Source organism: Hypomesus nipponensis, chromosome 22 (genome assembly GCF_054491055.1).
Source record: "Hypomesus nipponensis isolate SF chromosome 22, ASM5449105v1, whole genome shotgun sequence".
Classification (NCBI taxonomy): Eukaryota; Metazoa; Chordata; class Actinopteri; order Osmeriformes; family Osmeridae; genus Hypomesus; species Hypomesus nipponensis.
This window is the reverse complement of record NC_140382.1, coordinates 6,499,981-6,562,500: the sequence shown is the minus strand read 5'-3', so window position 1 is coordinate 6,562,500 and position 62,520 is coordinate 6,499,981. Positions and strand designations below refer to the sequence as shown.

Sequence of the window (62,520 nt, the reverse complement as noted above, 5' to 3'; positions counted from 1 at the left end):
ACTGTTCTTCACCCCAGTCACCAGTCCAGATGACAGAAGAGTTTGACGGAGGGTGAAAACTCTGTTTTCATTGCATTCATTATTGAACTTCCGAATATTGGAGCTGGAGGTGGAAATGGGCCTGTATTCCTGGGGTGTGAAATATTCATTCCTTGGGGAAGAGAAATATTCTGCTAGATTAGACGTGATTTCTCTATGCGTTTCCGTCAGGAGGAGTTAGCCCTCCCAGTTTGCAGTCCAGCTGTTTTCCCGTCTGATTCGAACAGTTCTAATTGTCTCAGAGCATCAGCGCCTGAAGAAGATGAAACATTGATGGTTGACCTTTGCTCTCCATTGGCTCTGTTTACTGTCAGATCGAGAAGAATCCATGTGTGCTTGAATGTACCATTGTGTGTGTGTGTGTCTTGGAATGTTTGGTCTGTCCCCGACCTCTGCCTGATGTCCCGTCGGAGCCGAGCATGATGGGAAGTTTCAGCACCGTGACAGGATCCTTCTAGGATGGAGAGAATGTCACATAGACCCTCAGGCTCTTACTGCCCCCCTCTTTGTCTCACTCTCTCGCTATACCCTCTCTCTCTCTCTCTCTCTCTCTCTTTCTACATTGCTTTAACATTTATACACCCCTCTTCATCTCTTCCTTTCTTAAATCCCCCTTTCCCTGCCTCTCTCTCTCTGTCTACCCCTTCTCTCCTTCATTCTCTCTTACTTCTTTCCCCTTCTTTCTCTTTTGTTAGCCTCCCCCACCCCCCATCACATCTTTATGGAGGGTCTTTTGTGTTGCTGATGCATGAGTAAAGCAGAGAGAAAGCGAGAAACAGACATAGAGATAAACAGGTACATAAGGATATACGTGCGTGTGCATGCGTAACACAGACAGAGAGAACAAGAGAGAGGGAAGGAGAAGAGAAATTGAAAGAGAGAGAAAAGCAGAGAACGCTAATCCAGCTCCACCCCAGGACACTGCCCTGGGGTCCTTCATTACATGACGTGGCCTCGACACTAATGTCCCGTTCTAGGCTCTCCTCCTCTCTTCCTCCCTTCCTCTCCTCTACACTACACTGACGTTCTGCTCTCTTCTTCTCCTCACCTCTTCTACCTGGGATATAGGGTTAGGTAAGGAGATTGTTTGCCCTTGGACAACATCTTGCAGAGAAAATGATCAAAACTCACATGCTACAAACACATACACAAACACACAAACACACAAACAGAAACACACAATTTCACCAAATATGTTTCTTTAACATTTTCCTGCTTTGGTTAGCCTTGGTTCTGTCCATTTTGTGTTCTAGTAAAAAAAAAACTCTGCAGCCTAAAGGCCCGTCAGAACCCGTCTGAACCTGTCTGGGAAGATGGAAAAGACAATAAAACAGAGTTAGTCCAATCACATTGTCAATGATAATGTCCATGGCCAATTAGGATCAATTAGAGGCGGGCAGATATGGGGAATCGTGCTTGACCTGAGGGCTTAAAGAAACAATCGAATTTAGGTCAACAAACATAATGTTGTTAAGTCTGTCACATGGGTGGAGGAGGAGAATGGGACAGGGAGAGCAGAGAGGAGAGAGGTACAGGGCCTCTTAAAGTCTAGGGAGACAGTGATGAGAGAGGGACCAGAGGAAAGAGAGGGAAGGGAAGTACATAGAGAGAAAGACAGCAGGACTTAAAGCAAAACTAAATAGCCAACAGACTTCGGCATTGGATACCACCTGGAGAAAACGGCAAGCAGGAAGCTAAAACAAAAAGAGAGGGAAAAACAGCAATGAAGTGATAGAGGGACTGGTGAGAGAGAGAGAGAGAGAGAGAGAGAGAGAGAGAGAGAGAATAAGGAGTATTTTTGAGAAAAAAGGACTGGAAACCTCTAGTTAGTCACTACAGGGTTGAGACTTGAGAGAAAAACAAGCACAGGGCGATGAGAATCCTTAACAAGGATCTTCGCCTCCAGGACGTGACCATCATGTACCTGACGGTGCTCGCCACGCTCGTGGTCATCCTAGTGGCGTCCTACCAGGCCGCCAGCCCCCCGGGCACCCCCACCCCTGCCGCCGCCCCCCACCTGGCCTATCGCATGCCCCTAGATCCCCGGGGAGAGCTGCAGCTGGCCTGGAACGTCAGCTACGCACAGCAGGAGGTCCTCCTGGAGCTGAGGATAGCCCGGCCCGGATACGGCCTGGTTCTGGGCATGTCGGACCGAGGGGAGACCACCGACGCAGACCTGGTTGTGCTCTGGGACGACGGGAAGCAGTCCTACTTTGGGGTGAGAACGAGGAGGGCTTTGTACTGGGGGGGGGGGGGGGGAGGAACGAAGGTGCTACTTTGGGGTGACAAGGAGAGGCAGTTCAGTTTACATGAGGGTAACCCATGTCCTATAGAACGAGATGTAAAATCAGTAGAATTGTTTTTCCTTTGTTCGGCGCTCCTCTTGTCTCTTGAAGCGGTGTGGCGTGCAATTACTATGCATTAGATGGACTGAGGTGCTTGTGTATTCTGAAATCTTCATCACGATCTCATTCTGTTTTTAACTGGCTCGGGTAACCGTGACCACTGGGGAAAGATGGAGGGAGGAAAAAATGAAGGAGGGAGAAAATGGGCGAGTAAAGAAAGAGGGAGGGGGTCATTGAGAGAGTTGCACAAAAAGAGTAGGACACGACCAGATCTTAAAAGCCTGGAAACTCTCTATGGTCACCACACATAACCGTCCCGGAAAAAAAAGAAGTGGATGAATCAACAACCAGCCGCCTGAGAAGCTAACTCCCTCTGACACCCTGCTGTTTCCCTCATTCATTTGGGCTTTTTACTGGATGCGTGGCGTTCTCTGGAGACAGAGGGTAGAGCAAAGGAGAGATGTAAAGGAGATGAGGAAAGAGCAAGTGTGCCAGGAACCTCTGAGAGAAAAAGTGAGATTGAGTAATGGAACGAAAGAGAGAGAAAAAGGAAAATGTGAGAATGAGGAGAAAAATGAGGGGAAGGAGACTAAGAGGATGGAGAAGGAGAGAGAGAGAGAGACAGACGGAAGTCATCACACCTTCTCCAGCGCCCACAGACGTTACACAAGAGGACGTGAGGGGGGAAAAAAAAACAGATCTTCGCTGCTATTTCTAAGCGCATGCACAAGCGTGGGATGTGATTGGATGAGACAGGCTCAGCTGTTGTGCGCAGCTTCATGGGAAATAAATCTTGTATCCTGCTTACCTAGCTGTTCTGGAGTTGACCCTCTAAGTACTGGTGTGGGATCAGATCCAAACCCCTAGATCCCGATCGTCATCATTCGTGAGGAATGACACATACTGACCTAGAGTCCATTCCGAATTGTGCAACTTGACGAGATCATGCTTTACTTGGCAAACCAGAAATGTTACAATGTCATACTCATTCACAGAGAAAAATCAGAAGTTGAGTGATCTGCCTGTGTGTGTGTGTTTTGTGTGTGTTTTCCAGGATGCATGGAGTGACAACCAGGGCCGTGTGACACTAGACACCCAGCAGGATTACCAGCTGCTGGGAGCTCGCCAGACCCCTGAGGGCTTCTCTCTGTTGTTCAGGAGACCATTCAACACCTGTGACCCCAAGGACTACCTTATAGAGGTGAGGGGGACTACCTTCAATCATAATCCAAGGACAGAAAATGAAAATTTGATTTAAAAACAGAGTTAAAAGTGGCTAGAGAAGGAGCAGACTCCGAAAGGGCAGGCTGTTCCAAAGTTTGGGAGCTGTAGTGGAGAAAGCCCTCCACCTTTGGTTTTACAGCAACAACAAGGGACAGATAGGAGACGTTTACTGTATGACCTAAGTACTCTTTGGGGAGAGCACCTTACAGGTGTGGGGGACTACTTTATACCACCTTCACACTCTGAACCATGGGATCTTCTGCCTTTTCTGATTGGGTAGGAAGGCACCGTCCACGTGATCTATGGGGTGTTGGACCGGCCAATCAGCTCCCTCCAGCAGCTCAACTTGTCCCGCCTCAACATGGGTGTGCAGCGTGTCCTCATGCTCCGTCCAGATACCCCCTCCCCCTCTCTGCCCAGAGAGGTCCTCAGTCTGGAGGTCCTGGCCCCCCAGGTGACCATCCCCAGCCAGGAGACCACCTACTGGTGCCACGTCTACCAGCTGCCCGCCAACATGCCCAAGAACCACATCGTCATGGTGAGGGGGCAGCAGCAGCTGCTGGTGGAATCTTCAGGGAGTTTAGAACGAAATGAATGGAATGAAACAAGAATTGTGGATTCCAATGCTGAAAAACGGATTCTAATTCTGATTCCATCACCGTTTGATTCATGTCTCCTTCTCGCCTCTTCTACTCCCTTCTCTTTTCACATCCTTCCCCTCTCTTCTCCTCTCCAGTATGAAGCAGTGATAACTGCAGGCAACGAGGCCATCGTCCACCACATGGAGGTGTTTGAGTGTTCCAGAGACATCGAGAGCGTTCCTCAGTACAGCGGCTCCTGCGACGATAAGATGAAGCCCAAAAAACTCAACTACTGTCGGCATGTGCTGGCTGCCTGGGCCATGGGAGCGGAGGTACACACACACACACACACATGTGTACACACACACACACACGCACACACATGTGTACACACACACACACACACACACACAGGAACAGCACCAGGGATGTACGAGGAGAAGAGCGGAGGAGGCGACGAGGCTGATGTGGCGAGCAGGGACCGGTGCCGAGCTGTGAGGCCTTTCAATTGGATTAGCAGTCAGCGAATCGAAACAGAAATCACGTGTTTTACGTGGGGGGGGCGGGGGGGACTGTAGGTGGGGGTGGGAGGTGGGGTTGATGGAGTTGGGGGTGGGTGGGGGGGGGGTTGATGGGGGTACGGGTGGGTGGGGGGATGAGCTGGAGAAATGAGATGGGAAATATTCAGACCCTTTTTCAATGCGTCACGTGTTTTTTTCCTCCTCTCCTCACCGTTTCTAAAGATATCTGGGCATCGTGAAACAGGCGAAAGAAAAGGGTGAGGAAAGTAGAGAGGGGGAGAGAGGGATCGGGGGATAGTGTAGGAGGAGGAGAAGGAGAACTGTTATGTAAAAGTGTACTGGGGATGCCAGGATAAACAAACCAAGCTACCCTGACATGAAAACCAGTTCACCACAATCCCATCTTTCTCCATGTGTTCCTGTGAATGTGTAGAATAGACAGTATTACAGTATTACGTTTTTGGCCATCGAGTTTAGCAGGAATGTTGGCTGAAACTTCTCCCTTTCTGAAGATGAGTCGTGTGTGTTTCTGGTGATAATAACACTGTTTGTAATCACTGTGTGTGTGTAGGCATTCTACTACCCTAGTGATGCTGGTCTTCCTCTGGGTGGTCCGGGGTCTTCTAGGTTCCTGAGACTGGAGGTTCACTACCACAACCCCCTCCTGCTCTCAGGTACACACACTGTTTTACATTCTTCCACACTTAAGAATTGAAAGCTTTCAACATATATTACAAAAGTACAAAGTACAAAAGACATTTTCCCTTACAAGACTTTCATAACTCAATATTCACAAGTCGCCAGGAGAGCCAGTGGATGAGCCTCTCTTATCCTCCCTCCCTCCCTCCCTCCCTCCCTCCCTCCCTCCCTCCCTCCCTCCCTCCCTCCCTCCCTCCCTCCCTCCCTCCCTCCCTCCCTCCCTCCCTCCCTCCCTCCCTCCCTCCCTCCCTCCCTCCCTCCCTCCCTCCCTCCCTCCCTCCCTCCCTCCTTCCCCCCTCACAGTCATTAACATTCTCTTCACTCCTCCCCCATTGTCCCTCACCTTCCCCCACCTCTCCTTCTCCCACTGCTTTTCACCCCCGTTCACATATCATCTCTTTATGGTCCGTCTCTTTCATGTTTTGATCCTCCCTTTCTCTGCCTGAAGTCGCTGCTTTGCCAACGTAGTTCTAATGTGCTGTGTGTCTTCAGGGGCTGTTGGATTCTATTCTTTCGTGTTCTTCAATCCTTCAAGTCTTTTATAGAATTCTGCCAGCGTTCTCCCAGTCCTTTAATGGCTGGAACTGTGATCCCGCAGGTCGTCTGGACTCTTCAGGGATACGTTTGTTTTATACGCCCACCCTGCGCAAATACGACGCAGGCATCATGGAGCTGGGCCTGGTCTACACCCCTATCATGGCCATCCCACCCAGGGAGCACAGCTTCCAACTGACTGGATACTGCACAGACAAGTGTACCCAGACCGTCAGTAGTCTTCTACTGCTGCTGCCCTCTCTCTGTTTGGCTCTCTCTCTGTTTGGCTCTCTCTCTGTTTTGCTCTCTCTCTGTTTTGCTCTCTCTCTCTCTCTCTCTCTCTCTCTCTCTCTCTCTCTCTCTCTCTCTCTCTCTCTCTCTCTCTCTCTCTCTCTCTCTCTCTCTCTCTCTCTCTCTCTCTCTCTCTCTCTCTCTCTCTCTCTCTCTCTCTCTCTCTCTCTCTCTCTCTCTCTCTCTCTCTCTCTCTCTCTCTCTCTCTCTCTGTGACCACAGTTCCGGCATCATTCTCATCAATGGCACTATGTCAAGATCATTGGATAAGACACAGGAGGTTAGACCGCAGTACTAGAGAGGAATGGGATGCTAGGACACATGGGGGTTGTGTAGCATGAGACACTTTGAAATGGTTTACAGATGTGCCCTAATATATCACCCTGTCAGATGAAAGGACAAACAGTACAAAGTCAGGATGTCTCTGATCTTGGACTGACTTTGATAAATCACCATTCAGGATCAAGTACCACAGGATCATTCAAGACGTCCTCTCTCCATCCCCTGTTGTCCATCTCTTTTCATTTATTTTTCTGTCTGAATATTCCACTCCTTACCTTCTTAATATCCCTTTGTCCCCCTCCCCTTTCTCTCCCTCCATCTCCCCTGCCCTTCATCAGGCCTTGCCCCCAGGGGGGATTCATATATTTGCGTCCCAGCTGCACACACACCTGGCTGGGAGAGGGGTCCGCACCACCCTGGTGAGGCGGGGCAGAGAGATCGAGGTGGTCCAGGAGGACAAACACTTCAGTACACACTATCAGGTACCACAAAAGAGTTTTGCTTTAGAACTCTCTATTTGATACCAATAAAGAAGAAAGTATTGGGTTAGAAATGTCTATCTGGTACCAGAGAAGAAGAACACAAACTGTTCACACTGTTCATTTCTTCCAGTTGGAACCAGAGAGGACGTTCAGAGTCCACAGGGACAAGTGAAAAACAATTTACACCTCTAGACAGACCCTTCCTCTGAGGAGGAATGATATTAGTAATCAGACATCTCTGAAAGATCCTCCTGTTCTTTGTGTTCTCCTCACAGACCATTAGGATCCTGAGGAAGATGGTGACTGTGCTGCCAGTGAGTATGCAGGCTAGGCTCTCGGGTCTGGTCTAGGCTAGGTTGTGGGAAGATTCGTTTGGGTAGGTTCAGTAGACTCTGGGGAGGTAAAGTAGAGTCTTGGGAGGTAGAGTACAGTCGGGGGAGGCACAGTAGAGTAGGAGGAGGCACAGTAACTAAGGCAGAAAATGGGGACAGTAGATTAGAGAGAACATGATCCCAGCTGTGATAGGAAATGCCTGAGGGGAGAGGCGCCAGAAACATCAGATTATGCTACGCTACATCCTGGAACTGTCTCTGCATCAACTGGCCCCACAACACAGCAGCTGGGAAGGTTCAGAATGAAACCCTAGGAAATGCTGTGAGCATGGTTCGCTTGATGCTCAGACACACTCGGAGTAACCCTCAGATAACTGGGCTGGACAACATCGGATGTAGACCCACTGACCTGTGTGTGTGTGCCTCGCAGGGGGATGTCCTACTGACAAAGTGTACCTATAACACAGAAGACCGGCCCGGGCCCACTGTGGTGAGCATATATCATCACTGTACACACGACTGGCTCATGCATGCACAGAGGTGCACGTGTGCTGTGCATGTGGCTGCACAAACACACAGGTTTACACAGACGGTGGGAAGGGGTTGGGCCGGGTAACGTAAGCGCAGACTGTGTCTGCATCGTAGTGGAAGGTATTCACGGTCATGGGAGTGCGTTTGATTGGATTTATCGGTGCAGTGTCTCTCCTACTACACTCTCTGTGTCTCTCCATTTCTCCTTCTGACTCTCCTCTCACCCCCTCCCTCTGTCTCCTCTCCTCCTCCTCCCCCCTCGCTCAGGGAGGGTTTGGCATCATGGAGGAGATGTGTGTTAACTACGTCCACTACTATCCCCGCACCCAACTCGAACTGTGCAAGAGCCATGTGGACCCGGGCTACCTGCAGAAGTACTTCAGCTTCATCAACAGGTAACACGCGCAAGCACCCACACAGGCAGGCGAACACATGCACGCACGCGTGCAGTACCCAATGTGTGTGTGTCTCCAGGTTCCAGGGCAGTGAGCCGTGTGTGTGCGGCCAGACTGGTGTGACAGAGCAGTACTCCAGCTTGCAGTGGGACTCCTTCACTGGGGAGGTTCTCAGCTCCCTCTATAACTCCGCCCCCATCTCCATGCACTGCAACCAGTCAAGTGCCCAGCTATTCCCAGTGAGTCACACCCCCTCTATCCTTCTGTTTGCGTGTCCATCTTTCAAGGTGCAGCCATCCATCCAGTCTAGGGTTCACCAGTGTTTGCCATCATATCTGGAATAGGAACTCTAGTCTGCAGTTCCTTTAAGCTGTATGCCCAACCTCCCTGGTCCTCTATCTAAAAGCCGGTTTGTCTATGGTGTTCCAGGGGGAATGGGAGAAGCAAAGCCTTCCAATGGTGACCACTCAGCTCCAGAGACAACGCTACCCATGTGAGGGGGGCCAACTGCCAGTTGACCACAGCAGCCAGCCCACCCTGGTGCAGACAGAGCCAGGGGCCGCCTGAGAGAAGCCCAGAATTGTTGCCCTGTGTTCTCTTTGTAATGTTTGCCTCCCCCCCCCCCCTCTTTTCCAGTGCTTCTCCCTGTCTCCTCCTTTTCCCATGTTTCATGTTAGCTGTACATAGCAAGTTATAAATGGTTAAACTGAAATGTATCAATCTACCAAGTGACTACAAAACTACATTAATATTTGTATGACTAAGACTAGTCCATTTATTTGAGTGTTTAACTGGACAAATATGAAATAAACAATTGACTAAGTACTTTTTCAGATATTGCTCATTTACCACTTTATATCGTTTCTCCTTTTATACAACTTTCAAACTCGCTGTAGTGTAAAAGACTCATTTCACACAAATCAGCACATTTTATGTCAAGACATTTTATTTAGACAAACAAAGCAAACACTCATTGTGCTGCAAAGCCACCATTCGATTTCAGAAAGGAGAGGACAATGCATAAATGACCCTTCACGCAAACATAAATGGCTTTGACTTGGTAAACATGGTTCTACATAGCTCAAAAACATTATTACTTCAGAAAATGCTATCCATGAATAGTCAGATGAAATTAACTAATTCATTTGAGGAATTAGAGAGTGGTTTTAGTACCAACATAGTAATCTGTTTTAGATATCATGAGTGAAGTTATACCCCAAAAGTAGGCATGGTTAGCAAAGCATTAGCATATAGTTCTAATAAGAAGAAAATGCCACTCTTGCGTTATCCTGGTTTTAGCCAAACTTGCCAAAGAATTTGGCAAATTACCCAAGCTAATTTCTATTTCTATTTAGCAAACTGTGGGTCTATTTAGCAAACAGTAGCTAGCTAAATAAGTATAAACCATCAGGATTTTGTAGTCTTATCAATTGTTTCTAACAATAGAAGAGTATCACTATTGACAGGATTGGAGTCTTCAGAATAAAAATGTCACGTTACTAATATAAAATGTGTTGTATTAAGAATTTATAAATATCTCGAAGTCGAACATATTTACTAATTTAACCTAAATTAAGACCTGGCCAACTACTCACCACACAGGATGACTGGACGATCAGAGACAACAATCTAAAACTTGCCTCAAAGGTTTCAGAAGCACAGTCGTTATTTCAGACTTTAACAAAAGAAAGATAACTGTTGGTTCTGCTTTGTCCTCAAATGGCACATTTTAAGACCTTGTAATATCCACATGTAACTGTCCAGTTCCAGTCAAATGCACATTTACCACAAACACAGACTCCTGCATGGAGAATGATCTAGATTTTTGGATCACCAAAAGAGCCACCAACTGATTGGATGCATCTCTTGATATTCTAGATTACTAAGTAAGATGTAAACGTTGTTGAATGTGTTTACATGGCTCTGCTGAGTCATATAGGGTAGTGAGAGAGTAGATTAGAACTTGATTGATTCCCGGGAGGAAATTGCAGGATTCTTGTTAGTTTCTTTCAGTATCATTTGGAATGTCAGATGGCTTTCTTAATGACTCCACTTTATGGACACCGTGCTGGAGGTGGTATTGGGGCAATTAAAACAGCTGCACCCTTCCAGTAACTTTGTGACAGCAATCAAACAAGGGCATGAGCTTGTTTACATGCCTCGGTGGTCCCCCTCAAGAGTATATGCCCTTCACACGCTTGTTCTCAGGGTCGAAGGGTGACTTGAGGTGGGCCTTGGCCTCATAGACCACACCCATTCTCTCCAGCGTAAACTTCCCGCTTTTAATGAAGTCAGCACTCACCTAGGAAAAAGACAAAGATAAGAAAGAGAGAGAGAGGTAGAGAGAGAGAGGGAGAGATGGATGTGGAAAGAAAGACCATTACAGAGATAGAGGAGTTACAGAATACAATAACTGTCCTTGTTGAGCCACATGTATCTGAAAGTTCTGACATTGTGAGGACACTCAGAGTTTATACTTATCCGATGCAGACTGAATGTGTGTGTGTGTGTGTGGGGGGGGGGGCAGTTCATTAGTGCCTCGATGTCAAACTATTACAAGCCAGCATGACTCCTCATTGGCTCACAGCTTCCCACATACCCGGCTCCAGCTAATTAAATCTCAGACAATAAGCCGGAGGAGGTCCTTGCTAGCCCTGAGCTGTGCTCGTGGCAGTGATCTTACTGGTCAAGCATAAGCCTCTGGTTACTCCCCAAAGCAGGCTTAGCCAATGAACCTTCACATGACCAAAATCAGGAACTTCGCAAAAAAGTTAAAAAACAAGCGTAGCGTGGGCGCAGACTCCCTCATGCAGAGAGGGAGCTGAGGCAGAACTGGAGAAAGGAACAGGAAGAAGGAAGGATAGAAGGAGAGAGTGATATGTGCACAGCGAAGACTATACAGTATTGCACTCTGTGTGTGTGTATCCCCAAGGTTATGTTACGTCCTTCTGTCACTTCGCATTATCCCCACACGCACCCCGACCCTTCACATCCAACGTCCACAGCATGCACACACACAAACACACACTGGACCAGGGGCACAAGCCTGTCCAGTGCCCTTGTGTGTCCAGACATGACTCGTCCTCCCTGAGTCACAGCCTGAATCTCAGAACCTTCTGTTATAGCAAATAATATATATATATATATATATATTTATTTCCCTAACATCATAAACACCCCACCATTATCACAGATGAAAGTGTGACTCAGCAATAGAATGACAACCCTAAAATTCTGGGTTTCTGTTTTTAAATCTGCAGACTACTGAGCAGAGCCCTCGTTTCCTTCAGAATCCTTCCCTTGCAGCTGTGCCCTTGAAGGCATGTACTGTAAGACCCACTCAACACTCGCTCCACCTGGTTGCCTTATTAACACTGATCCCTGCTTGGGTATGTGTGTATGTGTGTTTTCTGTGGAGATCGAGAGCTGGGCAGCAGAGATAACGAGGAATACAAAAAAGTCTTCTTATTCGGAAAAAAGGGGGCCGACAACCATGGTGATAACGATGAGTCATGAGACGGATCACCCAATCAGGACCCTGCATTCTACCAGAGCTCTCAGAAGTTCCAAGGCCACCAACCTTCCAATCAGGATAATGAAGATGATGACGAAGAGGATGAGTCTCATCTGTTGATGCACTGTTCCCTCTGACACACTCCCAGCACCTCAACGCGCCTGCTTATCTCTCTGAACTCTTTGTCTACCGTCTCTGTCTGTCCCATCCCCCCCCCCCCCCCCCCACTCTCCTCCTCCTGTTGAGCTGGAGCCGGGACCTGGTGTCTAAAGTGCTTGGAGATGAGTAGAGGGTCATCAGCTGGCAGCACTGCAGGCCAGAACATCGTCCAATGACACAGCCCCTGTCTGCTGAGGAGCAGCAGCAGGCGCTAGGAGGAGGAGAACATCCCTCGACCACTTATCAGAGAGAGGGGGCGGGGCGGAGTCATGACGATGCACCAGAATACAAGGGGGGAGAGATTCTACTACATGGCAGAGTAGAATGGAGACGAAGAATTGAATAGCAGGAGTGGACTTGACATGATACACGGCCTTTGTGCATCTTACCCAACAACATCCTTTTACCCCTGGGTAGCAGCTGGGCCTTGTACATTTGCACAGTGATAAGAGCAAAGCTTAGCGCATTTATAAAGCCATATTGTAAATGTCTTATTCTATGCATGTCTATCAATAGTATTTATATTCCAGTACTCAGCAGAGTACAGTAGAGCACAGTTCTACTCACCACTCCTCCGTCTGGGTTGCGTATGTACCCATATCCAATCGTCTTGTCGATGAAGAATCCGTAGTCGGAACGCCGGAGGTGCCCGACGGGAACGCCGTCTCGAAAGACGGCCTCCAGACCAAACATGGGCATCTTCCTGTCAGGGTCACCCACAGGGAGGGGTCAGGTGACCACGGTTTCACGTTTGTATTTCGTTTTCAACAGCACATTTTCAAGCAGAGACTACACCAAATAAGGTCACATTTTAAGGTTACGGGATCACTTCAGGTGAGTCGCGTTCTGGTTCTAATTCTGGTTGTGTTTAGGTTGTGTTGTCGTGGTGATGTTGTGGTCGTACTCGTCGATGGTGAAGCACACGATGCGTCTCCTCAGGCCCTCAGCCTTCTGGCGCTCCAGAGAGGCACGGCCCAGGAAGGGGGTGGGGCTTTTCATCTTACAGGTGAACGCTAGCCCCGCCTCCAGGGGAGTGTCATCGGGCCGCAGGTCGGCGTGCCAGTGCCTGTAGCCTGGAGGAAGAGGAGCAGAGGATATAGGAGGGAAGGACGAGGAAGAGGGGCGGAGAACGGTGAAGGAGAGGAGGAGGAAGAGATCCGAGGGGAGAGATACTGTCAGTACCTTTCTCAATGCTGAGTGAATCGATGGCTCTGTAGCCAGCGTTGCAGATGCCATGCTTGGCGCCGGCGGCCATGACTGAGTGGTAGACGGGCAGACAGGAGTCTTTGGGGATGTGCAGCTCCCATCCCAGCTCCCCCACGAAGGACAGACGCATGGCACGCACCTGGGGGGGGGGGGGGGGAGGGTGCGGATGTGTGTGAGGGAGGGTGAGGGAGGGTGAGTGTCAGCCGAAGGAGATCTGAGGCAGGGTAAAGAGTCTGTCGTCCTTGGAGACGAGACAGTCCAGCTCTAAGAGCTTGACTGACTGTGAGGCAGGGCTCCTCTACAGAGACCACAGCCAGCTGCTCAGCACTTTCCTCGAGCAGCACACACACACACACACACACATATACAGGCACGCAGAGGGCGTGTTCCACACACACAGCACGTCCTTAAGAAGGGGTCTGTGAGCCTGCTGCCCATTCTAATGAAGGAGCCTTGTTCTGCAGCTGGAGAGGTAAGGAGGAGAGGAGAGAGCGGCGGGAACACAGAGGAGGGACGTTAGAGAGCTGAGGAGACGGGAAGAGAGGAAGGCGGGAGACCAGAGAGAGTGGAGAAGAGAGGATGAAAGGTAAAAACGGAGAAGGAGAGGAGGAGAGACACAGAAAGAGACAAAAAGCAGAAGAGGCAGAAGATGAGAGAGAGAGAGAGAGAGAGAGAGAGAGAGAGAGAGAGAGAGAGAGAGAGAGAGAGAGAGAGAGAGAGAGAAAGAGAGAGAGCTGAAGCAGACAGAAGTAAAGCTGAGGAGAAGCGACACACGCTATGTGAGCTCCAGTGGCCCCAGAGGAGACCCTGTCAGCAAGACCATCTGTCCAGCAAATCGTCACCCCATTACCCCCACACTCACTAGGAAACTCTGGGGATCTACTCAGAAGTAGGCCACCATTCCTTCCTATACAGTACACAGTATATATACGCACACACACACACCTCTGAGTGATTTCCCAACACCACCAGCTACATCACAACAGGGAGCTGAGTCGTGCACCAGACCAGCAGTATGACAGGAGGCTGGGAGGAACTGAGGACAGGACCACACACACGCTGAACACAACATGCTGAGACACACAAACAGCAGCCAGTCATCCACCCTCAGTCATCCACCCTCAGTCATTCACCTTCTCAGTCCTCCACCCTCTCAGTCATCCACCCTCTCAGTCATCCACCCTCAGTCCTCCACCCTCTCAGTCCTCCACCCTCTCAGTCCTCCACCCTCTCAGTCCTCCACCCTCTCAGTCATCCACCCTCAGTCATCCACCCTCTCAGTCATTCACCTTCTCAGTCCTCCACCCTCTCAGTCATCCACCTTCTCAGTCCTCCACCCTCTCAGTCATCCACCCTCAGTCCTCCACCCTCTCAGTCCTCCACCCTCTCAGTCATCCACCCTCAGTCCTCCACCCTCTCAGTCATCCACCCTCTCAGTCCTCCACCCTCTCAGTCCTCCACCCTCTCAGTCCTCCACCCTCTCAGTCCTCCACCCTCTCAGTCATCCACCCTCTCAGTCATCCACCCTCAGTCCTCCACCCTCTCAGTCCTCCACCCTCTCAGTCATCCACCCTCAGTCCTCCACCCTCTCAGTCATCCACCCTCTCAGTCCTCCACCCTCTCAGTCATCCACCCTCTCAGTCATCCACCCTCTCAGTCATCCACCCTCTCAGTCATCCACCCTCTCAGTCATCCACCTGCAGCAGCTCAAGCTCACACGGCGGACTGCGCTCCATGTCCAGACGTACCAGAAGGTCAGTAGGGGCCCAACAGCACCAAAGTCATCAATTGTCACCCTGGACCTTTACAGTATACAAAGTCTTGTATCTGTATGAATCACCGTTATGTAAACACACGTGCCATTTTCATGTACTACTATTTCCATAATGTCTCTCTCTGGGAACCTCATGTTACATACTGTAGAACTGTTAAGTTCACATTGTGACCTATTGACTGTGGAAAGACAGGTGCTAAGTCTCAGTGACAACTCTTACTATCATGAGAAAATGCCAGCCCGGGGCCGAGTATCATCCAATCGAGTACATTTCTGCATATCGCCTCTTGATGCGGGCTGTGTCTCATCCAATCACATAGATGTATGCAAATATCGTTGAGAGGGAAAGACATGGAGGCACTGGGAGCAAACAAGGTCCTGCGATAAACTTTAACAAAAAAAGGAAGCAGATAGTGAAAATTGCATATTCACAGACGAGTATGCATGTATTCTCCCTGCAACAAGTTCTAAATCATGTATTCAATCATTTGCCTTGAAACCATTTGATGTTAAACTATGTATCCCAAGGACAATAGTAGGTAGTTACTTAGAACATAAATGACAATATCTATGGTCCGTACCTTTACTGTTAAGTTTGTGTCCATTCAGACAGATGGGACAGATAGACAGACAGGAGGTGAGGAGGTGAAAAATGGGGACGGAGAGGGGCAAACAGGACAAGGAAAAAGGAGACAAGGAGGATGAGAGAAAAGACAAGGAGAGGAGAAAAGGAGAGAGAAAGGTGGAGTGTTGTCAAGACACAAGGGTCTTAGTCAGTCATGAGGCACACCATCTGTCTACACACACACACATACACACACACACACACACACACACACGTACGTACTCCCCGCTTTGTAGGCTTCAAGCAACAGCATGACATTTACATATATTCTAATTCCCTGCTTTGTTGCTGTACAGGTGTGTGCGCGCGCATTTGCCTAGTTCACAAATTGTGTGTGTGCGCGCGCAAGTGAGTGTATTTCTACGCTGGAGCTTATCTGTATGTATCTGTGTGCGTGTGTGCGTGGGTGTGTGTGCGTGGGTGTTTACCTGGTGTCCTGCTGCGGTCACTACTTGGTGTGTGGAGAAGGGGAAGGCCTCGTTACTCAGATCAGCATCCAGAACCTCCTGCAGAACCTCGCGACTGAGGACACACACACACACACACGACATTCACTTGACTGGCTCTCTGTGCTGCAGACGAACATGCAGAACACACACACACACCCTCTCTTTCCATCTCCATCTCTCAGTCCACTGTGTTAGGAGATCAGGAGTGGGACTGTGGCATCTGTGCATGTATGGGAGCACAGGCATCCAGCAAATACCCCTATATGTGTGTGAGGGTGGATTGTTGTTTTTGTTTTGTTTGGGTAAGTGCTGAAGGCAGTCATTTAAGTTGCTGGGTATGAAATGAATCTGTGTGTATGTGTGATATTGATTTGGGATGTCACTGTGTGTGTGTGTGTGTATGTGTGTGTGAGAGAGAGAGAGAGAGAGAGAGAGAGAGAGAGAGAGAGATGCAGTATGCAGAGCATATTCATGAAGTAAAAGCTCTCATATTTGATAAAGAATCTTCAACCAGAAACATCACCACCCTCACTAAATTGGACAGGCCAGCAGTCTAATTATAAACGTGCGTGTCTGTGTGTGTATGCGAGTGACTGTGTGTGGGAGTTTGTCTGAGTGTGTGTGTGTGTGTGTTTGTGTGCAAGTGAGTCAGAGTGTGTGTTTGAGTATCAGCGGGTGTGAGTGTAGGCAGTACAACAGCCAATTAACTGATCTAACTACACATTTACTGTGGCAGTTAGCTAAGGATCACAGATCTGTCGTAGTAATCAACCCATCAGATGCCGCCCCCCACCCCCACCTCTTGGGACCCTGGATGCTGATCATGCCCATGTCCTCTGATTGGTCGAGCAGATCGCAGCGGAAGCCCTCGTCCTGCAGGACAGTCCGGATGTGGTTCCAGTTGTGCTCTGCCACCCCCCCCCCAATGGCCAAGTAGTAGGAGTCTCCTGGGGAGGAGACAAGGGGGGGGGTAGAGGAAGATCGAGAGAGAGAGAGAGAGAAAGAGAGAGAGAGAGAGAGAGAGAGAGAGAGAAGAAAATGGCAGAGAGCAGAAAGCAGATGAAGATAGAGAGATGGGAAGATAAAGAAAGAGAGTGAGATGGAAACATAAAGAGAGACAGACCGAGTGAGGGGGGGAGGGATGGAAAGGTGGGATGGAGAGCATTAAAACAAGGGAGAGAAATAGAGATGTTATAACAGTGACGGCCACGCTAATAGACACACACACAGCAATCAGGAATCCATTAAACACACTCAGCCACTGCAGCATTCAGTTACCATAACAACCTCTTTAATATTTCATGGCCGTCAGTAAGAGGCCTGAGCTACAGATACAGTATGATGTGCCTTCAAACACACACACACCTACCTCCTCTGTGTGTGTGTGTGTGTGTCTCCTCATCCCCTTAGCCCCCTATTCCCTCCCCCTCCACCTCTCCATCCTCACCCTCAGTGCGAGGTGCCAGGGGCAGGGAGGTAGTGCCAGGCTCCAGCCTGCTCACAGTCAGGTCAGCCTCTGATCCCCCTCTGCTGTTCAGCATGCAGGTGTACACTGTGGAGCCTGGGGACAGGAAGAAACTGGTCAGGGCACACACACACACATGTCTCTTACACGTCCCAACACCCATGAACACACACATGAACACACACATGAACACACACATGAACACACACATGAACACACACATGAACACACACATGAACACACACATGAACACAGCCATGAACACACACATGAACACACACATGAACACAGCCATGAACACACACATGAACACACACATGAACACAGCCATGAACACACACATGAACACACACATGAACACACACATGAACACACACATGAACACACCCATGAACACACACACACACACGTCTGTCCTGTGCAGGCTGGGCTAGAACATGCATGTAAGGCAGCACTTCCAGCACATTCTCGGTGGAGGCGACTGACTACAGAGACATGCTGCAAAATCTCCCGCGCGTAAGAATGCTGACATGAGAAGCGGAGGTCATGTGATTTTTCATCTGTGAAAAACGTGTCTGAACATTTTTTTTTTTTTTTTGCTTCATGTCTCCCAATGATGACTTTATGTGGCTACTGAGACTGCCTATCTACTGCTCAATATCTGTGTGTGTGTGTGTGTGTGTGAGAGAGAGAGAGACAGACGCCATATTTCGTAGACTAACCTGCAGCTTTGTTGACGTTGGCCGTGAAGAGCCAATCAGCAGCCTTCTTGGCGTCCGGTCCTGTTAGATAGAACTTCCCAAAGTAGGACATGTTGAAGACAGCCACCCCCTGTCTGCAGGTCAAACACTCACTCTTGATCTGAAACACACGCGCACACGCCCACACCATAGCTTTAGGAGATTCCATTGATTACACACACGACAACATATTTGCTTTTTGCAACTTCATATAATAATATTGATCACAGACATAAAAAAGGCCGCGCACACACCACATCGTGATGTGGAGGGAAGTCGAAGGTGTACTCTTTGCCCAGAAGATCCTTGTACTTGTATTTCTCATTCTCCTTGATGTCATAGGCTCCATAATAGTCATAGTCCAAAACCTTAGAAGACACACACACGTGCACACACACACACAAATTAATAAGTAAGATGGAGTCATTGTGCAGATGATTAATCATTTTGCAGTTGAAGCACAGACAGATGCTAGTGTAACTGAGAATTAAGAACTGTCATGCCTTTGTGTGTGTGTGTGTGGTGAATTACCGGGGCGGCCCCGTCTGTGTTGAACCATCCTGGTCTCTCCCAGCCATGTCTCTCCTGGAACACGCATCCCTGCTCAGTCAGCACCTGGAAAACACACAAAACAAGAACTAACTGAGCACCAGTACACGTCATCGTGAACCTAATCCAAATCCCATGTAATCCTAATAATCATTATCAATATAATAACACCAATTACTTGGTGTAGGATTGTAATTTAACAATTATCTCGGGGCTAAACGTTCTTCTGTCACCTACGGAGGACAGCCTGTACCCAAACTGCCCACTCCTGTCTGGAATTAGCCTGGTCTAAGTGTGGGTGGCCCTGCTCGTGTCAAAGCTGTTGTCTATTACCGGAACAGATCACACTAAAACACATTTCACAGGAGAAATGCAATCTCTATTTTCATCTCGCAAACTCTGGCAGTTAATATCAGACCTAGAAATGGTGCAAACAATAACCCATCTCTCTGCTCCATCTCTTTCTCTCCCCCTCTGTCTGTCTGTCTGTCTCTCTCTCTCTGTGTCTCTCTTTGTGTCTCTCTCGGTGTCTCTCTCTCTGTCTCTCTCTGTGGTGTCTCTCTCCCTCCCCAAGAATAGCCACATTCTTTTCAGGCGCCTAGAACACTGAGGAGGCCGGTTGCTAGGCAATCCCACTTCACAGAGTCTGAAGGTTCTAAAGGACGGATGGACAGAACGACAGGCGGGGGTTGGACCCACCCCACAATGCAGGGGCAGAGCCTCATCAAGCAGAAAAACACAGTTATTTCCTGCTTGCATAGCTCTCATGCATTTCATAATTGCACGCTCCAAAAATATAGGCTCTATTCTGATTGCAGTTGCCATGCCGATGAGGCCTCATCTCCCAGACCTACTGAGCAGGATTTGTGGGGCTATGAACTGGACCACTGTAGTGGAGCCTTCTGGGATGATAACTCAGGCAACTGACTGATGCGAAAGGGTGTGTTTCCACAGAGGTTTACATCTTGTAAAACTAAGTAGAAAAGAGAGGACTGGAGATTTAATTATGTGTGTGTGTGTGTGTGTGAACAGTAACCATTTGTATATTTAGTATAGCGCACACACACACACACACACACATCAACCCCCCCATGTCCTCCTGGTCTGAGGCTGGCCTAACACGGCTAAGTGGCTGCTTTAAAGGCCATTGTAGCAGAAACAGCAGCAATGAATGAGGAGTTAGCGGCTAGCATTATTACCGCTAACCACTCTCCATCTCTAATTTAGAAGCCCATTATCCTGCAGACTCATCCTAAGCTGCTCTCATTAGCCTTAAAAAGAGAAAGAGAGAAGGGGAGGGAGAGAGGGAGAGGGAGAATCTGAGAGTAGGTGGGCGTATATTTGATTGAGAGAGGCAGAAAGAGAGAGAGAGAAAGGGAAGGGAGATTGAAGAGAGAGAGAGGACCGAGTGTCCGTTAATAATATTTGAACCAAAAAATATTTTTTAACAGTAGCTTAGCAACAATCACACACAAACAAAGAACACACACACATCCAGATTTAAGCACACAAACCGCTGTTGATAACAAACACTGAGGTCTGTAAAAACCTAATGACATCATAATACACACACACACACACACGAAGGCAACATTGCTCCAATTTCTATTAATTCGGTCATCATTTCATTCATTAGATGGAGCCAATCGGAGGGCAAGGTTAGGGCGGACTAAAGGACACCAGGAAGTGATGGGGTTCCATTCTCTCTATGGAGATTACTCTGCTTAATCTCCATCAGTAGAATTACAGGAGTGTAACTTTCAGCAGCGTCTGCGACCCGTCTGCTAAACATGAACCATCACTCTGTGTGTGTGTGTGTAAGGGTGGGGGGGTGAGAGAGAGAGACAGAGAGGAGAAAGAAAGAAAAAGAAAATGGCAATGGCTACCTAGGATAGAGAGACAGGCAAGAGAATGGAAGCAAGAGAATGGAAACAGGACATGCAGAAGAGGGAAAGGGGGGTGAAAGGACAAAGGACGGATGGAGACGGATGAGGTCAAATGTAGATGAGGGAGAGATGGGGGGGGGGTTCAACGCCAGAACGAGAGAGCGAGGGAGGTGAAGAGGAGGGCAATGGAGCGGCTGGACAGACAAACTGACGTGTGTGCACCAGACAGGCGTGGGAAGAGGGGGGGGAGGAAAGAGAGCGGAAAATAAACAGGTAAAGGAGAAGAGTTGAGACAGGTAGAAGAGGAGGAGAGACAGGGAGAGGAGAAGAGGAGACGCGGGGGGGGGGAGGACAGGAGGAGAGACCGGTGTGGAAGAAAAGACTGAGTCATGGAGAGGCCATGGTGACTTCATCCACAGAACAACAAAGTGGAGCCCACGGGAGCCGTCCTGAAGGTTAAGAGCATCTGACTGTCTACACACACACACACACACACACACACACACACACACACAGCCCCACCTGGTGAAAGGGGTCCCTCCTCATGTTGCGGCTAGCCAGGGGCTCGTCGAAGGGGAACACGACAGAGTAGTTCTTGGCGTATGACTCGTGACTCCTCTCTCTGATCCACTGGTTGTTCCCCGTTAGAGAGTTGTGGAACCGCCTGGACAAAGGCAGAGTAAGGTTCTGTGGGAGAGCCAGGGTTCCATGTGTTTGTATGTACATTCTGAGTGTTGGTGTATGTGTGTACATATATATGTACACACATACACCAACACTCAGAATGTACATACAAACACATGGATATATATAGGACTTGTGTGTTAGGACTTTACCTGATATCATAACCATACATGTCCTTCTCAGGTCGTCCATGGATAATCCAGTGAGCCAGCTCTTTACCACATCCTCCTCCCAGCATCATCCCTGTTCACACACACACACGGGAGGGGGAAGCCTTTGTGACATTGAATTGCATCATAACCCTTACTTGTCATGTACAGAGTGACATTTACTCTCTCCCCAGGAGTCTACAGTCTGACAGCTGTCAATCATATGAGATCACTCAATGTCTGCCAGCACAGTACACCACGGAGAGGTATTTGAATGCTTACCATGTACTTAGTGTAGTACAAGGGTGAGTAAAACCAAAAGAGACAAGAGTCAGAGAGAGAGAGAGAGAGAGAGAGAGAGAAAGAGTCAGAGAGAGAGAGAGAGTCAGAGAGAGAGAGAGAGAGAGAGAGACAGAGAGAGAGAGAGAGAGAGAGAGAGAGAGTGAGAGGGGCAGGATGGAGGGCGGGGGAGGAGGATGGATGGCTGCTTGTGGTGTTTCTGCTGTGCTGTCCCTGTCCAGGGAGGAGTGTCTGTCTGTTCCAGGCCCTAGGCTGGGTCTGAGAACAACGACAGCACTCTGTCTGTTCTAAAGGACATCCACATCATTAGCAGACTGATGAGTTGGAGGGTGTGTGTGTTTGTGCGCGCGCGTGTGTGTGCTCCCAAGAACACAATTTGAGATAATGAATGAGGAAGATGTCCTGCTATCGCACAGCAAGAGTGTCCTGTTGCACACGCACACACACACACACACACACCTCTTCTGACTAGGATGTCCTCCATTAATCCCTCATTGACAGATCTGGGGATGTTCCAGGAACAGGGAGAAGGGAGGGACAGGGAGACCCGCCCGCCCGCCCGCCCGCCCGCCCGCCCGCCCCTCTGCCCAAGCCAGGCTCACTCACATCCAGACCAACATTCCTTCTCCTTTCCCGGCTAGGTTTTACATGCCCGACCCTAACCAGTCTGACACCTTGAATAAAGTGATATGCAAATATACTATGTTGGGGAAACGTTGCTTGTGGTGCAGTGATGGAAGGACCAATAGGATCACAGGAGCCTAAGGAATGTTGATGAAGCAATCAGATTGGTGTGTTCCCTGTTCTCTCTCATGGCAGCCTGAGAATCACTAGAGGCGCTTCTGTAAATGTCAGAACAAGGGTGGGATGGAGAGAAAGAGATCATTAGAGGGAGACCGTCTGCGTCCAACCTGGGAAGGAGGGAAAGAGAGGAGAGGCGAGGGAGAGGAAGAAGGAAGGAGAGGAGATGAGAGACGGAGGGGTGGAGAGTAGGGAGGGACGGCTGGGGGATATCTGTGCTGACATTAACAAGTGTCATTTTCAACATTCACACAGGAGTCTCCTCCGAATGATGGGAGAGCTTCAATGTTCGATATCTCTTCATCCCGGTTGAGGGTCGCCCAGAGTAACGGCTCCAGTCATGGAAAGAGGTGATGAGAGATGAGGAGAGATGTGGGACAGCTGAGAGAGGGGGAGAGAAAAAGAGGAGAGGAGGAAGAGAGGAGGAAGAGAGGATCCAGGAGGGAGGTACACACAGTCTCGCTGACGGATATGAAATCACCACACACACACACACACACACACACACACATCCGGGTGCCTCACCTGCACTGTTGAAGCCACAACCCAGGAAGAAGCCCCTCACCTCGGGCGCCTCACCCATCAGGGGCTTGTGGTCCGCTGTGAACGACTCTGGGGAGAACAGGAGGGGTTTGTGTATCAAATGAGAGTCTCCAGAGAAAGGTGCTTGCAGCGTTCTAACCAAACTGACCATGGGGCTGTAGAGCTGAGATCATCCTAGTACAACAATGCTCATATAAGCTTGAATAACAACCGACACATACACACACACAGTGAGGGCCCCTAGGGGGGGGTCAGTGTATCATTCTAGCTGGGGAAGTCTATCCATTAGCTGTGATAGGAAAGGACACACACACAGACACACACACACACTAGCATGATGCGGATCACAGGACGTGCTACAGAATACCGACATGCTCATCAATGTATTCATGAGGATTTCTCCTGGTCTGGGTTCACACACACACACGATAGCTCAGGGAGAAATGGGATCCTCTGAGCAGATCATCATCTGTGAGACCACAGATATTAACCCTCTGACATGAACACACACACTGCTCAGAATCCAAGTTTCAGTGCTGTTCTCTGTTTGTTTGTTTGTTTGTTTGTTTGTGTGTGTGTGTGTGTAGCTCAGGGGTGTTCAATCCTGGTCCTCGAGAGCCCTTGTCCTGTATGTTTTAGACGTTTCCCTGCTCCAGCACACCTGATTCAAATGAATGGGTTGTTATCAAGCTCTGTGGAAGCTGGGTAATGACCATTCATCTAAAACATGCAGGACAGGGGCTCTCGAGGACCAGGATTGAACACCCCTGGTGTAGCTGTATGTGTGCATGTGTGTGTGTGTGTGTATGAGTACCAGGTCCACAGACAGTAGATTTGATGCCAGTCTGCTCCAGGGCAGGAACTCTGTTGATGGCTCCCTCTATGTGCTGCATGAACACATCCCAGTCCAGGTCAAACAGGCTGAACGCAAAGCTATCAGACACCTGTAGAACACGCACACAGACAGAACTATAAGGACTGGTGAGAGAGAGCGCGAGAGAGCGCGAGAGAGAGAGAGAGAGAGAGAGTGAGAGAGAAAGGATGAGAGAGAGGGGATGAGAGAGAGGGGGAGAGAGAGTTGATGTTGACCGTTCTGACAGTACAATGCTTAACCAGTGAGGCAGCCTGTGACTATATCATGTAATAAACAACAGCAGGGGATGTGTGTGTGCCAGGTTCATAAATAAAGACTGTGGAGGCAGTAAATACCAGAGGTAGGTAACAAAGGTAAAAAAGACCTCCTCCTCCCACCCTCTCTCACTCTGACTATGGACTGACGCATGGGTGATAAAGGCAGTTCATGCCGACATGTGTGCACACACCAACCACTCTTGGTACAGTACAGAGTGGTCTGGGCTGGCAGAGGGGCAGCTCAAACACTGCAGACACACTGTCTGTGTCCTGTTGTTACTCTGCATTAGTGCTGCGCTCTGTAGCTCACGGTCAGAGAGAGTTTGAAGAGATAAAGCAGAGAGAGAGAGAGAGAGAGACAGAAAGAGAGAGACAGAGACAGAGAGAGACACAGAGAGACAGAGAGAGAGAGAGAGAGAGAGAGAGACACACACAGACAGACAGACAGAGAGAGAGAGAGAGAGAGAGAGAGAGAGACATTAACGTTACCTCATCCCAGAAGACGGGGTTCTGTTCGTAGCCTCCAACAGAGAGTGCGTCTCCTTGGAGACGAAGGTAGACAGATGCATCATGGTCCCTTACATTGGGCATGTTCTTCAGAGTAAAAATGGAGAGCCGGAGAGAGAGGGAGAGGGACAGAGAAACAGAGAAAGACAGAGAGAGGGAACACATTGTGATAAACCGTCTCTGTGAGAACAGGGTGAAACACATCACAGGTGTCTTCATAACAAATCAATACATATGTATACGTATTTTCAGCACACACACACACACACAATGTGGGAACACACAGACATTCACAAGCACCAACCAGACTGAGCTGGGTACAGGGTGGCCCAGGCTAGCAGAGAGAAACACACACTGCCAGTGAATCGTTTGACCTGACAGGTTACATCATCTGCGGGGGCATCACATTGCTGCTGTTATTTCTAGCAGTCTACTGTGTGTATGTGTGTGTAATCAGGCCAGGCCTAACTTTGGAGCATACAGCAAAGATTCAGAGAAGATGCAGCTCTGGGCCCCCAGGCCACACACACACACACACACAGACAGCATACACACACACACACACACACACACACACACAATGCCTGGAGATTTCTTGTGGGAGGAGGGCCACACAGGGTTACCTCCTACAGGTGAGAGCGGGACAGACACAAATACAGACACAACGCTTGATTACGGTCGCCCAAACACAGCGGAGGAGTACTAACAGAGCACACAGAGTCAAATCAAACGCACCTGAATGCCCTCAATCCTCTCTGTGACTACATAGGCGTGGTGCATGGCGATGAGGGGAACCCGAACTCCCGCCATGTCTCCCAGCTTGGTGGCCCACACACCTGCAGACCCACACGCGCACAAACATTATTGTTTATCTCAACTCAAAATTGAGTCGAACATTCATTTAAATAAATTCCCTGTGGGCCACGCACAACCAGGAATACGTTCAGTTATTGCTTTTATATCCACCAACACAAACACCAAAACCAGACCCCCACCCCTCGCCCCTCGTCTTGAAGCAACGGCCCCGGTGGATGTAGGTGGTATTGCATTTACTGTTAGGTTCCCGTGTCTTCCGGTAGTTTTTATTCTATTAACTCCAGTCAACATTTACAAAACTATCTCCCCCAATAATTTTTGTTACATTCTCGAACCTGGCTCATTCTACTAGCTTTTTCATAGAAGAATTTTTCCTGATTTGGGCTAAGTTTGAAACCAATCCGAAATGGGTAAACTAGCACCCCATTTATTTGCCTACGTCAATAAAAGTTGCCTGCAAATGTGCTCGCGGATACTAACAGGGCACGAGCACAAAAGTTCACAGTGGCCGGTAGCCGATTTACATTGAGCTGAATGTGCCACAAACTTGTATATTGAATGAGCACAGGGAGAAATGGCTTGAGTTGCCTGCCTTGTTGTAGCAAGTTTAGCAAATGGTTGTCACACATACATTAAATGTTGTTAATAGTTTATTCCCATTATTTTAAAACAGATTTGATATTTCGTAAAAACGTTCATGACATGATGGCAAATATATTATGTTAAGCGCGAGCATATTGTTGACATGTGTATCTGCATGGAGCAAAGACGAAGATTAATACTTTGACTGTTAACCACAATCGGAATGATATATATTTAAATAATATTAGTCTTGCCTTCAGAAGCTTTTGTTAAACAAACACATATTTCTTTTTTTGGATCGTGTCATCAAGCCAGTCTGCTTTTGAGGGACAATGAAGGTCCTTAGTGATTATGTTTCACCACCACTTACATCTGATGGAAACGTCTTGTAGCCTATATGGTTCTGTGAATAAGCCCCTTTCAAAGACAAATGTTCAATAAAGTATATTTTAGACACAGTTCTCAAGCTTTTATTTATTACATTATTACCAAGTCTTGTTAAATCACGTTATATCCATTAATAGGCGTTTGGTTTTGTAGGATGAACTTAAAACACTGGCCACATTTCTACACTGATGATAAATTGAAGGCAGTGTGAATTTCGTGGCATTTCGTTTGAATATAAAGTTGACAGTAGGTCTATGGTAAGTCTGCATTATGGAAGATTTCTAGGGAAAAAGAGCCACTGTTTAAAGCTAGACCGGAAGACACGGACGTGTCTGAATATGGCCGCGTCCAGTCTCGCGCTCTCGCTTGCCTCACTGCGCCACTGAGCACTTTTCATATAAATGAATGGGGATGCCATCTTGGAAGACAACAGTAGCTTACTCTAGTTATATTAACTCTATGACCAAAACACAAGTCGTTCGCCAGGTTTCTTCCTCAGGCAAAATGTCTCTCTCTTTCTGTGATTGAGTGCCCTCTGCTGGTGGGAACTGAAACTGCATGCTAACGGGTGTTTGCAATGTTCTGTGACTAAGCTTCTTGTGAGTGAGTATGACTGGCATGGGAGTGTGCTGTGTGTTAGCATACGTGTCTCCCCCCCTCGTGTTTTGAAGAGCAACATGGGTGTTCTGATTAACATTTAGCCTAATCAACCATTCCTAATCCATTGATAATTCATTCCGAATGGAACTCTTCCGTTCTCTATGCCACGGTGCTTTAACTGGCTGAGGGACCATGCGCATACGGTCCAGTCATGTGACCCACCTGCACAGTTGACGACGCAGGACGTCTCGATGGTTCCGTGGGCGGTCTCTACAGCCTTTACCCTCTTCACACCAAGGTCATCTGTCCTCACCTGGATACCAGTTACCGGGCAGTTCTCGATCACCTGAGGAGGGGGGAGAGACACACAGCGGCAGCCTATCAGGGAGCAGCCACGGTATAGTGGAATCGTGCATTACCATGGCATTACCATGGTGATTAGATTCTGACTCTCAAGATCTTAAACATTCCTGCCTAATTCCACCAAGGGCAGCTGCCAAAACACATGACTCTTTACAGTTACCACAGTACTGGTACACCGAACCTGAAAAACAGTGGACTGGACTGGTATGTTTATTTGTGTGTGTTTGTGTGTGTGTGTGTGCATAACTCTGTGTTCATGCATGTGTGTGTGTATGTGTGGGTGTATCTGCATGTGGGTGTGTATCTGCATGTGTGTGTGTGTGTGTGTATTTATGCGTGTGTGTGTATCTCACCGTTGCCCCCCTGGCAGAAGCTGCCCTGGTGAGGGTGGTGCAGGTGCCTGCTGGGTCCATGGTGCCATCCTTGGGCACATACAGCGTTCCGTACAGGTCATCCACGTTCATCAGCGGGTACAGGTCCTTGGTCTCAGCCGGTGACAGCACATGGGACTCAATCCCATACACCTTCCCTAGCTGCAGGAGAGAGGACAGAACAACGAGACATATTTTCATCCATTTATAAAAGCACAACTACAGAAAAATCTGTCCAGGCTAACTCTAGTGTCTAGGATCCCTGTAGGTCTAGGGACCTGACACTTAACCACGCATCTGGTCAAGCCCCCCTGTTAACACATGCATACAGGTCCAACCTTCGTTTTCCAATCTAGGTTCTATAACTCGTCTGGGCCTAGAACCTAGAACCGAGCTACATAGATCAGGGCCCTAAATCCACAGGCCGGGACTCGGCTTCAAGGCCGGGGCGTACCGACATGAGGCGCTTGTACTCGTCCAGCCTCTGCTTGTTGGAGGCGATGAAGAGGCCTCCGTTCTGGATCCAGCCTGTGTGGAGGCCCGTCTCCTCCTCCAGGTCCTTGCTGATCACGTTCCTGGTGTGGGCCAGCAACTCCACCTCCACGTCGCTTGGCCGGAGCTGCCACAGCAGGCCTGGGGTGGGGGGATTCAAAGAAAAGACAGTGAGCTGATTTTAAAAAAGTGAGAGAATCAGGTTGAAACACCATCATATTTTCGTCAAATCCATTCAACTGGCTTTTAGTGCACACCATCATGGCCTAACCTGAACAGAAGCTGAACTTCCGCAGAATCCCTAAAGTGAAACTTTTCTAACCACTAAGGGCTGGCTCCAAGTCCCTAGTATGCCCACAATCAACACAGACATTCCATGTGAAAGAGGAGTGGCTCAAAGAATAAACCAAGCAGGCCTTATAAATAGGCCTTTAAATGCAGGGATTTTGTGACCGGGGGTGCCATACCTGCTGTGTGCCAGGTGGTACCAGCAGTCAGACGGTCCCTCTCCAGCAGCACCACATTGGTCATGCCCATCTTTGCGAGGTGGTACAGGGTCTGGCACCCCAGGCTGCCCCCTCCAATCACCACAGCCTCCGCTGCTCGGGGGAGGGGTTTGGTGGGCCCGCTGGTGACGCCCTCCTCCTGGAGAGGAGAGACAGTTCTCTCACCTGGGTTCTCTCCCCTGTCTGACTGTGTTCTCTCCCCTGTATGACTGTGTTCTCCCCTTGTATGACTGTGTTCTCTCCCCTGTATGACTGTGTTCTCTCTCCTGTATGACTGTGTTCTCTCCCCTGTATGACTGTGTTCTCCCCTGTATGACTGTGTTCTCTCTCCTGTATGACTGTTCTCTCCCCTGTATGACTGTGTTCTCTCCTGTATGACTGTGTTCTTTCCTGTATGACTGTGTTCTCTCCTGTATGACTGTGTTCTCTCCCCTGTATGACTGTGTTCTCTCCCCTGTACAACTGTGTTCTCTCCTGTATGACTGTGTTCTCTCCTGTATGACTGTGTTCTCTCCCCTGTATGACTGTGTTCTCTCCCCTGTATGACTGTGTTCTCTCCTGTATGACTGTGTTCTCTCCCCTGTATGACTGTGTTCTCTCCTGTATGACTGTGTTCTTTCCTGTATGATTGTGTTCTCTCCTGTATGACTGTGTTCTCCCCTGTATGACTGTGTTCTCTCCCCTGTATGACTGTGTTCTCTCCTGTATGACTGTGTTCTCTCCTGTATGACTGTATTCTCTCCCCTGTACAACTGTGTTCTCTCCCCTGTATGACTGTGTTCTCTCCCCTGTATGACTGTGTTCTCTCCCCTGTATGACTGTGTTCTCTCCTGTATGACTGTGTTCTCTCCCCTGTATGACTGTGTTCTCCCCTGTATGACTGTGTTCTCTCCCCTGTATGACTGTGTTCTCTCCTGTATGACTGTGTTCTCTCCTGTATGACTGTGTTCTCCCCTGTATGACTGTGTTCTCTCCCCTGTATGACTGTGTTCTCTCCTGTATGACTGTGTTCTTTCCTGTATGACTGTGTTCTCTCCTGTATGACTGTGTTCTCTCCCCTGTATGACTGTGTTCTCTCCCCTGTACAACTGTGTTCTCTCCTGTATGACTGTGTTCTCTCCCCTGTATGACTGTGTTCTCTCCCCTGTATGACTGTGTTCTCTCCTGTATGACTGTGTTCTCTCCCCTGTATGACTGTGTTCTCCCCTGTATGACTGTGTTCTCTCCCCTGTATGACTGTGTTCTCTCCTGTATGACTGTGTTCTCCCCTGTATGACTGTGTTCTCTCCCCTGTATGACTGTGTTCTCTCCTGTATGACTGTGTTCTCTACCTGTTTTAATGTGATCTCGTAGGGAACATTCTTCTCTTTGGTGGGCTCCGAGCTGTAGCAGCGGGTGGAGGCACGGGTCAGGGGAGAGACGGGGGACAAGCTCCCCGCCAACCTCCGCATGGCTACCCCCAGGAAGGCCATGGCCCCTGCACACAGGACAGGTAGACCCCTTGTCTGAACGTCGGTTTAACTGTCTGAAATAACAAGTTACAACAGGGTTTGATTTATGGTTGCAAACTTTCTTATATACAGTTAAAAACATGTTATCTGTGTTGTGTTCTGCGTGCTTGTCTGTTTTCCCTCCTCCTGCAATTCTACCAGAACTATCCTGGTGTTCCGTTGCTATTGGTCGTTCTGCATGTCACGCATCTATATTCTCCTGTCAATTGCCATCTTCAAACCAGACAATGGTATGTCACATTCCAAAATAATGCTGTTCCATCGCCCTGAGCCCACCCCTGGTTACAGTTTTCGATAGGTCGGTACAACGCTGGCCAACACAAACAGCACTCAGCTCCGAAACAAACCCAGTCCCTCACGAACCCCCCAGGAGACCGTAAATATATCAACGACACTGCCTATACACATTTTACATATATTTATATAAACTTTATACAATTACATTCAATCATACAAAATTTGATTAAAATATCACAAACTACAGAAACAGGATATGAAACATTCAACAAGAAGAGCACACAAATTCCTTGTTGGAAGAAAAATAGGTCATAGGCAATATGCAATTCTCCTGATATTACTGTTCTCTAGGAGAATTGCGACACAGTTCATCTAAAAACAAATATAGGCCTACTTTTCATGTAATTGCTTTTGTTTTGAAGACAGATCGAACGTGCCTTGGTATGTCATCGACACTGCAAGCTAGGGTATGTTCTCGATATGAAGTTCACGCTGCCACGCGGTCACTTACCAGTATCCAGAACGCTCGGAAGTGCAGTCTGTCTGAAAGACGTAACGATTAACCAGTAGCTAAAAGTAAGAAGAACCAAAAGTTTGCAGACATCCGAAATACAATAAAAATGGCCGAATGAAGCGAGTGAACTGGACCTATAACTTCAGACACAGGCAACAGCTGTCAGACTGGTTAAACTGACGCTCTAGAAGGCTGCTGTTGAGTAACCAGCAATGTATGCATTTACAGTTGCCCCTTCCACTACCCAAAGGAGTGAAGTCTCGACGTAACACTACACACAGTAGTCACCTGTCGCTCATCTTTGCACGTCTACTTCAGTAGCGTTTTCGCAACCGGTCAAAAGCAACTGGGAGAAATGTCTTTAGACTGACTGAAGGAAAATACTCTCAATCTCTCCTCCCACATGTGACATGGATCAAACAACAGTTTGTCTGGAATCACTTCATCGTTCAGCAGTGCAGACCAAATTAGAACACAGGAAATGTAGGTACACATACATTTGTAAAATTATTCATAACTAATGTGGAACATAACGGTGCATTAACCCTGTATTGTATTATTTGTTGCATAACTGTCATTTGTGTGGGTGAATGAGTTTGTGTTTACTTACTACTATACCCCTCCAGTCTTTAGCTGAAAGTAACTGAAGCAGAAATGGAACATGGGTCACATCTGGTGTGTGCGTGTGTTCAAGAATTTCAGTAAAAAAAGAAACAGATTCTCCAGTACATGGAGTACACACATTGCTCACTTGTTTCCTGCAATAAAAAAGATTATGTGTGCACCTCTGCTGACCTCATGGATCCTGGCCTTACCCTCCCCTGGGCCAATCAGAGGCTGAGCTGAGTTCCACACCCCTGGAGGTGGGTTCAGACCAGCGCAGACAGGGTTAGACAGGAAGACAGTGCTGGACCCTGAGCCACTGGAACAGTCTGTATGTGAGAAACTGTCACAGGCGCTAACTGGCATGTGCTCACTCTGAGTTACTGCACAAGCTTACGCAAAAGCATGACAGAGACACAAACATATTGATTAAAAATTATCGTGCTCGACTTGGCTTTTGCTGAGAGTCAATGGAAGGTGAGTCAAGTCAAGTGAGTGAAGTGTTCACTGGCTAAGCTATTTGTTGCATAAAAGACAAGCTGTCACAAGCCAGAGTGCTCACGTAGAGGAATGTCCCCTACGTCCCACCCTGCCCATCTCCCCTTATACTGTACAGGCTCCCCTTTCACCCTCTGGGCTCTACATTACATAGGTCATAGGGTGTATGTGTGTGTTTTGTATGAGAGAGCGAACGTGTGTCATCAAGAGCAACACCACAATCAAGATTTTCTTTTCAATGATCAGAAAACAAATGGGTTCTTTTCTGGAGGTTGATCTCAGCTCCTCTTGAGGTCTGAATGATCAGGAGGACGGGGGCTGTCCTCGTGGTCTGAATGATCAGGAGGACGGGGGCTGTCCTCGTGGTCTGAATGATCAGGAGGACGGGGGCTGTCCTCGTGGTCTGAATGATCAGGAGGACGGGGGCTGTCCTCGTGGTCTGAATGATCAGGAGGACGGGGGCTGTCCTCGTGGTCTGAATGATCAGGAGGACGGGGGCTGTCCTCGTGGTCTGAATGATCAGGAGGACGGGGGCTGTCCTCGTGGTCTGAATGATCAGGAGGACGGGGGCTGTCCTCGTGGTCTGAATGATCAGGAGGACGGAGGCTGTCCTCGTGGTCTGAATGATCAGGAGGACGGGGGCTGTCCTCGTGGTCTGAATGATCAGGAGGACGGAGGCTGCTCTGCAGAGGAGGAGGGCTGATGGGCCAGAAGAAAGTCTGGATGGGTAGAGGGCTTACATCCCAGAGGATTTTGCCCCATCTTCACATGGGGCAAAATCTCCTGGTGACGTCCCTCAATACAGACCCACCAACTTTGCCTACAGCCTTGGACAGAGCAGTCGTGTTGATCATGCCCCCATGAACCCACATCGACCTCTAGTGGTGGTTTGCCGTCATTACACCTTCAAGGAGTAGCAACAGCCTATCAACAAACTGCAAGATGTTGATAAAACACGTTTTAACAGTATATTTCATGAGTTTCAAATTACAAAGCAAGAATATACTTTTTTTTATTGAAGGCAGGAAGGCACAGTTTAGTTGCACCGTCTGTGGGTAAACTGAACTCCATTCTGTCACCAAGAGAACTGGGAATGTTAAAAGAAAAATACTGTTGTAAACAGAAACAGAAATTTCACTTACATAAAAAGCACCCTCACAACCATTGCACTTGAAATTCACAACCGAATGAGTGCATAAGAATGAGAACAAATGTTTCATTCTGCACCGAAAAACCAACCACAGCCTCCAAAATGATATAATACCAAAAATAAATTATCAAAAGATAATATATTCACATATACAATATTATTAAGAGAACAATAAACATATTCAAAAGAAAACAGACCATGAAAACACCCAATCACAGATCAGTGCAGTATGAAACTGTAGCTGACCCCATGGGTGACCCCCTGTAAAGCCACACTCTCGTGACCTCTTGAACTTTAACATGGACCTGGGCCAGAAATAACCAATCAACACAGCTCTGGGAACATGTAGAGTTTGCATAGATTTGGAGCTCTGCCTTAACCTAAAACTGTTTCAGACATCGTCTTCTTTGCCCTGCAGTTCTTAGTCAGACTCGCCTCTCAACAACAAGAAGAGGTGCTCCTAGTACAGGACAGAAGTCATGTTCATTTTGTTGTTTGTCAAAAACTGTACGAAACTACTATCACTGAACTGGTTGATTGTCCTGCATGAAACTAGCCCTGAACTGTCTGAATTATCCTGAGATGACCTCACTGACTAAGAACTGAAGGGTTACCTCAGGTGAAGTACCATTGACCTAAAGAACAAGACACAGCACATGAGATCTTCACTGATCGTCACTGACCGAAGGTTAGACCAAGTAATCAAGAGACATGGAAGGCCTTAACTGACCTTAAATAGACATAACATACACCCAGATATGAAGATGGAAAAGGACAAAGACACAGTTTAATGCAGGACCTTTAGACTGAGAGATGCACTTTGAATGTAAGTGCTGACATTAGGAAAAGGAAGAGATAGCCAGAGCAGGATGTGTTTCTGTATGCCCATATTCAGCCCATGTTAAGCTAGAGGACGGGCCTTGTCTAAAGTGTATAAAACGATATCCTGTCTATTGCTTTGGGCACTCTGCCATGCACGCTATGCCAGGGATTTCACAGACAGTCCACAGTCTGTATCTTTGAGGAGATCCAATAAAGAACTTGCATTCGAACCAAAGAACAACTAGACATACGTTCTTCCTTGAAGCAACCTAGCTGAAACAGCCCGCAACAATTTCTATATTTGGAACATGCATGGATACATACACTCTCACTGACACATGCAGACACACACACACCTTCACACACACCTTCACACCCTCCTGACTCTCATCTACCCAACGGCTTCCCCGTCTCTGAACCTTGACCCCCTGTGACCCTGTGGTGACCCCAGTTTAGAGTTCGTCCCTGTAGGTGGTCTGCAGCATTTGCGGAGGGGGGGCGCCCTTCAGGGTCTTGTGGGAACCCCTCCAGTCGGTCTTGACGGCGTCGTCATCCCACAGTGTGGAGGTCTCCGTGTCGCTCACCCACTGGGGGTCCCCGGCGTAGTGGCAAGGCCGTACCAGCAGGGGATGTGTGGAGAACGCTTGCAGGTTGCGGTTGGGGAAGTGGGATTTGTAGTCTTCACTGGGAGGTGGACAAAGATGGACGGTAGCAGATCAGTTAAAATGACACAAATTAGAGAAGATGCTTGTAGTTCACTGATGAAACAGGATACTGCTGACAGATTCAGTAAGCAGAATGGCTGGCACACACACACACACGCACGCACACACACACACACACACACACACGCACGCACACACCCACACCCACACACACACACACACACACACACACACACATACGCCCCAGAGGGAGACTGGGTTGAGGAATGGCAGGAGGCCAGGTTTCCATGCATGACAGAACACACAGGCATCTCACCCCTCCTCCTACTTGCCCCTTCTCTCCCATTACTCCTCCCCTTCCTCAGCTCCTCCTCACCTCCCTATTCTCCCCCCCCCCACACACACCATCATCCACCCCTCCTCTCCCAGTCCTTTGACGGCTATTTGATGTGGTCAACAGCGTAGTGCTGCAGCTTTAAGGACGACTTGGAATGCGGCCACCACTATTCTGTTCTCCACATGGAGCTATGGAGCTGGAGGAGAGAGAGGAGCTGGACACTTTCGTGAAAGAAATATGTGTCAGAGAATGAGAGGGCTGGGAAGGATGGTGGTGGACTATTTGAGAGCTGGCATTGCCTGTTGGATGGGGAGAACAGATTAGTAGGCAACCTCAGCATGGTCAGCTTCTGAGCCTGACCACAGACGTTACCCACAATACAAGACTTTTGTGTGTTGCTTTAATCTAGCTCTAATCTATACTGTACGTGGACACATATAGATCTTTTTAAACACTGCAACGCACAAGTACACTGCGCGTAAACTAAAATAACAGACTGCAAGCTGAATCTGAATTTGTTTTCGCGCTGTTCCTTGTCTGGCTAGCTGCAAAGAAGTGAGACAGGAGCCTGAAAACAAGACATTCTAATGCTCAGAGTTTCCATCCAGGACTGAGTGGGAGAGATTGAGGTGGAATTCTTCCAGGACCTTTCTTTGACATGCCAACAGCGCTGTCGCTAGTTACGTACTTGGGGTGCTTGTCGTACATGATGGGCAGGAACTCGTCAACAGGCAGCATCTTAGACAACGGATCAGCATTCATCAGTTTCTGGGCGCCCTGAAGCGAGATGGCGTAGGACAGCGTCCAATAGGAATAGTCGGCCACTACCAGGTTTCTCACATTCTCCACCACCTCCTCGTTACCAGGGTTCACCTGCTTCCTGCCCAGGTATCTAACAAAAGAAACAGGAAGCAAAGGACAGGAAAATGGATGCCGGATGTAGAATAAATAAAAATGTTTCTATAACTGCCTCCAATTTTCTGGGAAGGGTTTGCAGAAAAAGTTGGAACATTGATGTGGGATATGTTTCCATTCAGCCACAAGAGCACTAGGGAGGTTGGGCAGTTCTTAGTTGATGGCTTGGCTTGCAGACGGCATAAGAATTTATCCCAAGTGTGTTTAGTGGTCTTTAAATCAGGGATCTGTGCAGGCCCATATTTCCACACCACACTCAACAAAACATTTATTTATGGGGCAGTATCGACCCAAAGGGGCATTGTCAGGCCAAAACAGGAAAGGGCCTTCTCCAAATTATCCCCAAATTGTTGTCACAAAAACGTCTACAAATCAATTTCATCCTTTTGCTTTAACCCTTCTGTTATCTTCGGGTCATTCTGACCCATCAGTCATTGTGACCCACTGTCATATTGCGTCAACTTTACCGCTTTCTAAAACAAAGTGAAGCATTTTCTTTTAACCTTCGGACTGTCTCAGACCCCTCACATCACTAAGGTTAAAAGAAAATGCTTTTTATTTGTTTTTGTATTGGGTAAAGTAGTCGCAGCGAATGCCCGTTGGTCATGTGACCCGAAGGCAGCACAAGGGTTAATATGTGTGGCCTCACATGATGTCCCAGTCCAGCTCCACCAACTCCACCTCCTCCAACAGACGCAGCACCCGCCGCTTAAAGTTAGGCTGGAAGCGCACATCGTCCTCCAGGATGAGAGCCTTGTCCATCTGCAGGTCCACCATCTGGGGAGGAGGGGGGGGTGTGGGGGGAGGAGGAAGAAGAGGAAGAGGCGGAGGGATTGGAGGGAGAGAGGGAGCAAAGTGCAGAAGAGAGATAATGTTAAGGAAGGGACCAGTCTCAGGATTGTGTGTGTGCGTGTGTGCGTGTGTGCGTGTGTGAGTGTGTGTGTCCTCACCTCCTTCCAGATGTAGTAGTGGCTGAGGAAACAGCCCACCTCTCCTTTGGTCAGGGTCCGACCAGAGAAGGGGTCGTAGTATCCAGGCAGCAGATCCACACCTAGGATCTTAATATCACTGCTGTTCAGAGCACTGTACACACACACACACACACACACACACGCACACACAGAAACAGAGAAACATGACAGTAAACGGCTGACCATGTGCACAGCACACATGCAGTCACACAGGAACATGAACAGTCACACAGACACATGAACAGACACACAGGAACACATGAACAGTCACACAAGAACACATGAACAGTCATACAGGGACATGAACAGTCACACAGACACATGAACAGTCATACAGGAACATGAACAGTCATACAGGAACATGAACAGTCACACAGACACATGAACAGTCATACAGGAACATGAACAGTCATACAGGAACATGAACAGTCACACAGACACATGAACAGTCACACAGGAACATGAACAGTCATACAGGAACATGAACAGTCACACAGACACATGAACAGTCATACAGGAACATGAACAGTCATACAGGAACATGAACAGTCACACAGACACATGAACAGTCATACAGGAACATGAACAGTCACACGTACTTCCCGTCCACGGCGTCCACCACTTTGACATCGATCTCCAACTCATTGAGAGAGAACAACATCCTGTCGCGGCGGTCGAGGCGACGACGCAGGTTGATCAAGAACACCTGGGATGGGATGGGGGGGGGGTCACAGAGGGTCAGGGGTTGCCAGGCCACAGAACAGTCGAAAGCACTGCCGTCGAAAGTAGCATGCCAACGTCACCTCGTCGAAGCCCATGAGGTCCCTCTTCTTGGGGAAGACATGGACGTAGCGGGAGGGGTGCATTGGGGGGCCCTCGACTGCGCGGGGGGGAGGGAGAATCACGCAGTTTTGTTAGGTTGTTTTCTATAGTTTTAGTCATTGGGATTCATGGTGTGCAGTGGGTCGTGTTCTCACTCATGGACTCCAGCTGCAGATGGACAAAGTTGATGCGGTCGTCCTCCACGGTGTGGTGGGGCTTGGCTGGGATGTTCAGGTAACCGTAGCGCACCTTGTTACACAGGTACATCTGCACCTCTACAGACACACACACACACACGCACATGCAGGGTGAGCTGGGCGTGCTAGTGTTGAGTGTGTGTTTGTTGTGAATATATCTGTGTGTGTGTGTATACGTGAGTGGACACACGTGTTTGGCTGTGTATGTACTTTATATATGATACTGTGTGTGTGTGTGTGTCTCACCGGCCGCACGGCAGGAGAAGGCAAAGACGATGATGTCATCAAAGGGCCAGGAGTAGTCGGGGTGTGGCGGGTGGAACGCCAGCTGCTTCATCCCCTCCCTCCTCAGGTCCAGCAGGAAGGTGGAGTGGACCATGGGAACCGCGTAGCATCCCAGACGGTGGCGCTGACGTGTGGGGAAGTACTCGGCTGTGCGCCGGTAGTAACCCTAACAACAAATTGGAAGGCAGGAAGGATAGAGCGATGAGAAAGTGTATGCGATTATCAGAATCAGAATCATTTATATATTCATATATTACGATTGAGTACATGAATATATGAAGGATATGTATTAGATTCTGCATATATATATATATATATATATATATATATATACACATATATAAATGCATAATACTAAAATAGAAGATAATTTTATATATATACATATATAAATATATATATATATATACATACATATATAAATGCATGATACTAAATTAGACGAGATATATATATATATATATATATATATATATATATAGACAAAGCATGCCTCATAATAAACACTACCTAAGATCACTAGGCTCTAATATCGTAAGTAAAGACTACAATGGAAGTCCACACCAACCTGAGGGGTGATGCCACACCAGTAGTTGGAGTATGCTCCCTGGGAATCCAGCATCGGGGCGATGACTGACTTGTTCTCAGCGATCAGCAGGTTGAGGGTGTCTGGGTTGGTCAGGATGTTGTCTGTGTCAGCATACTGGCCCACCCAGACAGACAAGATAGATCAGGAAGACAGAATACAATCACAGTGAGACCTACCATCCAACTACAACCCCAAGTTGACAATGAACAATGAGCGTGTGCCATCTGTGTGTGATGTGTGTGTTCATACACTGATTCAGTTAGTCTACATGATGATATGCTGCAAGGTAGCAGTGAGTGGACCGAAGTACCAGTATGTAGTCTGCCCAGCGTTTTCTGGCGAAGTTCAGAGCTGCTTGTTTCAGCTTCATGAGATACTCGTATCTGGTGTTGGTCCAGTGCTTAGGACCCAGCTCTCCTGCATAGGCCCTGCACAGCAACGGAGGGGTCAGGACTGGAGTTCTCACACACACACACACACACACACACAGCAGAACGAAACACGTCTGTCCAGCAAATCAATTCAACATTTATTTGTATAGCCTTTTTACACGCAAGCATGTCACAGAGGGCTTCACATACGCCCATAGAACTGCCCTCAACCAACATAAACCCTCAAGGAAGACAAGGAAAAACTCACTGCGGGAGAAACAATGGAAAAAACCTTGGGAGGAGCAATTCAGTGAGGGATCCCCCTCTCCAAGACCAAACTCCTTCACTGCCTCCCTCACTCTAGTTCCCTCCCTCCCTCCCTACTCACGTGGGCTGGTCCATGGGCCTCCACTCTACATAGTGGTAGAACTTCTGCACCACCGTGAGCCATTCTCTCAGCAGCGCCGTGGTGTTGTCTGAGTTGTGGTCAGTCGCTGCCCTGAGGACACATCAGCACAAGTGTATTCATCCTCTCCTCTGTTCACCTGAATCACTCTGTCAGTGTCCTGCTTCCAACCTACATGGATACAATGAACGGCACTACACACGCACATAAACACACATGCAAATACACACACACATGAAAAACATTGTATGCACACACAATAATGTTGCACACACACAACACACACACAGACAGCAAACTGGGACCCTTTTTAAACTAAGTACCAAACCCAAATCTCACATTATCAAAACCTTATGACCTGTTATTAACACCGGAGATCCTCTGTGTAGAGTCTGTATCATATGGTTAAGTATTATCTTAGTAAAATCCTGTTGTGATGTTTATGAAAAGTAAATTACAATACAATCTCACTAAGTGAACTTGCCCTACAGGAATTGATATTGGACTTGACACCTTGGCAGCCTTTAAATTCAGCAAAATAGTTGAATAGTTCGGAATAGTTGAAAAGTCTAAAAACGGACGAGTGTTTAGACCTTCAAAGTTGTTTAGAGAACACATCCACAATCTATTCTAATACATAAGCACACACTCAGACTTGTCATAGAGAATGGGGTTAGGTTTGAAGAGGGGTGAGGCTGTAAGAGAGCAGGGGAAGCATTCAAAACCTAATCTCAACGCGATCGACCTTTGAACGCCTGCCGCACTTTGATAAAAGGGACTTCGGGGACAAATAGCGGACACACAAACAGAGCTTCCAGCATCCACCTACCAGACTGATATGCGGTCTTTAGGATAGTTCAATCTCTCCAAAGCACCAAGGTAGTAAGGCAAGGAATGCGCAGCGTTGCGAGCTATAATGGCTATTACAACTGTCGGCGGCTGCATAGTAGACTCCTCGGGAAATTTTTCTTCCGAAAAGTAACACGCTATTCTGCTAATGAAAGCCCCTAAAACTAGAAACCGAAGCAACATCGTGGAAGAATACAAAGTGGTAATGCAACGGAGGCACGGAGCTCGTTCCAGTCCGCGTCACTAATACAAGAAAAAGGACTTTTCCTTAACTTTTTGCTCCCCCTCTACCAGCAGCTGCTAGAAGTCTTTCTGACGTGTTCCGACCCGAGCCAGTATTTTACGAAAATTACAACTTCCGCACTCAAATCAAAGCATTGTTTTACCATACCAAGAAAGATCAACATTTTAAAATTTCAAATTAAGAAATTTCGGCAACAGTGAAGTTTACAAACGTGTAGGCTATAATTAGGCTAGAACTAACATAGCTATTTATTAACCTATCAGCCTACTCTGGTCTAACGACTTCCATGTGGAATTATAGACTTAAATGAACCATTGAAAAAAGATTTATGTCTAAATCAGTTTTTTAATTGTTTCTTGAATTATGATTATTATTGTCATTTTGTTTCGAAACCAGTGCCTACAGAGGGCAGCATTGCGTTGATGTTCTAGCTCGACTCAAGGCGATTCAGTCACTGTAATAATGATTATCTATATATGCTGGGTCTGTGTCGTTGTCCTAATCACAATAGGCTATACACTAGAATGTGTTCATTAAGAAGATACATTTTAATTTAGAAATTATACATCAATCTATACTTATTGCTTATTGTCTGATACGTTAATCAGACAGGATGAGAAAAAGCGGATGAAAGAGAGAGAGAGAGGTTATGAAAGAAAGAGAGGATAAGAGAGGGAGAGCGAGGATGAGAGAGAAAATTGGAAAAGGCGGCAAACTAGTTCATGCTATACATCAAGGCTAAATAAGTTCTATGACAGCGATCTGAAGTGATTTTCAGAGGCTCTTTCTTTAGGAAAGGCCTGTGAATGGAGGAGTGAAGGAACAGCGGCTCTGTGACAATAGTGTGGGGCTCCCTCTCTGGCCAGGGGGACCAGGAGACCGGGGGTCAAAGACATTCATGACACCCTCTGCTTTAACACAACGCACACACCTACCCAGCCCTGACCCCCAACCCCCCCCCCCCCCCCCCGGCCTCGCTGTGCCTCTTTCCCAGCAACCTCGGTAGTGGCAGGGCTTGGTGAGTTTGACCTAACTTTTCACTCCTGGGCCAAGGGTCAGGGGTCAGGGAACACTGCTACGATATGGCACCCTCTGTATGTGTGTGTGTGTGGACGGTGATTATTAGGAAGGATGGGGAGCTCTACCATTTATTCGGAAACAATTGGGTTGATGAGGGCTCTCAATTGAGTTGCTCTTCCTCAGACATTGTGGGGTGTCTGCCATGACACACACATACACACACATACACACACATACACACACTTTACCCAACTCTGCCAGCCGACTATCACCATGCGCCCACTCCTCTTTTCTTCACTGAGGTTTGGCGGGGGAGTTGGGTGTTGGGAAAGACGGGGAGGGGAGACGGGGGTGAGTCGTGACACTCTGAGAAACCTCTGGAACCTTTATAGCCATGGTGATAATCAATAACTGCGTTCCCACACTGACGTCTCCGGGCTCTACGGGTCAATAACTGTCACTCAGGGTCCCACGGTTGGCACATTCTTACTCAGCAGCCTTTACAACTGCTCAGGAGAAACATCGCTTGGTTTCTCTGTCTTACTCTTACTCTCTCTCTCTCTTCTCTCTCACACTCTTTGTCCATGTCTCTCTCTAGCTCTCTCTCTCTCACTCTTTGTCCATGTCTCTCTCTAGCTCTCTCTCTCACTCTTTGTCCATGTCTCTCTCTAGCTCTCTCTCTCACTCTTTGTCCATGTCTCTCTCTCTCCTCCCTCATCTCCATCCTGCCTTGTCCACCTCAAAGGGACATGTGGCAGCTCTACACAAACACCAACCCTCTCCCCACTCACAGGGGTTAAACATACAAGCCCTCATTTCGACAAGCAGCAGTAGAACATCCTGCCAGGATGTATTTCAGTTTTTCTTAATTCCTTAAGCACATTTTCCCAAACTGAATTCCTTTTTCAAAACCGTTACAGTAACACAGCCCTGAACTGGAGCACAGACTCACACAAATCAACTACTAATCTATTGACAATTCTGTTCAACCAATCATTACACAATAGCACCATAAACATTTATATTACATTACATTTATCCATTTAGCAGACGCTTCTATCCAAAGCGACTTCCAAGAGAGAGCGTTACAAAAGTGCATAGGTCACTGATCATAACATCGAGATATCCCGCAAACATTGCGGGTAGCCAAACAAAAAGCATACATTGTGAAAAAACACAAATAAACATAAACTACAGCAACCAATTTACTGGCCAATAGTTCATCCTCTTTTAAATGTGCAATTATTTTTATAAAACGTTCTGATATATTTGTCAGTGTCATATTTAGTTATACTATAGGTGTAGTAAATACTATCAAACTAAAGTAGACATGTTACAGATAGGACATTCTTTCCCAAACCTTATGGTATTTTACCAAAGATGACCACTGTAAAGCAGAAAGAATCCTCTTCAAGAGTAGGAATACCCAGATGTAGGCCTTTAGAACAGGAGTCTGGACATTTACAAATTACTGTATAAAAACATCACGCTAAACAAACAATCAAACAAACATAAAGCAATGTCACAAAAGGCAACACATCTGCAGTATACACTGCATTCACTATACTCGTGGTATATATACATGCTTTCATCGGAATCAGCATAAAGGTTTTCACTCACATTGCAGCAACACATCTCATTGCATGATGCATTACTAGGGTATATCTGTTATGAATGAGTCAGGACTGGTTTCTGGATGAACACTTGAGCATAGACGTTTTGGACACAGTCAGAGGGGGTTCACATGTGAGCGAACAGATGTTGAGACCTAATGTTGACATCTTCTTTGAGATGATTTGCTCAGCTGAAATGTTCTTAGCATGTCCTTAGCATTTGCAGTGTGTGTGAAAGCAATATGAAAGAGACTTATTTACTTATTTACTTGCATAACACTGTATTGCTTGCTAGGTTATAATTAAGATCAAGAGGATCCGGTTCAATTTAAGACATATTATGACAGACCAGCACATTATTAGTGCTATAAAAGCTGCAGTAGGAGTAATAGTTTGAGTAGTAGCAGTATAGCTCAGTATCAGTATAGTATATTTGGAATAGTATATTTGTAGTTTTGCAAAGACTTTATTGACAACCAAACCAGACACAGAAATGACAGATACCTCACAGAAACATATACTGATGAGTTGACACAGTTGGCCTCAGCTTATAGGCCATTTACAACTGTCATTCTGCTGGAGTATTTGGGTGGAGAACCCACATAATACCTCATTAAACAGAATGGTCACCATTCTGTCACAACAACAAACTAAAGGAGGTTCCTGTAAAGCAGTCCACCTTAGAGTCATAAAGACATCCGTCGTTGGAACAACACAGATTCTGGTTGCTAAGCATTCCAGCGTTCTGATAAGTTTGGATGTTCTTAAATGCAGAATGGTCTACAATGGAACGTTTTCTAGAATTACTAAGCTAGCCTTCCAACTGGCTGAATTTAATTGAGTATAAGTTGATGAGACAGGTTTTGTTCAGCAGTAAGTTCTCCTAATATGTTTAGATAATTAATTAAACCCTAATCTTAATTAGATGCATATTAAAAATGTGTAGGTGCTAATTGGCATGCATACAGTTGAGCGAGTTGGAGCGCGAGCTCTGTGGTTCTGCAGCTACTAACAGCTAGTGATAAGATGTGTCACATGACCCAGAAAACATCCCCTGTTTCTTTGCAGGAAACAGGGGACTTCAGACAGGCTAGAGAGAGGTGTCTGATGGATGTTTGGGGTCAGTAAAGATGCAGTGACAAGTGAGCAAGGGGCTCCTTGTTTTTTAACCACAAGTGGCTAATACTGGTGCTTGGCCAGAGAGGACTTGAAGTGGATTGCCGTTGCTGAAGTGGTAGCAGAGGTTAGGTGGAGTTTAGGTGGAATTACCTGACGCTGGCTGTTGGAGTGAGGGAGAGTGGACTATAGGAAGCAAGACCTGACAGTAGCTATTTGAATGGTATATCAGAGGGAGTATAGGGGGAAGGAACTTACACTAGCTGTTGGAGTGATATTTCATTGGGAGGTGAATAGGGGGAAGACCTGATGCTAGCTAGCAATAATATATACCAAAGGGAGGGAGAGATATAGGAGGAAGACCTGATGCTATCCAGTAGCTCCCTACAGGCTGTTTAACCTCGTCCACTCTCCTGCTCCTAACTGGCCGAATTCCCGTTGCCAGGCAACTATGCAGCCTCCGTCAAAGAATTCTGGGGGATATTAAGGCAGAGCTAAGGTTGGACGGGTGTAGGGGGGTGGGGACTGGCAGGGGGTGGGAGGCAACAAGAGCAGTTGAGGAGCCTCCTTGTGGGCCAAATGTAGTCTTCAGACCTCAATGTCCTGTAGCACCAGATTCATTGCCTGTTCTTTACAATACAGCTCTCTTCTCTAACTATTGGGTTTGGTTACAGACCATTACCGATTATGTGTTATTATTAGAGCCCACACCCTTCTTACTCTCAGCCAGCACATAGCACGTTAGCGGTAGGATGTATACTCAACTAATCCTCAGTCTGACCTTACCTTATCATAGGCTATCGGCCGTTAGCCGTTAGCCGCTAGTTGTACCTTCTATAGCCTTGGGCAGTCCCTTCTGCTGCTGTTACCTTCCCAGCATGACAGACATGCCTTCCCTGTGGGGAGGCTTCCATAGGGGGGATCCCCTCTCCATTGTCCCCCACATCTCTCCAGAGAAGGGCTGATAGTCCTCCCCGTTGTCCTGGGCCCCACTACACCACCCCCCTCTCTCTCGGCAGGTTAAGCATTGATCAGGAGACTGGGGAGCTCCACTCAGGCCTCCACAGGGCCGGGATGGACCCCCCGATGGGTCTGTTTGTACACCCCGTCACATGAAAGCAAACTGGCCTCACTCTCTGACCGGATGGCTTGCTGGCAGAGTGTTGGACTAGATGACTGGCTGGGTTGTTTTCAGACTGTCAGACTGTTGGACTTGCTGAATGGCTGACTGTTTTTCTATCAGAAGTTCAAACTTAAATTATAACGTGTGCTTATTGTAAAGACAGCCCTGTTAAACATCATTCTTTGTGCTTTAAGTTGTCTAAACGTGTGAATATAATTAGAAGAATAACCATATTCTGAAACAGTGTGTTGACACTGTGAACAGTCCATATAAAAGAAAAAGGAGAATGTTTTTTTTATCTGAACTAAGTAGTTCAGATAAAAATGTCTCCTCCACATACTGTAAGTAAATGTCTCCTCCACATACTGAGTCAGATTCATAACTTCCTCAGAGTTCCCGCCAAGTGGAGGCGTGAAAAGGCGGTGTGTAGAAGTTTGCTTTTCAGGGGGCAAATGAGCTCTGAATAGAGCTCTGGGACTAAGAAAGGCGAGCTGGGAGATCAGGAGAGGTTAACTCGCCTCCTTCTGAGGGATGAAAGAGAAAACGGATTTTACTTTAAGGAGGAGGACCCCCCATGCCTGAGGGGCGGGATCAACTCAGTGATTTATTGGGGAGAGTTGAGCGAAGGCGCGCGGGGTTCCATCAGTGGACGTTGGCGAGCGTGAAAACGATGCGCTGATGTGAAGGTCTTCTGGATCATAGACTGTATCTATGGTCAGGATCCGCTTTGAGAACGTTCTATTTATGGGAGAACATTTCACAAAGAGAAACATTATCCCAACGATTATTGCGTTCTGATGTTTTACGCATAAACAAATAAAGGAGATAAAACATTGACAAAAAATTCATAGTCTTTAGATGACATGTTAAATATAACATGTTATATATATTATATATATATATGTATATATTTATATATATATATATATATATTAGGGCCTATTATATAATAGCCTATATATTACGCCTAATCATATTTTAGTTTCATTTATAGAGTCCTAGTATAGGCTAAAAACGTGTATTTAATGTAGCACCTTTCACAGAGCCAGGAAACAAAGTGATTCACAAAAGTAAAATCGTTAAAAATTAGACCATAAAAACAGTCAAAAGGAAATAAACAAAAACGCAAGCAACAATAGACATGTGATGATGCTACCTGTGGGCTACGTTCAACCACTGTTAGTTCAACGTTTAAGGAGTGTTAATTAAAAGTAAATAAAACCTGATTAATAAGCCAAACACCATTAAGATGAACACCTGACAAATTATTTTCTAATTTCCTTGCAGGCCTGCTCCTGTCAACCCCTTAGCCTACATTGTTTGGGGACACTGTTTGAAGTGCACCTGCACTTCAAGCGCAGCAACGCATCCTATCCGAATTCGTCTACAGGTCAAATAATTTGTACGTGTAACCGAGTTTGAATTTGTTAAACTCACTAATCAGTAGCTGGCTAAAGTGTTCTTAGTTTTTTTTTGCTTGAGGTGGCCGTTGTGTGCCGCGTGCGTGCACCACAAGTTCGAACCCCAGTGTGCGGTATAAGGACAAGTGAAGACGGAAATGTTTACTGACGAGATAGAGACGCAATGGCACCTGTGACATATGGAATATCCCTTATCAAGAGCATAATAAATAGGCCTAGTTATGTTCTACGTAAAATGGTATTGCAGAGATTTTCAATTATGTCACTGTTGTCAAAACAATAAAACTACAGTATAACAACCGACCTAACCATCTGACACCCTGACATAACTCGCCCCATCTCATTATTTGACCCTCGGCCATTTCTGTACAGACAGGCCTATACTTCGCTCTTAGAATGGTCAAGGAATGGCTTTATGTCCAGTGACTGGTTACAGCGTTGCACTAGCTCGCTCACACAGAGAGAACACAGAAAACAAACGTCATGCAGCGCTGTCAGTACTTTGGGGTCTTGAATAAACACTGTTGGTATTGTCATCAATTTTGGAGAGATTGGAGAGAGGGGGTGACAGAAAATGGGGCTGTTGTGTCTTTAAGAGGCTGCTGCCCCCCCGCTCGCAGCTGCCGGCCTGTGTGTGCTACAGAGGACAGTGCAGATTCATTACCTCAGCCGCACAATGGACATTCATCACCCCGTGGTGTTATTCAAATTCAGTACCAAGCGAATCTCGTCCCCACTCCCTCTCGCCGACCGTCGCGGCAACACCGTATTGTTGGACGAGACCAAGTAAAAGCAAAGAAGAGAAGCGATCTGGACACTCGTTGCCATTCCCCAGAGAAGGGTCCCATCAAGTCAACGCTGAGCTGAGGGTTTTGGCAACCTGCTCCGAGCATCCTCGCTCCCGCACGCTTTGCTTTGGTTTGCTTTCCTCTCCTTGCTGGGGGCATTTGGACACGGATAGCCTACGGCGCAAGTCGTGGGAATAGGAGAAGACGCACAGGACTGAGCGGTGTACTCCATTTCATCTTATGCGCTCTCAATAACCAGAGAAAAAAAGAATGGGGGGAAAAACACTTCTTTTTTTAAAGTTATAGAAAATCTCCCATATGCAGTGACGTTGGATCGTTCGGACGTTGTTGTGTTTGCGAAATCACCAGAAGACTTGACGATGACGCGGTGTGGAAGCTACACAAATGTACGTCCTCACAGGTGCAGATATGGCAAATCCTTAAAAAAAATCTAAAACCCGGACTTTGAATTCTTATCGCTCGTGTTTTCATTTGCATATTTTTGCTTAAATGGCTCTTTTGTCAAATACTGGATTTGTTTAAAGATACCCTTAACATCCGAAATAGGATGTTAACAGCCATTTTAAACATCGTACTCGTGAAGAGTTATGGGTTTAAAATTCCTGTTTCCTAAGTAGGCTGTTTGTGATGAAAGAATGGCAAAGAAACGCAACGGAAGTGCGTCTGAGTCTTGCTCTGAATTATGGCAGAATGGTAGAGGCCTAAACATAGCATTTATAGCTTAAGGCCTTGCCATGTACACCAGGCTGAGCTAGTAAGTACTCTTCCTATACAATACAAGGACTGTAGAAGAAACTGTTGCAGTGGCTGCAACTTTTGGGCGGCAAGATATCCTTTCAGGAGAACATTTCATAGGCCTCTTAACAGAAACAATTGTTGTTAGTGGGCAATGACCTAAGGCAACTTATATTGTGAAATGTATGAATGATTAATAACTTATCACGACACTGAGTGCTCAATAGAAATGGCTAAACTGCTAGGAGAATAGAAAGATAGGCTATGATTGATTCGTAGGCTACTCTGTTTATCGAAAATGTCAGGTTGTACGGATCAGAGAAAGCTTTCTTAAAACAAGTGCTTTTGGTGCAACTTAACGAGAAGTCTAACTTCTATTTGATCACTCGAAGATGTGAATGTTGTCTTACTTATTCCAGCCAGGGCACTTTTCTGAGTCCAAGCGGTTGATTGTCCAAACGCAATTCTTGTAAAATGTCAAACCAAACACCCAAGAATTGTGTATGGACATCTGTTGCTGGAGGCTCATGATCATCGAAGCTTTAGCCCCTAAAAAATGAAATCATCCACGAAAGAGTATGCTATTTCGTTATTGTATCATTATATTTTAATTACCCGACGGCAGGTAAGAAATTCAATATTTCCACAGAGGCCCAAATGTGAATGTGCTTGTATGGTGAAGAAGAAGGATTGCCTCGACAGGCCAATAAAGTGGTGGAAACTCCATCTGCTTCGTGTTCTGCATTCTCCTGCTGCGCCCAATAGGTCTCAATGAGTATTTACACTCGAAAATCTAATCAACTCGGTTTGTTTTAAATGGCAAATATTGATCGAAGCCATTGATATATCGAGTGACTTTGACTATTTGTACAATACAGTTACTTGACAGGCCACACAGAGGCCTGTGAAGCTGTAATTGCATTGTGTCCTCAGCTCCGGTCTTGAGAAAATTATCATTAGAACGGGACAGAAAGCTAAACCATCAAATGAGTATAGGGCTACAATAATGATCAGGGGTCATGGTCCAAAATGATTAGTAGTCTAAGGGTATGGCAATATTGAAGTTCGTTCTGACAAGCAGTCCAGGCATGGACTATCTTGCTAAATCAGTGGGATGGACGCATAATAAAGCATTTTCACTCATTTCTTGTTATTGTTTTGCTTGTACAATAGGCCTACAGGAGTGCTTTCTTAAACACTCGATATACCATTGCATAGGGGTACTCGTTTGCGAGTAGTCCTACTGCAGTTGTTAAAGATCACAACACCAAAAACGAAAATAGTTAACCCAGAAACAAACGATAACAGAAAAGTGTGTGTCATTGTTCAATGGACAGTAAAAACCGCTTTAATATTGTTGCAGGCATATTGATGGTACAAGCGAATTAGGGCAAATATGTCGAACAGACTTTTGGTTTTACTCACAATTAAATTGGGTCGATATGGATTAATCATATAAGATACCTACGTATCGTTAAAAACAAAACCACGAACATAGAGTGGAGCCAGCTAGCGTGGGAACAGAGAGATTGGCAGCATTTTCAGGACGTATATGATGACGTGTGATGGGGCAGAACCCCTGGACAAAATTAGAATTTAGTGACACTTCACCTAAAAGCACGCGAGAGAGAGTTATTGGCCTAGTTAATTGGCTGGTTCCCTTTAGGTTTGTTTTATCAAATAAAGTAATCAAACATATTTGATACTCTCGGTGTTGTTCATGTATAGGCTTAGGCTACACTGCAATGTATTTTTTTAAACCTTAGATATTATTAAGTATATTATAAAAACATGACACATTGAAATTATTGGGATATTAGTGGTATTATTGTCACTTTTAGAGTAAGGTTTTGTTATATAACAGACATTCTATAGAGGCCTGGTGCAGGCTAAACAACCATGCACATGCAATCATCTTTTATATAAAGGTTCAGATTTGTCGATTTCCTTTACATAGCTATACTCAAGAATTATCTCTCTCTCACACACAAACACGCACACACACGCACGTAAGCAAACAAACACACAACAAATAAAATGCAACCTTCTTTCGTAGCATTTAAGGCCTACACACACTTCCGTCCTTGATATGGTTTAGTGTATTTAAGCTTTCAGGACAGAAAAAGAATAATAAAACATACGTTATTGCGGTGAAATTCACACTTGGCATTGGCGTGCAAGACCACACATTTCTCCTAATCTCTCTTTTCTTCACTAAATCAAACAAACAAGGAGTTTTCAGATCGAAAACAAATGGGACAAATCCCTTTTATATCCTACTGAATATGAGCTTCACAAAATTGACATGATTTTCGAGCTACAATATAATAGTATAGTAAAATATTTAGGGGACAAACCCTCCATATGCAGCGATCTCCATTGGTATGGCTTCGTTTTAACTCCATTGAAAAGTCCCTTGATGCCCTGCCCTCCCCCTCAGTCCAGCAACACAGGGTTGTAGACTAGAGCGAAACACATCGTTGTTGATACACATCTAATCAAGAATTAATTGTGAGCAAATGTGGGCATATCTTTATAGTAAATTTGAATATACTACACAAATTGTCTTCTACGCTTGTTAAATTTCAGGACATATCGGTAGCATTTTTTTTTATTGCAAAGAAGTTGCCTATTAGCAGTCCTTGTTTGTTTCTGTTAATTTAGCCTATTAGCTTACTTAGTCTATACATTGGGATATATCCTATCATTTAACGAGGATCAATGGAAAAATAAGAACATTTATATGAATCATTGTCATAACCATTGTTATAATTACAAGAATATAATATTTAAAAAAATAATGAAATAAAACTATTTAGAACAATGACCAACTAGAATAGTCTGAAAAACGTGATTCCGATTTCAGATTTAAAACATTATATTAATTAGACTACCCATAGGCATTTTTCAAGTGGCATAATTAATAGTTATGTCCTCCAAAATAGTTAAAATTGACAATAATTGTATATTTAGCCTGCATTTTGCTAAGCGGACAATAAACAAATTAGGCAACAAGATAAATGCACGCCGTAAAACATTGTTGAAAACAAAGGAGTTTTTTAAACTGGCTTTGAGGCCCAGTTAGAATTGTCTTTGATAATTATTCACACGTTTTGTGGAAAAGACCGACTCTTGGCCCATCGACAGGTCACACCGCAGGGGAAGATGTGGGTTTTCTTCCCCCCTCTCTCCCCACTTCTAAGCCCCCCACCCCTTCTCTCGCCACACACGCCTGAGCTAAACAGCCCGGACACTGACACAACAGCTCTCCCTCGTGCACCTCATTAGCATCTGCATTATAGTTACTATTATCAGACGGTTTCCCGTTGCAAATCGACTCCACAACCGCGAAAAGGGCTTTTGGAGCTCCGGAGAGCACATCGCCGGGAGCGGGACAGCGACCTCCCGCCGCGGTCCTATGTGCTCTCCATATGAATATTCTAGAGGTGAAACTATGGAGCAAATTTGACCTAAATAATCCTTAACGACCGTTACAGCTTGCAACTCATATCTGAGCACACTGCGTGTGTATCGATCAGATCATACTTGAACTTTTACAAAACAACATCAGTCAATTAAATAACTGTGACATGAGAGACACCGTGGTAACATTCTTAAATGCCTCGGTGGCACGTTGAAGAAAGTTATCTCCACTGCCATACAGTTTACCAATGTACAGTAAAATTCAATTTTATATTGGACTATATTTTATGTTAAAAAAACAAAACATAAACAAAAATACAATGTTTGTAACTTCTTCGTGTTCCGATATATTTACTAACAAAAAAACATACATAGGGTATTTAAAAGTCAAATGTTACTACTGCAACACATTTTAATAAATGATCTACCAAAACATTGTACCATAATTATCATAATTTAAGATCAAAACGTAAGAATAAATCAAACAAGTATCTTATCATGTATCAAACACATAATAAAATGTTTCACTTTGTAGTTCAAATCCAGCCTAAACAATTTTTGTTACATAAATGTCACTATTGAAATGGTAATATGGTAATGAGGAAACAATGTGAGCTGACATTTGTAATTTTTTTATTTGAGAAATAAAATAAAGGAACACAAAAAACGTCCGTATCCACTGTGTCCTTGCTGTGTGTGTATGGGTGAAATGTGGTAGGATGGATATCGCGTTAAACCAGAGCGCATATAGGGACAAAATGACATAGGAGTGGACTTCACCCTGTCACAGGTTTGAGGACAATGTCCCCACAGAACATAAATCACAGCATCCCAGTATACTGACAGCGGGTTGGCCCAAGTTGTGTGTGTGTGTGTCAACCAAACACTGGAGTTTTTTTCCTGCTGTGCAGGAGGGACAATAGGAGAGGAGACGTCTTGAGAGCGGGGTGGGGTCCGCGGTGCGGGTGGACTTCAAGACCAGGAAGTGCCGACCAGGACGAGTGTCTGGGTGAGGCGGTGTGTCTGTGTGTGCGTTTAGTCCTAACCTCCGTGAAGAGTGGAGATGAACACTACATTATCCTGGTCCTGAAGCTGGTACCCCAACTCTCCCTAGGAGACAGAGAAACACACCACATCCAAAATAAATGTTTGAAATCTATCTCTATTAATTTGCCTTGCAATTTTGGTTGTTGACTGACACAAGCAAAATTGTACAAATAATCTCTTCATGTATGTGTGTGTACAAGTGTGTGTGTGAGCATCGGAGAGCTTTTTCAGTAAAACACACCGCTAAACTGTTAAAAACACATACTCACCATGAGTTCCCAGTCTGCTTCATTAATGAGCACCAGGATCCCAGGCCTCCTGTGATGCATTGGACAGCAGACAACATTAACCACATATATGCTCCACACGCACGGACGTACGCACGCACGCACCCACACACACACACAGACACGCACGCATGCACACACACACACATACATACACACACACACACACACACACACACACCTCGCTAAAATCAAGCCCACAGGTTATGGCATAAAGCACAAGATTCAAATGACAGCTACAGAGGAGATGATGGCAAACCAGGAAATGTGTGTGAATGTCTTGGGATTGTGAACTGCCCCTTCACAGAAGAGCCCATGGTATGAGGTACTGTGTGTGCCGTAGTGGTGTAGAATGGTAGCCTGTCAGCTTCAATCGTAGGTCCTATATGGCATCCCCAGCACAACTAATAGCTATGACATCACAACGAGAAAGGGCGGTAAGGCAGGAGCCCTCAAACACACACACACACACACACACAATAGAACAGAAACGTTAAAGGTGATTGAGAATTTAAAGTTTATCAAATACATAGTGTATTTCTCTGTTACACACACACACCACACACACACACCACACACACACATCATACACACACACACACACACACACAAAGCTAATTGGTGCAATCTATAGGTGTCCGAGCTCTCTTCCCCCTCCCCCATTAGGTAGCTAGGTAGATAGCCCTATAAATAGTTGTCTGTAAAGAAAGCAGTAAAAACCAGCCAAGCCAATCAGACACCAAACCTCGCTGTCCTCGCTAAGCCAACACAACCTCTCTACATTTCAGATCCTCCTTTCTGCCTGCCTGCCTGTCTGTCTGTCTGCCTGTAGATCACCTCTTACCCCACCAGGACCACACCTCAGGGTTACAGCTGGTGTGTATTCAGCCTGATGCCCTGCCCCGGCCGTCTCTCCTTTTCCTCACATGTGGTCCTGTCTCTGGCCATTCAGATCAACGTACAACTCAGAGAAGAAGCTGAAGGTGGTCAGACAGTATCGTGTGTGCGCGTGATCGCGCGCGTGTGTGTGATCGTGTGTGTGATCGTGTGTGATCGTGTGTGTGTGTGATTGTGTGTGTGTGTGTGTGATCGTGTGCGTTTGTGTGTGTGATTGTGTGTGATCGTGTGTGTGTTAGATTGTGTGTGTGTGTGTGATCGTGTGTGTGTGTGATCGTGTGTGTGTGTGATCATGTGTGTGTGTACTCACACAGTGTCCCCCTGGACAAAGAGCTCGGGCCGCTCCTTTAGCAGGTTCTGTCTGATCCAGACCAGCAGCTGCTTCATGTCCCCTGCACATACAGACAGGGGGCAGGGGTCAAGAGTCAGAGTTCAAGGTGCGTGGGTCCAGCACCCCGGTCGATGTGACGCGACAGACCCGAGGCGGGGACGGAGGGCTCGGCTGGCTGGGACACAGGGAGGCAGCAGGGACGAGGGGGAGGGGATGATGTCTAGGACCATGGAAAGAACAAAGATTGCCCTTCACCTCTGGGACGGTTACATTTTGGGGAGAGAACGCTTGCAATTGCTTTTATTCGAAAACCCTGGAAGCTGTTTGTATTCTAGAACACTGGAGGACAGCAGAATTCTAGAATACTTAAAAACAGCAAAATTGTCATTCTTTCCTCAAATAATTCCAACCTCCAAATGTAACCTTATAATAAAACATAATTTATAGTATCTGGATACACAGGAGCATACACTGCACTTTAAAGGGGTAGTGAATGGACGTCAGTGTATATGTTTATTGTTATGCCAAAATAAATAAAAATAATAAAGTGTAAACCTACTTGGCAATAAACCTGTTTCTGAAGTGTGTGTGTGCACATTATATCAGATTTAATAATGATGTTAGTCCATGCCTTATGATGGTGCATGAGAGCAAGAACAGGACTGCCATCACCCCCATCTCGCTCTTTCACTCTCACTCTCTCTGTCTCACACACACACACACACATTCCAGATTTGCGGCTGTGGACTCCAGCGTCTCAGACTATAGAAGCAGACAAAACCAGCGTCTGAAGGAACCTCGAGAATGAACAAAACAGAGGGTGCCCTTTGTTTTCAAGCTGTGCGGCGAAACACAGCATGACCACTCTTTGTGTGATTGCGTAAGGTTATGTGTATAGGTGTGTGTAGCGGGTCCAGGTTAATTGGGAGACTGTGAGGCTGTTAAGGAGTTAATGATGAGCCTAACTTCTTCACCCCCCCCCCCCCCCTCTCTTGCTTCTACTCCATAAAAAAGACTGATGCTCAGGATCGAGCCACTGAGGAAGCAATGAATATTGACCTGAACCTCAGCAGAGCTAAAAACAGAAGCAATCACACCACTCTCATCATTTCTCCTTTGTGGCGGTGACTCTTTCCCTTCTTTCTCCCTCCCTTTCTTTCTTTCTTTCTTTCTTTCTTTCTTTCTTTCTTTCTTTCTTTCTTTCTTTCTTTCTTTCTTTCTTTCTTTCTTTCTTTCTTTCTTTCTTTCTTTCTTTCTTTCTTTCTTTCTTTCTTTCTTTCTTTCTTTCTTTCTTTCTTTCTTTCTTTCTTTCTTTCTTTCTTTCTTTCTTTCTTTCTTTCTTTCTTTCTTTCTTTCTTTCTTTCTTTCTTTCTTTCTTTCTTTCTTTCTTTCTTTCTTTCTTTCTTTCTTTCTTTCTTTCTTTCTTTCTTTCTTTCTTTCTTTCTTTCTTTCTTTCTTTCTTTCTTTCTTTCTTTCTTTCTTTCTTTCTTTCTTCCTTCCTTCCTTCCTTCCTTCCTTCCTTCCTTCCTTCCTTCCTTCCTTCCTTCCTTCCTTCCTTCCTTCCTTCCTTCCTTCCTTCCTTCCTTCCTTCCTTCCTTCCTTCCTTCCTTCCTTCCTTCCTTCCTTCCTTCCTTCCTTCCTTCCTTCCTTCCTTCTCTGTCATTTTGTCTATCTGAGCGTGGTGATGTCCACGTACCTCGCGTCAGTGCGATGCCGATGTCGGCCAAGACATGGAGCCAGGTCTGTCCGTGTGTGTGTGTGTGTGTGTGTGCAGCACTGCCGCGCTGAGGGTCCGCCATACAGCGGAGCTGGAGGAAGCCAGAGCTACGCAGGACGTAAAGGACGGCGCCAGGCAGAGCGGGCGGGGCTCCGAGGGGGAAGGGGACGACACCGGGGTGCGTCATAGGCCTCCAGGTGCATCATGGGAGAGCAGTGTTGTGTGGTTGTGACGCTGGTGGTGGTGGGGGGAGATGTCTGCACGACGATTCAAAAAAAAAAAAAAAAAAAAAAAAGCTTTTCTATTTATTCTTTTCTATTCCCCTGACACTCCCCCCACACATATTTTGTTTTCTTCTGGAGAGCGTGGCGTTGTTCTGATGGCGATGGTGGCGGCGTGTGGGAGGGGCAGATTGAAGCTATCCATCTTGAAGAGATGGGAGAGGGCGCAGTTCTAGGGGGGTCAGACTGGGGGGGGGGGGGGGGGTCAGGGGTACGGCGGGGTCAGGGGGGACGGGACGACGACGACGCTCGGGAGTCTGTCATAAGGAATGGAGAGGTGCTGAAAAAGGGTGACTGTGTGGGTGAGGGGAAGACTAAAGGGGAGTGAGGGGAGATTCGGGTGGGGTGGGGTGGGGTAGGGGGTCTGTATTAAGGGGGATTCACCGAGAGGTCGTCAATCACTGCCTGGGGTTAAAGAGAGCGAGCCAGGATCCTGAAGCAATTATATCTGCAGCACCCCCTCCCATTGTAACCGCTCTAACCCTGGAAGGATGGGAGCAGCAGACCCAACGGTAAGCCCCTCACACACACCAACACAAATACACACCGCGCTAACACACACAGTAGCACCCAAACAAGCACACTATCTAACACACACGCACGCGCACAGGTCAGCCGGTGTACCAAGGTCAAACATGGCTCACATTCTTGGCTCTGGTCAAGTATTGTTCTGGTTGTTGTGGCAACTCTACCCTGCCAGGCCGCGGACACAAACCCTTTGTCCGACAAGGTAAGAACGAGCCACATAACTCTCTGTTCACACACGTCTGGGTCAAACTGAACGGTGTTAGAGGGTGGTAATATACTGTATGTTCTCATGTTCTTAAATGTATACGTTCCTCTGAGGTTTTGACTTCGGACACCTTGTCCTGTCTACCTTTTCTCTTCCTCTTCAGTTCCTCCTCCCCCCCCCCCTCCCCCATGAAATACCCTCCCCCTTGCCGCCCCCCCATCTCTTCTTCCTCTTCTAAATTCACAAAACCATCTTACTCTCTTCCCTCAATTTCAGTAACCCCCCTCCTCCCAACTCGACGATGTACTTGGGATAAAGCCCCATCAGCAGAACTACTGGCAACATTAGCAACTGAAAGAGCGGGCCTAATGGATCAGTTAGGAGCAGAATGACTGGTAGCCCCAGGGAGGCTAACGCACACTAGCTAGCAACTGGAGAGTGAGGGGGGGGGGGGGGGGGGGGAGGGGAGAAGGGAGACGGGAGGGGAGGAGGATGCAGCCCTCTGTGACATGCTTGCGTGTAAAAAGGGCTATACAAATAAATTTGATTTGATTTGATTTGATGGAGGGGATATGAGGGAAGGAGAGAGGAAGGAAGCGGGGGGGGGGGGGGGGGGACTCCTCACCATTGTTATGGAGGAGAGACTCAGGAATGTGCTTTTTTTGTACCCGATTAGCAACGGACTGGCTAAGAGGAGAGATGGACATACGGGCAGAGAGACAGACAACAGTCAGCAGCAGGTCAGACAGAGAGAGAGCAAGAGAAACAGAGAGGAAGAGAAGGGAGCCAGCAGCACGACATGATGTGAGCTATGTTTGGTTTAGTAATGAATGTCCCCTCCTTCACACCAAGTGGCCCTCTGATGATCACACATCTCCCCAGCTGGACCTGACCCTCTATCTGCTACACTACAGAGCTAGCTGGACCTGACCCTCTATCTGCTACACTACAGAGCTAGCTGGACCTGACCCTCTATCTGTCACACTACAGAGCTAGCTGGACCTGACCCTCTATCTGCTACACTACAGAGCTAGCTGGACCTGACCCTCTATCTGTCACACTACAGAGATAGCTGGACCTGACCCTCTATCTGTCACACTACAGAGCTAGCTGGACCTGACCCTCTATCTGTCACACTACAGAGCTAGCTGGACCTGACCCTCTATCTGCTACACTACAGAGCTAGCTGGACCTGACCCTCTATCTGCTACACTACAGAGCTAGCTGGACCTGACCCTCTATCTGTCACACTACAGAGCTAGCTGGACCTGACCCTCTATCTGTCACACTACAGAGATAGCTGGACCTGACCCTCTATCTGTCACACTACAGAGCTAGCTGGACCTGATCCTCTATCTGTCACACTACAGAGCTAGCTGGACCTGACCCTCTATCTGTCACACTACAGAGCTAGCTGGACCTGATCCTCTATCTGTCACACTACAGAGCTAGCTGGACCTGATCCTCTATCTGTCACACTACAGAGCTAGCTGGACCTGACCCTCTATCTGTCACACTACAGAGCTAGCTGGACCTGACCCTCTATCTGTCACACTACAGAGCTAGCTGGACCTGACCCTCTATCTGCTACACTACAGAGCTAGCTGGACCTGACCCTCTATCTGTCACACTACAGAGCTAGCTGGACCTGACCCTCTATCTGTCACACTACAGAGCTAGCTGGACCTGACCCTCTATCTGTCACACTACAGAGCTAGCTGGACCTGACCCTCTATCTGTCACACTACAGAGCTAGCTGGACCTGACCCTCTATCTGTCACACTACAGAGCTAGCTGGACCTGACCCTCTATCTGCTACACTACAGAGCTAGCTGGACCTGACCCTCTATCTGTCACACTACAGAGCTAGCTGGACCTGATCCTCTATCTGTCACACTACAGAGCTAGCTGGACCTGACCCTCTATCTGCTACACTACAGAGCTAGCTGGATGAGCAACTAAAGCTACAGTTTAGAGGTTTCTGATTTGAAGCTGAATATGTGATATACACAGAACGTTGTTTGTGGACAAACAAATAATACTCACAGAGCTCTGATTGGCTGGGCAGAGTCACATGATGCTCCTTGACGCCATCAAACAGAAGCTCCGCCCCTCCTCTGAAAAGGAAAAAACCTTGATTTGAACAAACTCAGATTTTTGGGGGGGACATCCGGGTGGTATTCTAAATGTTCTTAATCTAGGATTAAAGCTGCAGGGGTGTGTTAATCTCAGCGGGGTATGAGTGATGTGGTGAAGAGAGGGCCTGGGAGAGAAAAGGGAGATGTTTCCCCCCCACAGAGAAATACAGAGGACAGACTTCTATAGATCCTCCTTGGTGAGTGAGGGAGCAACAGAAACAGAGAGAGACAGAGAGAGAGACAGAGAGAGACAGAGAGAGAGGTAAGTAGGTACTAGGTAGGTATGTAGGGAGACATGAGATATGTTAGTATGCAAATGTGTGTTTGCAAGTGTTGACTGTGAGTTACACTGTTGAGTGTGTGTGTGTGTGTGTGTATTTGCACGTGTGTTGACTTTGCAAGTGTGTGTGTTTCCTCTGCTGCAGGTGCAGGGCCCATAAAGACAGCTCACATCCCTGGGAGAATCCATTCCTCTAGGGTTGGCTTAGAGCCCAGAGATCAGTGGAGCACAGCAGAGAGATGGAGAGAATAAGAGAGAGAGAGAGAGAGAGAGGTTTGACCACTCACTAGCCAGTTCACTAGTACTTTGTCCAGAGTCCACCCGTGAAGTGAGCCAAATTTCAATAATATGCCTCTCTCACTCTCTCTCTCTCTCTCTCTCTCTCTCTCTCTCTCTCCTCGTACTGTTTTCAATTAGAGAACCTCAAACATGCATGACTATGAAGCTATCTCAATATACAGTGGTAGCATTCTTTCAGAGAATTGAAAGAATTTGACTAAAATGGCGCAGGTGTCGAAGAAGACACAATCAGAGGCTACTTCTGTGTTTAAGTCTCATCTGTCGTGACATTAAAGAACGTTCAGCACATACCACACCCCCCCTCATATTAAACGTAGTGAAGCCGCACGACTAGCCAACAGTAAATGTGTTGTCTACCACGTGAAACAGGGCACACACGCAAGATAAGGTTCGAAATGCATCTACTGGTGTGAGAGCATAGCCTTGTAAGATGGGCTGATTACCATGCGAGTCTGGAAGCATCCACTCGCGCTTCTATTAAAACGCACCGAACATTTCTCTGTCAGTTTTCACACTGCACGGAATGCAAGATACATTCAACGATCGTAAATGACCGTAAAATATTCCAAACTTGACTGTCAAAGTATAAAAATAATGAAGTATGTACAGACCCAAACTCCAGGTGTAGTGCTAAGGGCGCCGCCATGTTTGTTGTCACAATCAGGAAGTTACTACGCAACGGCGACGGAAGTGACCAACCCGCAATAGTATTCGCTCATTTCATCCCTCCATACATGTACAGAAGGCATAGTGAATTTATTCTTTACTTGAAACACAGAAATATAAATTTTTATAGAACAATATATGTACGTATACACTCTATAATAATTTGAACTAGAACCTTCTTCAATCCTGCAATTTAAGAATGACCCTCTGTGTTATGGCGCAGCTTGCAAGATCAAAACAATGCAACAACATTCTCAAAAGAGCGGGATGGATGGGGAGTTGAATAAGAAGTGTGTGTGTGTTTAGATTGTGGGATGTAAAATATGCCTGGTTCTGGATGGTGTGTGTGTTCCTGAGCGTGCTTGATTTGAGGTTGCGTCTGCTTGTGTGTGTGTCTAACAAATCCCCCCCTTCCCTGTCCTCTGTCATATTGGTGACAGGCCTGTCCCGATTCGGGGGGGGTGGGGATTGAATTGCAAATTCCCTGCCTTCTGTTGGTGTGTGTGAGGCTTCACTGGCCCTTCCCTGCCTCCCATTCATGTGGTAATGAGCAGTCCAGGGGTGGAGCGACTCACGGAGGGACTGAGGGATGGGTGGGGTTGGGGGTGAAGGAGGGGGGGGGGGGGGGTGGAATCGGGTGAAGTCGAGGTGAGGGACCGGGGGAGGAACCGGGTGAGGAGACCAGGGGGAAGTGAGGGAACGCCAGGTGGATTGTGGCAGGTTAAAGAGTGTAAACTTCACTAGAGGCCAGACCATTAGGTTAGAGCTATCCCTGAGAAACAGATATGACTTGTGTCTGTGTGCATGTTCTTTTCTCCGTGCACAAATATCTTCAAAAGAAACATATTGGGGAGATGAATAATGACCTAAAACCAAGTGCACCATCATGGAAGGATGACTGACCTGCTGATAATGGAACCCACGAGGCGCTGCCAGCTGGCAGATGACAAACCCAAGCACTCAAAGACAAGTTCATTACAGATACTTGTCACCCACCCATCACTGTGGACCGGCCTGGCCCTGCTGACTCTCAAGTTTAACAGCAACCAGCAATCTTAGCAAAGATATTTTGTACGTCAAATTAGGCACATCACATTTAACATTGGCCATGGAAATATAGTATATGTCCCGTAAAAGAAGAAGACACCTTTATTTATCTCACAATGTGACACACACACACACACACGCTGGGACGTCTACACCGACACACACATGCACACACACATGCTTGGGAGGCCATCAATAGAATGATCTCTCTGCTTTTCTCCCATCTTGTTCACCTCCCTCTGAGGGAGGTGCTAGGTCTAAGTGCTTACCCCCTGTTTTGGCCAGCAACATAGGCAGGAGAGCAGTATGTTCAGTATTGGTGTTATGACCAGCGGAAAGGCATGTGAGCACAGAGAGATCATGCAAACTCAACACAGAAAGGCCTGGGAGCACCAACCCGTGTCCCAAGCAGGAATCCAACCGAACATGAGTTTAATCTACAACCCAGTCGTCACATTTTAGGACTGTTACACTGGCGTGACTGTGATGGGTGGCCTTAAATCAAGCGCACCTCATGTAGTTCTGGTTCAAATTTGCGGCGGCTGATGATCCCATTCAGACGTCAGTACCTTCAGATCTGCTCAGAGGGCCGCGGGTCTGGGCGGAGTCCCATAGGGCCAGCTGACAATGGGCCACACAATGGGCCTGCAGTGGAAAGCCAGAACAGATTAGGAGCACAACGCGTGGTGATGGCG

The 62,520-nt window shown here is 46.9% G+C and overlaps 4 protein-coding genes across 6 annotated transcripts; 1 reads left to right on the top strand and 3 right to left on the bottom strand.

The window, feature by feature from the left end:
* The first annotated feature begins 1,912 nt into the window (after window positions 1-1,912).
* Window positions 1,913-9,076, top strand: dbh (dopamine beta-hydroxylase (dopamine beta-monooxygenase)). Its single transcript, XM_084686845.1, has 12 exons — window positions 1,913-2,257; window positions 3,439-3,585; window positions 3,889-4,146; window positions 4,345-4,521; window positions 5,282-5,384; window positions 6,008-6,174; window positions 6,855-6,998; window positions 7,274-7,312; window positions 7,761-7,820; window positions 8,129-8,256; window positions 8,336-8,495; window positions 8,686-9,076. The coding sequence occupies exons 1-12, from the start codon at window positions 1,913-1,915 to the stop codon at window positions 8,821-8,823; spliced, it is 1,866 nt and encodes a 621-aa protein (XP_084542971.1). The 3' UTR covers window positions 8,824-9,076.
* A 104-nt stretch (window positions 9,077-9,180) lies between these two features.
* Window positions 9,181-31,875, bottom strand: sardh (sarcosine dehydrogenase). 3 transcript variants are annotated; one of them, XM_084686842.1, is made up of 23 exons: window positions 31,728-31,875; window positions 31,115-31,173; window positions 30,187-30,380; window positions 28,817-28,994; window positions 28,312-28,490; window positions 27,840-28,019; window positions 27,346-27,469; window positions 25,474-25,574; window positions 24,721-24,825; window positions 23,915-24,044; window positions 23,083-23,169; window positions 21,460-21,550; window positions 21,146-21,287; window positions 18,720-18,803; window positions 18,443-18,556; window positions 18,171-18,309; window positions 17,431-17,544; window positions 16,783-16,930; window positions 15,963-16,056; window positions 13,112-13,274; window positions 12,834-13,002; window positions 12,497-12,632; window positions 9,181-10,558 (listed from the first exon to the last, which is right to left on the bottom strand). In XM_084686842.1, the coding sequence occupies exons 3-23, from the start codon at window positions 30,325-30,327 to the stop codon at window positions 10,430-10,432; spliced, it is 2,748 nt and encodes a 915-aa protein (XP_084542968.1). In that variant the 5' UTR covers window positions 30,328-30,380; window positions 31,115-31,173; window positions 31,728-31,875; the 3' UTR covers window positions 9,181-10,429. The 3 variants fall into 3 exon arrangements, with proteins under 3 accessions (XP_084542968.1, XP_084542969.1, XP_084542970.1); XM_084686843.1 differs by lacking the exon at window positions 31,728-31,875 and adding an exon at window positions 31,406-31,500; XM_084686844.1 differs by lacking the exon at window positions 31,115-31,173 and having other exon boundaries at window positions 31,728-31,873.
* Window positions 31,876-33,214: 1,339 nt separating this feature from the next.
* Window positions 33,215-40,902, bottom strand: cercam (cerebral endothelial cell adhesion molecule). Its single transcript, XM_084687846.1, has 12 exons — window positions 40,578-40,902; window positions 39,731-39,841; window positions 39,282-39,399; window positions 38,951-39,085; window positions 38,344-38,548; window positions 38,056-38,175; window positions 37,882-37,958; window positions 37,678-37,784; window positions 37,058-37,190; window positions 36,757-36,884; window positions 35,881-36,084; window positions 33,215-34,874 (listed from the first exon to the last, which is right to left on the bottom strand). The coding sequence occupies exons 1-12, from the start codon at window positions 40,778-40,780 to the stop codon at window positions 34,643-34,645; spliced, it is 1,773 nt and encodes a 590-aa protein (XP_084543972.1). The 5' UTR covers window positions 40,781-40,902; the 3' UTR covers window positions 33,215-34,642.
* Window positions 40,903-52,717: 11,815 nt separating this feature from the next.
* On the bottom strand, window positions 52,718-60,824 carry urm1 (ubiquitin related modifier 1). Its single transcript, XM_084687972.1, has 5 exons — window positions 60,724-60,824; window positions 59,441-59,511; window positions 54,643-54,724; window positions 53,418-53,466; window positions 52,718-53,211 (listed from the first exon to the last, which is right to left on the bottom strand). Exons 1-5 carry the CDS (start codon window positions 60,756-60,758, stop codon window positions 53,143-53,145), a joined length of 306 nt encoding a protein of 101 aa, XP_084544098.1. The 5' UTR covers window positions 60,759-60,824; the 3' UTR covers window positions 52,718-53,142.
* Between the last annotated feature and the right edge of the window lie 1,696 nt (window positions 60,825-62,520).

Coding starts and splice junctions, on each gene's coding strand:
- dbh (XM_084686845.1), top strand. CDS start 1,913: ATGAGAATCCTTAACAAGGATCTTCGCCTCCAGGACGTGACCATCATG. Junction 2,258..3,438: donor GGAAGCAGTCCTACTTTGGG/GTGAGAACGAGG, acceptor TGTGTTTTCCAG/GATGCATGGAGTGACAACCA. Junction 5,385..6,007: donor CAACCCCCTCCTGCTCTCAG/GTACACACACTG, acceptor GTGATCCCGCAG/GTCGTCTGGACTCTTCAGGG.
- sardh (XM_084686842.1), bottom strand. CDS start 30,327: ATGGCCTTCCTGGGGGTAGCCATGCGGAGGTTGGCGGGGAGCTTGTCC. Junction 18,557..18,719: donor ACACAGACGGGGCCGCCCCG/GTAATTCACCAC, acceptor GTGTCTTCTAAG/GTTTTGGACTATGACTATTA. Junction 18,310..18,442: donor TCCCTCCACATCACGATGTG/GTGTGTGCGCGG, acceptor CGTGTGTTTCAG/ATCAAGAGTGAGTGTTTGAC.
- cercam (XM_084687846.1), bottom strand. CDS start 40,780: ATGTTGCTTCGGTTTCTAGTTTTAGGGGCTTTCATTAGCAGAATAGCG. Junction 37,785..37,881: donor ACCTCATGGGCTTCGACGAG/GTGACGTTGGCA, acceptor ATCCCATCCCAG/GTGTTCTTGATCAACCTGCG. Junction 36,885..37,057: donor ACTACTACATCTGGAAGGAG/GTGAGGACACAC, acceptor CCTCCTCCCCAG/ATGGTGGACCTGCAGATGGA.
- urm1 (XM_084687972.1), bottom strand. CDS start 60,758: ATGGCGGCGCCCTTAGCACTACACCTGGAGTTTGG. Junction 59,512..60,723: donor GCACTACACCTGGAGTTTGG/GTCTGTACATAC, acceptor TTTCCTTTTCAG/AGGAGGGGCGGAGCTTCTGT. Junction 53,212..53,417: donor AAGCAGACTGGGAACTCATG/GTGAGTATGTGT, acceptor TCTGTCTCCTAG/GGAGAGTTGGGGTACCAGCT.